The sequence below is a fragment of the Molossus molossus genome, unplaced genomic scaffold (assembly GCF_014108415.1).
Source record: "Molossus molossus isolate mMolMol1 unplaced genomic scaffold, mMolMol1.p scaffold_m16_p_20, whole genome shotgun sequence".
NCBI classification, from domain to species: Eukaryota; Metazoa; Chordata; class Mammalia; order Chiroptera; family Molossidae; genus Molossus; species Molossus molossus.
The window spans coordinates 1,741,457-1,813,545 of record NW_023425356.1 but is presented as its reverse complement, the minus strand read 5'-3'; positions in this window follow the sequence as shown (position 1 = coordinate 1,813,545).

The window sequence follows — 72,089 nt, the reverse complement described above, 5'->3', positions numbered from 1 at the left end:
GCAATCAGAGCCCTCAAATGTAGCGGCGCGTGGACCGGCTCTGCTGACCGGTGGACGTGCTTGTCTCGGAATTGTCATTTTTTAAAGCCTATAAAGAATTTGTGATGGCCCTGGCCGGTTTGGTTCAGCGGTTAGAGCGTCGGCCTGCAGTCCTGAGAGACCCGGGTTCGGTTCCCGCTAGGGGCGCGTACCTCGGTTGCAGTTTGTCCCCGGCCCTGGTCGGTTGTGCGGGTGGCAGCCACTCGATGTGTCCCTTTCACGTCGATGTTTCTCTCTCTCTCTCTGTTCCTCTCTCTCCCTCCCACTCTACCTGAACAAAAAAAAAAAAAAAAAAAGAATTTGTGATGATATTATCAAAGTATACTGTCCCTCCCCCACCCCCCAAAAGCCCAAAATGTGATTCTCATAAAAATAGAATGAACCATGTGAAAGAATTTGTTGAGCTCCAAAGTTAAGGAGGAAAACAGTAAGGTTAGTATAGAATACTGTGGAGATCAATATTTATAGGAAACTCATTAAAGGAATATTAAAATAAGGTTGTTGAACACACTATAAGGCACTCAGCCAAACCTTTTAGTAATACCTTATCTGCTAAAGAGAAATAATTTCCATCAAGCCCTGGACAGTTTGGCTCAGCGGTTAAAGCATCAGCCTGTGGCCAGAGAGACCCCGGTTCAGTTCCCATTAAGGGCACGTACCTCGGTTGCAGTTTGTCCCCGGCCCTGGTTGGATTGTGTGTGTGTGAGGCAGCCACTCGATGTGTCCCTTTCACATCTTTCTCTCTCTCTCTCTCTCTCTCTCCCTTCTACTCTATCTGAACAAAAAATGGAAAAATGTCCTCGGGTGAGGATAAAAAAAATAAAATAAAAAAGAATAGTAATTTCCATCAAAACTGGACACAAATCTACAAGCCAGCACATGACTTTCTGCAGTCCAAGCCCTTAATCAATAGCAGATGACAAAGTCAGCTGCATGGTACATAAAATGAATCAACTTTGAAAGGAAGTGTGGTTATCCTCTTAGTCTAATTTACAGATTATGGGTAATTTTTTTTTTATATTTTAAAAATAAACTATACGGATGACATCTCATTAGTACCACAAAGCTCGAGATAAAATATAACCCCTGGGGGAACCTGGAGATCCTCATGGGCCTTGAAAGAAGAAAAGATTAAGCAGATGAAGGGGAGTGGACTTTGCACCCTAAAAATGTCAGTTATAAAAATTCTTTTTAGCTAAAAACAATAAGCCCAGAAGATTCAGAAAAACCTCTTCACCTTCCCCTAGCTGCCTAAAACACATGACAATATCCCCATAATAAAGGAAATTTGCATCTGTCCCCTACCAGGAAGAGAGCTCCTTCGAGGGCTCATCGCCTGAGACCCTCGCGGCCCAGACAGCCTGTCACCTGCTCCCCTGGGTCCCACACTCACCTCTTCTGCCCAGAAGCCCCACCCTCCTTTCCTCTGCGCAGCCTGAGGAGGTGTATATACCTGTAGCCAGGCCCCGTCCGGAGACGTACCATCTTGTGTCTGAAATGAACTCCCAAGCATATGTCCATCACCAAAAGTGTTTTTCTCTTGTTGCTGTCTTTATGGATGGAATTGGCGGGCCCAGCCATTGAACCTAGTGGTAGAGAGGAAGAGACTTTTCCTCCCCTACCCCATAGTTGGGAAAGAGCAGGGCAAAGGAAGAGGACACAAGTTGGCAATAAATACCTGTGTCAGCACAGGTCAGTACAGCCACACGTCACCGTGCTGGGGACAGAGCTGACACCACAGCAACCGTGCGTGTGTGCGTGCCAAGGAGCACGCGGAAGTTCCTTGGCAGCGTCTCTGGCTTACAAGGAAAGAGGACATTCAGTATGTTCAATGTTCCAAGTATTAACTGCATCTTACATACTAGAAGATATTTTCTGGACGCCAAAGGGGTTAATGTGGAAAAGGTGACACTGTTGAGCACCTGTGGGCTTGAATTTATCTGGGTTGCTTCTTTTTTCATTTATTATATTTTATTTTTGGAAAGCAGAGAGAGAGACATCAATGGGAGAGAGAAACCACATCGGTTGCCTCGGGTACACTCCTAACCAGGGATCAAGATCAAACCTGAAATCTTTTGGTGTTTGGGCTGACACTCCAACCCAATGAGCAACCCAGCTAGGACTGGCTTGTTTCTTACCTGATGGTCCTTTAACAATAAACAAGACCGTACCTCTGGATTTAAGAACTGGACGATCAGTGGAAGAAAGGGACCTGGTCACGGGTTGAAGTAGACCGAGTAAGTATAGAATGGGGGGAAGAGGAATCAAGTCTGTCATGAAGGGTAGGACAGGTGTCCTGGGAGCGCACACCTGGAGCGGACCTGGGCACGCACAGTGGGCCCCATGCACAGAGCCTGCAGTGTGCGCCTGACGAGCTGGCTGGACAGTGAGCAGCCACGGAGGGGCACAGAGCCTCACGAGGACCACTGCCCAGGCCCTCTGTGCTCAGAGCGGGTCCTGGGAGACCCCCAGGGGTCTGGTGGCGACCGGAAATGACCGACGGAGGGATGGACAGCAGATGGACGCACTGCTGTGACCGTAGCACTCAGTTCTATGTGGAGGACACGGAGGAGCAGAACTCTGCCGTGGGCACCGCCCCTCCCACTCTCCCCACCATGCTCGGAGAGAAGACTGGCTCGGAGACCCCCCGGAGCTCAGGAAGAGACAGCGTGTAAAACAACGTAGCTCCAGTGCCATCGCCTAGGTTTTTCCCTCCTACTCTGTAGTAACTGCTAACAGACTTCACAGCGCCTCGATCTGTTTGCTGGGCGCCGGCCTTCTGGGGAGACACGCTGCAGGTGTCAATCACCGAAGTGAAGAGTTCAACCAGAGAGCATATTGCCGGGTTCCTTCCTTCTTTACTTTCTTCTTTTCATTCACTGGAATACTTCTCTGAAAATCATTCTTCTAGTCCACGGGCATCTGGGCTGGAACGCAAGTACAGAGTTCGGTCAAGTTCACGTGAAGCATAAATTCGCAGACGTCCGCCTGCCAGTCAGTGCCAGCGACCCCGCTGGAGAAACTGACGGGGTTCGCTGAGGGCTGGGTCCTGAGTCCTCGGTGCGGCCAGGGCTCTGCTGTCCGTCACTCATCTATCGGGGACTTGGGAGGGCAGCCTGGGGCAAGAGCAGGAGCAGAAGTAAAAAAAAAGCATAAGATAGGATAAAAGAACAATTTAAAAATTATTACTTTTTAACAAGGAACCCCGAATCAGGGACCCGAGTGTCAAAAGGAGAAAGGAATAGCAGGGTAAATGGCTGAAACAACTCCCTTTGCTGCCAACAGTAAAAACCTCATTGCAGTTCAAAAGATAAACGGCAATTAAATGTTTTCTGTTAAGTGTTGATTGTTCACCTTTCATGTGGGTGGTCTCATAAGTGGTATTGTTTTTAAAGGAAAAGAAAGTTTGTTCTCGGCATTTGAATTAAACACGATGTAAATGCATGTAGCCATCAATTTAAGAATAATAACTGTCTTGATTTTCTAAGCCATAAACCAAGCCGGGAGCTCACTTCCCTTTCAGGCTGCTGTTGCTTGGCTCATCTTGCTCACTGCTGCGCCTGACTTGCGTGAGGGCCTAATGTAATTAAATCCTATTAGCACGTCGAGAATACCGCCCTTTAATGGCACACAAGGCTTGGAGAGGCAGCTAGCTCCCGAGCAGACCTAATATCCTTAAATTAAGCAAGTGTGAATGGGAGGATGAATCTTATTAAAAACTTAAATCTGATTATATTTGAAAATTATTGGTTTCTTAACGTAATAAATTATCCAATACAGACTAGAACAAATAATATGTCCTAACTTCGCATAACTCCACTCTAAAACAAGTGGCAAAGGAAATTATGGGCAACTGTAGGGCAAGAAGAGAGGTCTTTTTATAAAAGTCATTTTGCATAATGAAATACCTAAATCATTTTAATAAACATTTGGGGGGATGACACAGTTGGAGAGGGAGTCGTTTACCCTATTCAGAACAGGAATGTGGAAGTGGGGACGCGGACGTGGGTGTTTTTTAATTGCCATTCTGGCCAATTTGTTGTAAATTCTGAAAGGAAAAGCTGCGGCTTCTGTTGCTGGTGGTGATGCCTTCTCCAGAAGGTGGATGCGAATGCGAGCCATCTGCCAGGCTGGCTGCTGAGAAATGGGAGGGGCGAAGGAGGCCGACGGGCTCTGAATACTAACACGCCCCCCTCAGCGAGGGGTTGGCACCTCCCGAAGGTGCCCTGCGTCACCCCTTGCCCATTACTGCGAGGACGCCCGCGCCCACTCTCTGCCGACCAGCCGGCCCCAGGCACACCACTATGGTGACTCTGGTGCTGTGCACAAGGAGAGCCCCAAGAGTGTTTCTGTTGAAACGACTACAGTAGGAAAGTAAGACCTCCTCCATTATTTAACCAGACAAATGCTTCCCAGCGTGCGTTTTCCAACTACAGCCTATTTTAGCAAAACCTGGCCTCGTCCTCCGAACAGCACACGGAGCAGCGTGCAGGTGTTACCCTTCAATGCCGATCCTCCCAGAGGTCTGGGGCACGTCCTCAGTTCAGGTCAGAGCCGCCAGCTCACCAGCTGGGCACCAGGCACAGGAACTCTTGGTCTGAAACCAGCTGTGCTCCCCCATGACGGGAAATGCACATGCAACCACTCTGGTGGTGGGCCAGGGTGTCCAGTGGCTCCCTCGGCCACATGGCGGGGCATCCCCAACCCTGCCCGGAGCATGGTGGTGGGCAGGGGACAGGCGGCCGCCCGGGGAAAGCCACTGCAGGGTCTCCAGTTCGCCTTCATTCATCTAGTCTCTGCCACTCTGACTTCTCCGCTCCCTCGGCCGCTTGCTGGAGGTTTCTCAAACTTGCCAGACTGTCCCTTCTCCCCACCTGTGTGAGCTGCTTTCGCTGCCTGGAATCCTTCTCCAAGGCCCGGTCTCACACCCTCCAGACAGGGATCTAGTGTCTGCTCCAGTCGGACTTCTGGGTTCAACTCCCAGCTTCCTCCCTGACTCCTCAGGGGCCGGGCACACGCTGCCAAACTCCCCCAAGCCTCAGTGGACTCAGCTGTAACATGGGCACGTCGCCCTGGCCGTTTGGCTCAGGGTTGGAGCATCGGCCCACAGACTGAAAGACCGAGGATTCGGTTCCCGATCAAGGGCATGTACCTGGTTGCAGGTACAATCCCCAGTTCCAGTTGGGGTTGTGAGGGAGGCAGCCAACCCATGTGGCTCTTTTGCATCCATGTTTCCTTCTCTTTCTCTCTCTCCTTCCCCCTCCCTCCCTTCCACCATGTAGAAAAATATCAATGAAAAAATATCCTCGGGTGAAGATTTAAAAATAATAATAATAATAATAATAATAATGAAACGAGCACAGTAATACTAGAACCTGCCCCAAGACTGACGAGAGTGAGACAGGCAAAGCCTCTTCAGCCCAGTATCCGGCAGTGCGTTCTCCCGCGTTAGCTGCAGTCATGGCTCTTGCGGACGTCGGGCCCTGGTGTGACGTCCCCTCTCTCATCCTCTCATGTCAGCTCTTTCCTCTCAGCGGCCACGTGGTTCTGCATGAGCGCACGCTGTTCCATCATCACATATTTTAATTCAGTGCACGTCTGTCTTTGCTGCTGGACTATAAGTTTCTTAGAGCTTATTCTTACTCACCTTTGTATCCACAAGGCTTAATCCAGTGCCCGCACGTACTAATTGCTTAATAAATATTTGCTAACTAAATACAAGAACTAACTAATAAATGAGTTTACTAAGAGCTGGATTAAGCAAATAAGCCAAGATAGGGAGGAGAGGTTTCCCAGTGGTGTTCAGAACAGGCTCCCGAAGATGGGCCCCATCAGCATGGGCATCATTTGAGCTCAAGGCAATGGAGACCCTGTGGGCTCATGAGAAACTCTTACTTCTCCCTTAAAGATTTAAATGGGGGCCTTGACCATAATAAGAGGCATCGCCAGAAATCACTTCTGATGAGCCATCTATAGGCAGGGCAAACTTCTAATTTCTGAACGTTTGCTCCATAGTCCTTCCCCGACCGTCCTCCTCTGAGGCCCCAGGCTCTTGACCTCATCCTTAGCTCAGAAGGTCATATATGCCTCATTTTCCCTTCCTGTCCCCAAACCTCCAGGTATGTGAAGGTCTCTGACTCTTTCATGTATGTGGGGTTCCCATACATATACAATTAAATTTGGTCATTTTATCCTGTTAATCAGTCTCATATCAATTTAATTATTAACCTAGAAGTTAGAGGAAAGTATTTTCTCCTCAACACTCCCATAAAATACAGCCAGATGTCTACAGACTTTCGGGGGCTGGAGGGGACATGAAGCAGCTGGATTAGAGTGTAAGTCACCTTGATAACTATGGAAAACTGTTCAGCAATATCAGGTAAAGCTAAGCACACGCCACTCCGATGGCCCTGAAATGCCATTGTCTAATACACACCCACCGGGAGTGAGTACACATGTTCACCGAAGGCGTGTAGAGCAACACAGTCCACGACACACCCACCGGGAGTGAGTACACATGTTCACCGAAGGCGTGTAGAGCAACACAGTCCACGACACACCCACCGGGAGTGAGTACACATGTTCACCGAGGGCGTGTAGAGCAACACAGTCCACGACACACCCACCGGGAGTGAGTACACATGTTCACCGAGGGCGTGTAGAGCAACACAGTCCACGACACACCCACCGGGAGTGAGTACACATGTTCACCGAGGGCGTGTAGAGCAACACAGTCCACGACACACCCACCGGGAGTGAGTACACATGTTCACCGAGGGCGTGTAGAGCAACACAGTCCACGACACACCCACCGGGAGTGAGTACACATGTTCACCGAGGGCGTGTAGAGCAACACAGTCCACGACACACCCACCGGGAGTGAGTGAGTACACATGTTCACCGAAGGCGTGTACAGCAACACAGTCCACGACACACCCACCGGGAGTGAGTACACATGTTCACCGAAGGCGTGTACAGCAACACAGTCCACGACACACCCACCGGGAGTGAGTGCACATGTTCACCGAAGGCGTGTACAGCAACACAGTCCACGACACACCCACCGGGAGTGAGTGCACATGTTCACCGAGGGCGTGTACAGCAACACAGTCCACGACACACCCACCGGGAGTGAGTGCACATGTTCACCGAGGGCGTGTACAGCAACACAGTCCACGACACACCCACCGGGAGTGAGTGCACATGTTCACCGAGGGCGTGTACAGCAACACAGTCCACGACACACCCACCGGGAGTGAGTGCACATGTTCACCGAGGGCGTGTACAGCAACACAGTCCACGACACTCCCACCGGGAGTGAGTACACATGTTCACCGAGGGCGTGTAGAGCAACACAGTCCACGACACTCCCACCGGGAGTGAGTACACATGTTCACCGAGGGCGTGTAGAGCAACACAGTCCATGTTCACCGAGGGCGTGTAGAGCAACACAGTCCACGACACACCCACCGGGAGTGAGTACACATGTTCACCGAGGGCGTGTAGAGCAACACAGTCCACGACACACCCACCGGGAGTGAGTACACATGTTCACCGAGGGCGTGTAGAGCAACACAGTCCACGACACACCCACCGGGAGTGAGTACACATGTTCACCGAGGGCGTGTAGAGCAACACAGTCCACGACACACCCACCGGGAGTGAGTACACATGTTCACCGAGGGCGTGTAGAGCAACACAGTCCACGACACACCCACCGGGAGTGAGTACACATGTTCACCGAGGGCGTGTAGAGCAACACAGTCCACGACACACCCACCGGGAGTGAGTACACATGTTCACCGAGGGCGTGTAGAGCAACACAGTCCACGACACACCCACCGGGAGTGAGTACACATGTTCACCGAGGGCGTGTAGAGCAATGTTCATACCAACTGCTTCACGATAGATTCAAACATGAAATTGCACAAATACCCACCAGTAGGAAGTAGATTAAAAGTGTTTGTGATGCTTGTACAATGAAATACTGCCCTCAAATTTAAAAAAAGAAAAAGAAAAGGAGGAGGAATACTGATACAGGCAATACTAGGAATGAGACCCTAAAATATTTTGTTAAGCCAATAAATCCAGGCACACAAAAGTGTGCCTTCTATGGTCCCATTTATCTGAAGTTCAAGGACAGAGCTAGTATCTGGTAGCCAAAGTCAGAAGAGTGGCTCCTTCACGGAGGAACTCTCTGGGGTGAACGAAATGTCCTCTATCTTGGTCAGAATGACGGTTACACAGGAGATACATTTGTAAAACTTTATTGAGCAATATACTTCAGGTTCCCACCCTTTGTTCTGTATAAATTATTCCTCGAGAAAATGCACTCAGATTGCTGGCAGGCGTGTGCACTGGTGTGACCTCTCTGGCGTGCGGCCTGGCAGTGCGTGCTGTTAAGTGTTCCAGACCCATTGACTCAGAAACTCTGCTTTCAGGAACTTACCCAAAGAAAATAATTAAGCAAATGCACAAGGATGTATGTGTAAGGGCATCTATCGGCCTAATTTTATAACAGCAGAAACTGAAAATAATGTAAGCATTGAGCAGTGCAGAACAGCACACAATGAAATAATCGGCAAACATTTTAAAACAAGGTGTAGGTCAATCGTTTCTGACAAGGAAGGGTAACTACAAGATATTAAGTGAAGAAAAGCAGGTTGTAATTCTGTAGAGCCATATTGGGTATCATCTTCCTGTGTTAACACATAAATGCATATGCACACACAAACATAAATGCAGGTATACAATCCCATGATGCCAGCTGTGGCCCAGTGCTCACGACAATCCATCTGGTCAACCCCGAGCTTGCACCCCACACACAATGTGCCAGGGGAGAGGCTGGCATCAGAGAAGCAGGTGGGGTGAGCCCTTCTGCCATCTGCCCTCATGATGCATGATGGAACTCAGCATCCTGACCCACAGGGCAGCCTGGCTCTCCTTCCATCCCTAACATGGAGCTGGCATCTTGGGTTGGAGTCAAGGTGCTGCCATGTCATTGCTATCACATCATACCCTCGCCAAGCAACTGGCAAGCTGCACCGCCCACCAGTCACCTGGCCCTGCCAGCTCTCTCTGTGGAGCCCTGGGATGCACAAGACCCCTCCCCGCACACAGCTGCTGCTCTAGCTCACAATGAGCAGGGCTCCCACGGGGCAGTGAGTCCTGTTTGGCCACATGCCCTTGTCTACATGGCCACAAACTGAGTAGACCTAAGACACAGCAGCAGGCACTGAACTATGTGGACCTCTCTCCCGGCTTGAGCTTCCCTCCCTGACACGCTGCAGGAGCCCAGCCCCCCGATCTCTGCAGGCTCAGCCTGACGTCTTCTCTGTCTGCCACGTCTGAAGCGTGATGTCTCTGATCACTGCCCCCTTCTTGTTTGCCACATCCTCTCCTTGGGACCTTCACACCACAGCTAAGGTCTCCTTTAGTGCTGAGCAAAGAAACTGAGTCCTCCTCTCTTGGTGGAGAGGTTGGAAGCAGGGATCTGGGCAGGTAGGGAGATGGGGGTCCCTCAAAGGCCTGTGTACAGCTGTGCAGCAGAAGGCAGGGGAGCTCTATCGACCTCCACCTGCCGGTCCCAGAGCACCTGCCAGAGCTCGAGGGCGAAGCCACCAGTGAGACATCAGTAACACAAAGCAGTGGGGAAAGTGAAACTGTTACAAATGCAGGGTTCATGTTCACAGTAGCCTGAGTGATTTCAATGAGGCTAGTCAACCACCTTCTAAAACTCTGGATCGTATAGGTTTGTTTTTTTAATCAAGATGTCAAATTTATATACACAGCAACCGGAGCTGTATGTAACAAAGATATGCAGAAGTATCAGAGATCATTAAACGGATGTGGGTTCAGGTCCTCTGCTGCCCACCTCCGTGGTCCACTTACTCAACACACATGTCAGGCACCAGGCTAAGCTGCCCACGTGCACAGGTGGAGCTTTGGGACTTGAAACATCCATGGAAGAAACAACACGCAAGTTCTGTGTTATTGTAAGAGAAACTCGGTCTGGAAATATTGACTGTGGGGGAGGATTTAGCATAAGGCGTGTCCAGCGGGTTTCGTTAATGATGGAGGAAGAGATGCTCCAGGGGAAGGGTCTCGGCTGGAGGGGCTTGGTGCTGCAGACCCGAGGGCAGTTAGGGGGGCTCAGTGCAGGCATGCCCGGAGGGCTCCTGTTCTCCCCCTCAAGCCCAAGCATGGAGAAACCTGGTGGCTATGTTTTCAACTTAAACAAACCTTTGGCCTGAAGGGCACAGGGATTCTCCTTGCAAATCTTCACAGCCAAACACAACTGGTCAACTCTCAGCGAAACCAGCACAGAGAACAAATGGCTCTTCGGAAAATCAGCCACTTCCTCTCCGGAGAAGAATCTCACCTCGATTGGAGGGCTCGCTGGGCAGCTCCCCGACCCAAGCTATTCCTTATATTATCACAATCAATTTGCACTGGCTATTTAGATAGCCTACGGAAACAAGCAAGCGCTATATGTGTATATATTTATATATCTTTTTTAATTTTGCCAAAATCTGCTGTTTCCTTTCCCTTGGAAGCACAGAGTAAGAGTGAGTTCTCATGGTTTCTATGATGGATGACAAATTTCTATCTAATTAATCCAGAGCCTTGTGTATAAAATGACTGCACAGCAAACATGTTTATTAACAAAAAGCAGTGATGACAGCTGGCAGCAGGCCAGGGCTCTGCAGAAGCGACGCAGAAGGGCACACTGTCTCCTGCCACTGGGTCCTGCCACCGCCATGAGCTTCATCCGACGCAGGGTGAAGGGCGTCAGCTTCAACTGGGCTCGAACTGATACTGGAAGGAGTTTCTAAATAAAGAAGCAGTGCGTGCGCCGTCGGAACCGGCGACTCGGCAGGCTCCATCCTCACAGCCAGACATTCGCATCCGTTTTCAAACTCAACTTCTTCAAACGTGGTTTTCTTTTGGGGGGCGTTGGGCCTACTATCAGCAGCTCATTGAGGCTGAGCCCTCCCTCACTCGTTAGTCTGCGGCTGCTTCTCTCTTTATCACAGTTACTGCTTACACACCCACTCAGAAATCTCCAGTTCCACCTGGCCAGCAGGAACTCACTCTCTTTCCAAACACACTCTGGCTTCTGCATTTGCAGTTCAGAGACTGGTTACCAGAGGGGGTGATCTCCAAGCCACCTGACCAGCTTTCTCATCCCACGTCCAGTAGGCTGCAGAGCCCCACGAATCGTTTCATACACGTCTCTGACTTCAGAATCCCCTCCCTCACTGCCAGCGCCAAGCCCTCTGCAGCTCTCACCCGGACGTCACCTCCTCGCTGGAAGACCTGCCTCCTCCCACCCCCCTCGGACCCTTTCCCGTTCAAACCCCCCCGAGCTTGTTTTTCGGGAACTCCTAAGGCAGGCTTCAGACCTTGCTCCTGCCCCCTGCTTTGTGACCCTTCCCCGGGCATGTGGGTGCCCCTTTATCCGAGCTGTTTCCGCTGCCACTCCCCTGCATTTTCACCGGGAAATCGAGGGGGAGACGCTCGACTCTGACGTTCTGGAGAAGCCCTTCCCACCCTCACGCAGAACTCACTTCGGCCTGGTGCCCCTCGGCCCTTGGTCTAAAACCAAGCACAGCCTGATGTCTGCCTGCCCGTCTTGGTGACGCGTCCCCATGCTTCCCATCCGTCTCGGTCATGGAAAATCAGGCCATTTATCTTGATGGAGCCGAGTCCCCACCAGGCTGGGCCTCCTCTCGGGTGGGTGATGACTGCATGTGGATTGGCTCGCTGAAGCCATGTACCAGCCTCTCACCTGTAACATGGCCGGAGGAGACAGTCCTCACACCCAGGAGATGGACCCGCATCCAGCCTGGTGTCTTACCAATTAGCAGTGACACCAGCTAGTGCTTACTGAGCGCCATAGTTTGATCAACACTTTACAATTACTGATCCATGTATTACTCACGACTGTCCTATAGGGGAGTAGTTTTCTCTTCTTCTCTATTCTCTGGTCCAGGACTTGGCACAGACTGGGTGAGCAACAGATATTGTCAATGAATGAATAATAGATGCACTTTATGAATATCCTCACTTTACTGATCAATGGAGATGTGGAGAAGTTAAATAACTTAGCCAAGTGTTATAAATTATGTCTCTCTAAAATTCATATATGGAAGCCCCAACTACCCATGTGTCCGAATTTGAAGGTGGGCTTTTAGGGGCCACCTTTTAGGGTTAAAGGAGGTCATGAGGGTCCCATGGGATTGGCGGCCCATGCTGAGGAAAGGCCTGTGAGGGCGTGGCCATAGGCAGCCTCTGCCAGACAGGGAGCCCCCCAGGACCCCACCCGCTGGACCCCCCCCCAACCTCCCAGTGGCTGGGAGTCTGCCTTTGCTGGTTTCCTGCTGCCCAGTGTCGATTCCATTTAAATTTAGTCATAGATCCCAATTTTAACTATTTCTGCTCTCACAGTAGCTATTAACTAGGAAGTCCCATCACGCCAGCCAAGGGGACAGACACGTGACCCTAACTGTCCAGTCAGACACTCCCTTCCTGGAACTTCCCTCCTGAGAATAACAGCCCATGTTGGCCTCCCCTCCTCCCCAGGCGGCCCCCCTCCTCCGCGGGCGGCCCCCCCTCACCCCCAGGGCGGCCCTCCCCCATCCTCCTCCCCGGGCGCCACCCCTCCCCGGGCAGCCCCCTCCTCCGCGGGCGGCCCCCCCCTCACCCCAGGGCAGCCCTCCCCCCATCCTCCTCCCCGGGCGCCACCCCTCCCCGGGCAGCCCTCCCCTCACCCCAGGGCGGCCCTCCCCTCACCCCGGGGCGGCCCTCCCCTCACCCCGGGGCGGCCCTCCCCTCACCCCGGGGCGGCCCCCCCTCCCCGGGCGGCCCTCTTCCCCTCCCTGGGCGGCCCTCCCCTCACCCCCGGGCGGCCCTCCCCTCACCCCGGGGCGGCCCTCCCCTCACCCCCGGGCGCCCCCCCTCCCCGGGCGGCCCCCCTCCCCGGGCAGCCCCCTCCTCCGCAGGCGGCCCCCCCTCACCCCCAGGGCGGCCCTCCCCCCATCCTCCTCCCCGGGCGCCACCCCTCCCCGGGCAGCCCTCCCCTCACCCCAGGGCGGCCCTCCCCTCACCCCGGGGCGGCCCCCCCTCCCCGGGCGGCCCTCTTCCCCTCCCTGGGCGGCCCTCCCCTCACCCCCGGGCAGCCCTCCCCTCACCCCGGGGCGGCCCTCCCCTCACCCCGGGGCGGCCCCCCTCCCCGGGCGGCCCTCTTCCCCTCCCTGGGCGGCCCTCCCCTCACCCCCGGGCAGCCCTCCCCTCACCCCGGGGCGGCCCTCCCCTCACCCCCGGGCGCCCCCCCTCCCCGGGCGGCCCCCCTCCCCGGGCGGCCCTCTTCCCCTCCCTGGGCGGCCCTCAGTCCCGAGGAGAGGTAGCTGTTGGTGGCACTGCTGCTTCCAGTCCCTCCCAAACCTGGTTCTCTGATCTCTTCTATAAATATCTTTTTCTTAAATTAGACAGCATCAGTTCCTATCGTTTATAACCAAAATTCCTGACAGTTTCAGGTACTAGGGACAAAGATGAGGCCTGGAGCCCTAGGACTGGGGGACGGGGTGGGGAAGGGAAGAAATCTACAATGGGCAGGTCACCCAGCCACCGGAGCCTGAGCCTTATCTCTGAACCCTCACACGCTGCCCAGCTTTGGACATCTGGGCTCCGACACCTGCGGAATTCCAGCAGGGCTGAGACTTACTTCTACCGAGTGTGGCCAGGAGACGGATGCAGCTTTGCCAACCGTCTAAATTCTGAAGGGCAGAAACAGCTCTCAAAGAAGGTACTGTTAGCTCTTCATCTCTCTTGCGACACATTCCCGCCACTTTCAACAACACGTAACATTTCAAAGCCTCGTCTTGTCCCTCTTGTCGGGACAGAAAATGCAGGTCAGCTTGACCGCGGAGTAACACATCGAAGCAAAGTCTGACAAAACCAACATAAAATAAAGGCTTTTCAAAGAATTCCTAAATGTTGATCCTTTGGTATTCCCCTGACTCCAGTGAATAAAAATAGCTTCTGCTAATAAAACATTCTTTCCGCTCCTTTTCAATGCTGCCTATTCTGCTCAGATGCTCAAAAGCTCCCAGCCAGGTCAAAAGGGCTCCCAAAACCTGCAGGAATTAGCTCAAAGCCCGGACACTCCCACAGCACGCCACCCCAGAAGCTGGAAGGCAAGAAAATCCATCCTCTTTCTGACCACGGTTTCCGTCAGAATTTTCCGGAGGAGCCAGAAAGCACCAGGTAAAGGTTTATTCTTGTTGTGTGCCTTGAACCTGTGACCCCAGGTTCACCCCTCACCTACGTGGGACCCTTCTCTCCAGGAAGAACCCTAACATACCTTCTATGACCCTGTATTGTCAACTTCTTTTTATAACTATGAGTTCGGTTTTCTAAAAACAGCCCATCACCAGAATGCTGGCAGACACTCCGTGTTCTCTCCTGAGCACTGCAGGGAGGACATTCTGCCACCTCAACCCTTGCTTGTCTCCTTCCATCAGACGTTAGCAGGTTCGAGGAGCCTCTGTTCCCTCCCCTGTTGAAGCAAGCCGTGGTGAACAACCCTTGGGCTTTGCTGGACGCTGTCATAAGGCGGAGGCCCTGCACCATGGGTGCCGTCCACGTTGGGTCCCTGTCCGGAACTCCGCTCTGCCCGAGTGCATCGTAACTGTACTGGGGCTTGAGTTCCAAACTCCTGTAGCTGCTGCTCTGTGTGACGAGCCTGCTTTGTCCCAGCCCATGGTCGAGCAGCTGGTCTGCGGTTGGACATTCTAGTCTGTAGAGTGACATTGCCGAGAAGAAGGTCCTCGGCTCCAGGGGAGGCTGATGGAAACACGCAAGCCCCTCTGTGGTATTATTTGCGTGTTAAAAACTCAAAGCACGGTGTTTGGCAAACAGAGTCCACTCTGCCATGAACTTAAAGTCCACATTTTCAGTCAATATTCTCCCTTTCCTTCTTTCGATGATGCCCTCAACAAGTTTGTGATCGTTTTGCCAGCATCGAGCGTCCGGAATCTATCTGCTATCTGGATTCTTCAGTCACATCATCTTCATCCTGCTCTGGAGACTAAACATTAGAGAAGATGACGGGGTATTGTTTCTGCTGCATCGTCTTAGGACGGACAATAAAGGAAATTCTGAGCCAAGTAAATATGACAAGTAGCACCTCCTGTGCTGGCGTATTTCGTATTCATTCACTCCAGACATCCTTGGGTAGCTGCTTCCTGCTGGGCGTGGTGCCGAGCACAGACAGGAGGAAGTGAAGCGGGGGATGGACTTGAACATTTCAGCCTTCTTCGCCCAGGGGACACCCGCTTCATTAGAATAAAGTCTTTTTTGTCACTATTGCTTTGCTGACCCATTTCTGGGCAAAATTAGAACTTCTGTTAGAGCTGTGTTTCCACTTGGGCTTCTATCAGACTTGGTTTCTCTTTTTTTTTTTTTTATCCTCACCCACTGCTCACCAACCACCAAGCAGCCCCTGCTTAAATTAATGACCCACCCTGTCACCTTCTCTATGCCCTGTGTAGCCCAGGACCCTGGCCCTTTGCACCTCCGAGCCCTTCCCCTGTGTCCTCTGGCCCATGGTCCGCCAGGAGGAAAAACTCTCCTCACGCAACTTCTCTGGACACATCGCCTTGCCCTCCACCTGAAGCCCCCAGCAGGCCCTGCAGCTCTGACCTCTCTTCAGCGGTGGTTGTTCTCTGATCCCACCTGTCCTGACGGAAGGGCAGGTCCCCCATCTCTCTCTGTCACCTCCCGACTTCTGCCCCACAAAGCGCAGCTACCCCCTGCGCTTCTCATGGCAAGGATCCCCCTTATGTCGACAGCTCTCATTCAAGGAAAGAACGTCTCCCTGCTCACTTCCTCTCCACTGCGAATTCTGGTCTAGTTTTGGTGGGTTATTCAGCACAGAGATGTGTCAGATCCTTGGCCTTTTCACGGCCAGTGGAATTATCCCGTCACCCGCCTCAGCCACGCACGTCCATGGTGGTGACGTCTCCTCTTCCTCATCAATACTTCCTCACCTTCATATTTTCAGTTCCTCTAACTACAACCCACGATCTTTTGAGCTTAATTTTTCTCCAACCAAAACTCCAACCATGCTTCAGCTTCCCCAGGGCTTCCAAGTCATCGCCCTCACCACCCTGGGACCCTCCGTCAGGTTCCCACGCCCTCGCCTCCCGCCAAAATCCCATAGTCCATCTCTAAGTCTCCGCCGCCCATGCCCGTCAACCCTCCTGCCCCTCTCCGGCCAAAACTGCAATCCTGGTCAAATCCAGCTTCCTGACCCCTCCGTGCACGTACCCAAACTAAAGTTTAGAAAGAAAAACTATAATCCTAACTAATCCCACTTTAAATCCTGAGCGCGAACCCCAGCTACACCCTCAGCTCTAGCCAGGAATTCCGTTATGTGGTCCCAGGCAGCTCACTGGCCTGCCGTGAGCACAGTCCATCCCACCCCTTCTCACCGGCGCTCCGGCAGCTCCGACACGTTCCCCTCGAGTAAAACATCATTTCTTATTCCACTACGAGAAAAGGAATGCTCGGGAGAGAACGTCTCATCCTGCAACCGAATCTCGCATCCTCTCCACTGTGCCCACACAGTGCACTGAGCTGTCTGTCCTCTCCGTCCTTGCGGAGACCACCCTCGCCCAGGCAGGGTCCATCCGCAGGCCTGCTCCAGGCCTGTGGCACAGCAGCCTCCAGCTCTCCCCAGCGAACCTTCTGGGCTCGCAGCCAGAGTACCCACATAGCAAACACTGGAATATCCGCCTTTTGACAAAGGAAGCCTTCCTTCGACCCCCCGTCTTCCCTTCATCCCATTGGCTCCACTCTCCACTCTCAGCTCCCCTCCCAGCAAACTACTCAGTGTCCCTGCTCTCTGCATCCAGTTCTTTCTGCTCAGGTAACTCTCCCCAGTGTCACTAAGACTGCTCCTTCCAAGGTGAAGAGTGGCCTCTGTCGCCAAGCCAACCGTTCTCCAAGATGTCACCTAGTCGGGGCCGCCAGCACCACTGGGTAACTTAGTCAGAGATGCACTGATTCACTGAAATGTCCTTTCTTTCTCGTGCATTTCTCTTTCTTGCACTTGGAACATCCATGCATCTGACTTTCTCACACTCCTTCCCAGTGTCATTCACGGGACCCCCCCTCCTTCCCGAGCTCAGCACCCAGACCTTTCTCTGTCAACACTCATGTCCCTTCTGTGATCTTAGCCCGTCCATTGCTTTCAACACTGTGGCCCTCCGAGTTCACCCACAAACTCCCCATTGCACCCCCTGCATGGCACATCACATGGGAACTCTGCCCAGGTGCTGGCAGGCATGCCACCCACGTGCTGATGGCTCTGCGGGGTCACGAGGTTGTGGGGTTGCAGCGGTGCAGTGACTGTGAGGCCAAGCCTTCCCGAGGTGTCCGTGTGTCCAGCTGTTTGCCGTGGCCCCGCCACACAGCCCACCACCATTCCAACCTTCAGCACCGCGCTCTGCAGCAGTGTTATGACATCATGCTTTTCATTTGCATTTTCTTTTTAATCCTCACCCGAGGATATTTTTTTCCATTTTTTGTACAGATAGAGTGGGAGAGAGAGAGGAAGGGAGAGAGAGAGAGAAACATCGACGTGAAGGGACACATTGAGTGGCTGCCACCCGCACGACCAACCAGGGCCGGGGACAAACTGCAACCGAAGTACGTGCCCTTGGCGGGAACTGAACCTGGGTCTCTCCGGACCGCAGGCTGACTCATTTGCATTTTCTTGATTCTTACAGAGGTCGAACACCTTTTCATTATTGGCCCAGGAACTAACCTGGGATGACACTCAGGGACGCAGGGTCAGAGGCCAAAACCGTAAAGAGCCAGCAGAGCAGTCATCACAGAACTCAGGGACCGCGGCTGGAGGGAGACCAGGAACCGCGAGGTGCAGGCCTCCAAGCGCGGCCCTGCTGCGGTCTTTGTTCTGCACGGTTGTCCTGTTTTGTACACTTTCCCAAAATTGTTGTATTTCACAATAAAAAGATCAAGCGGAAGGTTAAGTAGATAAGACAAATGTTACTTGAGGGTCTACTGTGTGCTGAGGCGTGTGACACACACTGGGGAGTGGGCGTAAGGAAGGAGCTCTTTCCCTCTGGGTCGCTGCAAACCCCGGACAAGCCGCTGGGAGAACCCTGGGCAGGCAGCAGCCGGCCGTGAGCGTGAGGAGGGCCCGACGGCGCAGAGGAGCAGGAGGCGTGATGGACCAGAGCCGCCTCCGGGCACACGCTCACAAGCCTGAGGGAGCTCTCTCCCCACCTCCCTGGAGGGACGTGACCTCTGCCAAGGAGAGCAGAGCCTTCACCAAGGACCAAACTGGAATAAGGGAAGACCCCCCCCCCCTCTAGTGGCAAATTGGAAACCCTGTCCTCGGTCACGTGGGGGGCAGCTGTCGGCCTGCCTGTCGGGAAGTGAAGGAGACCCACAGGAGCCTCAGTGACCTTATCCCAGTTCCCGCCACCCACGGGGTCACCTGACTTGCTCCCAGTCCAGTCACTCCTGTCACTGCCCGGATTCGTTTGGTCTGGGTTTCTTCCACTGATATTTAAAGAAGCCGGATTTCTTGAAAGGTCTTTCCAAAGGAAGCCTCCGGGGCCTGAAGGTACCACCGCGATAGAGGGCAAGTGAGCAAAACCGGACCGGTCTCGTGTCGGGCTTTCCTTCCTTGTGGTCCAGTGCTGGGCCACCCTCCAGCCACACTGCCTCCTTCCAACCGCCTGCCTGTTTGTCTGCCAGCCTCCGAGCGTGCGTCCTGCCCAGTCCGTGCAGTCCGTCTGCCTTCCCGAGATCCTCTCGCCCAGAAGTCCGCCTGTTCCCACAGCTCCTCACCACGTCGGGTCCGTCCGTGTGTGCACGGTCTGCTTGGATTTCTCTCCTGGTTACACTGCCAGCCCCTAGAGTATCGAGGACCGGGCCGTGGCTCTCCCCTGTGGCCCTGGAGCCCAGCACCCCGCATGGCCGCTGTGGGTGGTCCACGGTCACCAGAGACAGACCGGGAGACAGACTGGTGGAACCTCATTCCCACAGCCCTCCCCAGTTGTGCCCCAAATCCGGGCCTTCTAAGAAGACGATTTCCAACTGGGGATTTCACAGTGGTTTCTGTGCCTCTTGCTCACGAAAGTTGGCTGCTACTGACCCCTGTGACCTTCCCTCGGTGTCATGTCGCTGCTTGGCCTGCTGGCACAAGGGCTTGGCGTGAGAGCTGGGCCGCAGCGGCTCCGTCTTATATCACCTCGTGGGGTTCGGGCAGTGAGAAGCCATGTGGGGGACGGAGAAGTGGCTGCAGGGCTCAGACACCCCTCCCACCCCCCCACCCCCGCATGGCTTATGGAACGACTCCGCCCGAGGCTGTCCTTGGAGGGCAGGCTGCAGCCGGGCCGGACGGCTCGGACATGCTGGCCACAGGCAGGCAACGTCCCGCCTGGAGAGCCCCTCGGGAGCTGAGCACAGAGGAATGCTTTCATTCTCGAGTCCCAAAGTTGTGTGTGAGGGACACAAGCCTTTTTCAAAGTGACACACTGGGGAGAGATGACCGTGGTTAACACGTGAGAGCCTTAGATAGCCAGGGTCTCGTTTACCACAAGGGAACAAACCGTTCACTGCAGTGTTTCTGACACTAGAAACCCTTCCTGTCCTCTGAAACCCACACGGACATGTGCATGGTGACTCGGCACCTGGGAACCCCAAATGTCAGAGATCCGTGTGTGTGCTCAGCTCACTTTGCCTGCAACTCTCCGCAGCCTTGACCTCGCCATGCCCCCACTCCATGTCCTCAGACCACGTTGCTCCTGGAGGGGTGTCAGCCCGACAGGCCTGTCCTCCGAGGCCCAGGTCAGAGTCAGCCCACGACCTCCCAGTGACCTCTGAATTCCGAGAGAGGACGTATGCTTTCAGATGGCCTTGAGCTGTGAGTGGGCCTTGATAGGGACTGATATTGACTTCTTTCTGTAGGTGTCTGGTGCTAACATTCATGTGTGTTGCTCACAGAAGCACCCAGGCCCAGCGCCTCTTCACCAGGGCCTCACCATGCTATGGCTTTGCCCAATTCCCAAGTCCAAGCGGTTCTCATGACCCAGTTTGGTTGATTTAAGAAATGCACTGGTGGAAACTTGCATTGAGGGTTTGATAGCTGCAGAACAAACTGGCCATAAATCTTCACTAGGGCTGCTGGTGAGTGGGGGATCGCCTTCCTTGGAGAACAACCCTGCTCTTCAGTAACATGGCAACTTCCATCACCTGGGGATTTTCTCCTTTTAATTGCGTGCTTGTTGGGACATGACTCTGAGCTAGGAAGTCTGTTCAGGAACAGAAATTGCAGCCCAAAGTGCCCATCACTTACCTGTGACAGGGCCCAAGCCCAGCTGCTCAGTTTGGAGCCTGGATTCCGAGCCAGAGGACTCAGGCTGCTGGGCTGACCCAACATCGCCAAAGCATGAGGCTGCAGGGGATCAGGGGAGCTGGTCTGGGTGTTCTCTCCACCCCCCACAAAGCTCAGGGTTAAACTATAATGCAGCACTCTGTCTGGGCTTCCTCCCTGCAGGCAAAGTCCTTTCCCCAAAAGGAAACGTGAACCTCTCTGCACAGCAAGAACAACCATGTGCATTATCTGACCCATTTTCCTCTCTGGGAGCCAGGAGTCCACTTCCAATTCTTTCCTTACTCTTTGAAAGGAGAGAACTGAGATGTTTTGAATTAGCTGCTCTCAGGATACCTCTGCCTTCCTTCTTCCAGTGGGACAGTCAGCTGGCTCGGTCCCCGCGCTAGGAGCAGCCAGGGGAGGGCCTTGGCTGTGTGTCAGCCTCCCCGGGCTGATCTCCAGGGCCGTGATCCTGACCCAGAGTTCTTCTTCCCCCATATTGGCATGGATGAGGTTTTACTTTGAACTGCTCACTCTTCGAGGAAGGGCAGGTGCCAGCTGACCTGCAAAGCCCCCAGCACTGCATGCACAGGGCTCAGCTCTGACCCACAGGTCCCAGCGGCTCTCGGGCGGCCCTCCGGCCCCGCAGCATGGCCCTGTTTGTACAAACACCGCTCATCTCTGACGGGAGGCCGTGTAGCATCTGCAGACGTGATCATCTCAATTCTGACAGAAGCATTCGGGGTACAGCTCGGTGGTCCTGTCCAGAGCTGAAACTGCCCAGCTACAGAAATGAGTTATGCCCAACACCTAGGAACAGTCCGCTCCCTGCTGGCTGGGCTGACTGCGGGGTGGCCTCTCCGTGGGACCCAGCCCACCGAAGCCCATTGCCTTCGAGCATGGCCCCTACAGCGCAAACACTTGCCCGCAGAAATGCTCGAAGGTTGTTCTCTAGTCTCCAACACGGCAGAACCTTTGCTTTGTTCTCACTGCCCTAGTCTTCCTCCTGCCCCTTCCCCATGGCTAGGCTCCTCCTGAAGCCTCTGTCCCGCCTTGCTGTCACCTGCCACCATCACTAGCAGCCCGAACCCTCTGGGAAGGGGCTGGCGGCTGGCTGGGTCTTAGAGAACAGGCCCGGGCAGAGCACAGAGGGCTCAGAAATGACACCTGTGTCTGGGAACCTCCTGACCAGGATTCCTTGTCCACAGGAAGCAGACACCAACTCCAAGAAGTTCAAGTAAAAGGGAAGGTTATTATTAGGATTTAAGGGGACAGTCAGGAAGACAGTTTCAGGCAGTGATGCCAGGAAGCATGGCACACGGCCTCTCACCTGCACTTCTGAGCACCTGCTCGTTCTCCTCGTGCCTGTTCTCAGCATCTTGACAATCATGTAGGTGGGGCCACCTGGACAATTAGCCTTCATCTCACAGGCCTTTACACTTCCACATCTCACAGTTCCAGCGACAGACAGACAAGCAAGCGGACTGCACCATGCTGTGAAGGCACACACCCGTGTTCCAGGGGGGCTCCGGGTCAAACCTGTGAGCTCACAGGAGCACCCCAAGTCACTGCCTCTACGTCACAGTTCATTCTTAAGACACTTAGAACTTGAGCGTAACTGAACGGCACATCGAGTCGGCAGTGTTCCTCCTGGAATCCTCCCCCTGCCACAACAGTCCCTGCCGGGAGGTGTGCCATCCACTGGTTTCTCCGACTAGAAACACCGGGCACATGGGCGGTCGGGATGGCATTTCTGGTGCAACCCCACCTACAGCCATTCCGGTTTTCATAACCCAGCTCAGAGGTTTGAATTACTGTTGGGCTTTGCTTTTTCAGGTGGATAGAATGCAGGTGGGGAACAATTCTGAAACACAGGAAGTTAAAGCATTATTGTATGACAAATAGAGAATGTTTCGTTCAGTCTACAGAGCCCCAACATTTCATCCTGAAGTCATCTTTTGGTAAAACCGGAGTGAGGAGCCCTCCACACACAGAGTAGGCTCAGTGGGCACGGTGCCTGGGTGGGCACACAGCCTGGCCTGCTGGTGTCTCCTCCCAACCTGAGGCTGCCCCATGCAAGCAAGCGTTCAGGGCAACGCAGTCCACAGACCACAGCCTTCTCCTTAGGTCTTCGTTTCTCTTTCCAGAGGCTCTCTTGTGGAGACATAATCCCTGATGATGGTCAACCTTCTCCTTTAAAGTCAAATTATGCAAACACAGTCTCCAAGGAGAAAAGACAGGAATAAACGCACCCAGCTATGAAAAATGATTGCTCGGCGAAGGTATTAGTTTATGTGTGGGCTGTTGTGTTTTCACTCCTATTTTCTATAATCTCTGAAATGTATGCATGAGTTCAGATCACTTTTTTAAATCAGAAATGAAACATAAAGTTCAAAACTAGGAAGAATCACACACGTCCACGTTGCCCACGTCACCATGAGCGCAGGTCACAGCGCCGAGTGGCAGGCGGGGCCTCCAGCGGCAGGTGCACCGGCCCGCACAGCGCTCTCTGGTGGGCGCCGGAGCTGCGGCGCATGCGCAGTGCTGCAGGCTTCCCGCTCCAGCTCCACGTGGGGCGAACAACCGCAGCGCCTGCGCATCGAGCTGACCGGATTGTGAGGACAAGCGAGGTGATACTTTTACATCGAGAGCAGTGTCCGGTACGGGCCGTCACATGGTGGGCACAGCACTGCACCACCCCTCGGGCAGGGAGGACAGGGCCCCGCATACACGGAGCTGGTCTCAGGGCTGACGGGCAAGTGTGAGTCAGAGACGGACAGAGGGACAGCTCGACAGTAGCACCAGGAGGAAGCCACTGCGCCGGGACCCGGAGGGACAAAGGAAGACAGGCCGCCCTGAGAAGCTGGCGCCCGGGTGGGGGCGGGGGAGAACCAGGGCCACGGAGGCAGCTGCCCGTGCCCATTGGTCCAACCCTCCCGAGCTAAAGGCGCAGCGCCTGGGACGCGTGGTCTCCACAGGCGGCAGCTCTTCCTGCGGTCCTTGAGGACAGCCCTCTGGGGCCAGGCTGCTGTAGGCCCAGGGTAGAGGGTGCTTCTCCCAGTCCCTCCCGGATGGCAGCTCTGACTCTTCTTTGAAACGGCTCCACTTACGTTATTTGTTACAACAGCATCCTGTAAAATAAGTACTGTTTCTATTTTACAGATGGAGAAACAGGTTCAGCGGTCTGCAGTACCTTTCTCAAGGCCACGGGACCAGGACTCAGCAGAGCTAGGAGTCGGGCCAGTAACAACACTGACGTTCCTCACACCATGGCACCCACGACACAACACATGTTGTCAGAGACCTGCTCCCCCTTCACCTCCCTCTTGGCCACTCCACAAGTGGGCGGGCCCCTGGCATCTTCCTGCACATCATGTGGTCTGCACCCAGGGCCCCCCGATATGTAACCGTAGGACCAGATCAGAGTGGTTCCTTCCTGTTTAAAGAGAAACTGAGTTACTTTTCAGAGACAACAGACCAAAACTGCAAGTCTCACACCCCCGGCATGCACACAGGAAACCACTCTGACCTCCACCTGCTCCCGGAGCCAGTCTCACCCTTGTGGAACCAAAGGACCAGGACAGAACCAGAACCTGAACTTACGGGACCCTTTCAGAAGCCAAGGGTCCACCGTCCAGGACGCGTACCATAATGGCCAAGTTCCAAGGTCCTCCAATTAAAACATGCCCAGCTGGCTTCTGTACCTGTTTCCCCTAAACCCTTAAAACCCTTAACCTAGTCCAGCAAGCAAGCTGCATCTGAGGCCCTGTAGGCCTCCCATCTCCTCGGTGGACACCCTTTCAACCAGTCAACCTGCCCTTACTGCAAACCCTGACCTCTCGAGTTTTGGCCTTTCAAAGCACTGGACACAAGAACTGTGGTTCGGTAACACTGTCTATACAAAATGCTTTGGCATGACAATATGCCCCTCAGGTCAGTGCTGGCAGGATGCATAAATGGGACACCCTAGGGACTGCTCCCTGAAATCCTCACCACCTTCACCGGCTGCAGCAGGGACAGAAGCAGGACCTGTCCAGGAAGATTGGGACTGCTCTGCCAGGCCCTGCTGGCACCCGTGGCCTAAGGCTCCCACCTTCCTTCCTTCCTTCTTGCTCTCCTTCACTCAGGTCAAACCTACATCATGGTCTGATGGCTCCACCACTCCCTTCCTCTGTTCCCTCGTAAACATTTCCTCCAGGCAATGTCCAGTTTGTCTGACCCAGCCTGGTGTGTGTCCCTCTGAGGGCCCAGACTGGACAGCATTACCCACCTGGTTCTGCCGGTCTCACCTTTCACATCTGTCACGGCAAGCATCCACTCAATGCCCCCTCGCTCCCCCGAGTGGCCCTCTTCAGGGAAGACCACTGCCTGTCAGCAGCCTGATGTGCTTTCTCTCTGGGGAATCTGCATTTAAAGAGGCCAAATCCAGAGGACAATCACTAACCCAAAGAAAAGATAAATCTCCCGATTTTTCTGAGTCCCCCATCAGGGAGCTCAGGAAAAGCTGGATTCAAATGTAGAGAGTGCAGCTGGGGTGGGATTTAAATCTCATTGCTTTTTCGGGCCCGAGCAACTGCAGCCCAACAGCGCTGTGAAGGCTGCCCAGACGGTAGCTTCTCCAACACACTGCGCTCTTATTCAGAGGGTGGCCCAGTGCACTCCTGTCGCCTTGGTGGATGGCGGAGTTTCCACTCAACCTGAGGCCATGCAAGCAGAGGCAGGTGGGGAGTTTCTGGATAATTCTCTACCCTACCCACTTCCTTCAAATCACAGACTGTTAGTTACAAGGCAGAGAACTCTATGGGGCATGTTTTATCACAGAGGATACCCCAGTGTGGGCCTTACATGGCACTACCTTGAAAAAGGTTGGCAAGAAGAATAAAATGATAGAGAACTAATCATAATGGGGTGCTAGCCATAGTTATAAGAAATGTTGAACATCCATACTCTGTTCTTCATAATAGCTCTGTTCTGATTAAAGAAAGTCCACTCTGACCTGGCTGGGAGCTGTGTCCCTAGGAGTTTACCTGGGGAATCATGTCCATTCTCCCTACCCAAGAACAGCCCCCTCCATCACAGGAAGACTAACAACCTTGGAGCCTTAGAGACGGTGCACTGGAGACTGCCCATACTCCCCAGCTCCCATGCTTTCCCACACCTGTGATCGGTGACGGTTTTACCCATTAATGTTCCCTTTGACTGCACCCCTAACGACCTTGCCCACGGATGTCCCCCTTGAGCACTTCCCCAACCGCTTTGCCCACGGATGTCCCCTTTGCCCACTTCCCCAACCGCTTTGCCCACGGATGTCCCCTTTGCCCACTTCCCCAACCACTTTACCCACGGATGTCCCCTTTGCCCACTTCCCCAACCACTTTACCCACAGATGTTCCATTTGACTGCACCCCCAACCACTTAGCCCATGGATGTTCCCTTTGTCCACTTCCTCAACCACTTAGCCCACGGACGTTCCCTTTGCCCACTTCCCCAACCACTTTACCCACATATGTCCCCTTTGCCCACTTTCCCATGTAATGCCCAATATAAATGACCTGCTATGGAGGGGTGCACTGTCGATGTTTGAAGGATGACTCACTGCTCTCCTATACTGCTGGCGTTATTGGAATAAATGCCCATATACTATTCAACCTTGTCTCTGCTTAATTGGCTCAAGTAATGACAGGCAGCCTGAACCCATTTGTTGTCTGGTTTCATCCTGAGCCCCTTGGCAAGCGTTCTATTTATAGGGGTTTGCTTCCCCACATGTAACCCCAAAACCAGCTCCAAATGGTCCCACCCTGTTTAACAAGATCTCGGAGACCGCGGACCACAGCTGCAAGGCATGCAGCCCAGGCGTACGCAAAGGAGAACTTGGACCTGCCACTGCACCCGGGACCCAAGTCTCCCCTGCACACATAGGCCCTTTCAGAAGGAAGGGCCATTGTTCAGGAAGACCTGGTGTTGGCATCCCTAAACCATGAGAGGCCAAATAGTTTCCAGTTCCCACTAGCTTACAGGGGTGTGAATATTGGGAGATGTCACTCAGAACTCTCCCACACCCTCAGAACAAAACCCTACCACCAACCAAAGAGTTTCCACAACGACAGGGCTGCCCTGTCCCCTGACATAACGTGTCGCCGAGCCAGACTGGGGAAGAAGGTTGAAGGAACAAAACAGGACACTCCAACCAGGAAAGCCAGAGCTGAGCCAAGAAAGGGCTGAGTCTGGTGTCCACGCCCCTTCCAGCAAGGGCACCAGGGAGGTGGCAGCCTGGGCGGCTCACCAGGGTGGCGGGCAAGTTCAAGCAGCTTTATTCACCATGAAGGGGCTGCACCTTCTTCCCCATACACACCTCATCCACAACCCTATCTGCAGGACTTACCTCGAAACACATCTTCTCCAATCAAAAATCCGAGGAGCTCAGCATTCTACAAATGGACAAACCAAACCAGAGAGGAAAAAAATTGATTAAAAAATACATAAATCTATTGTCAGTAAGATAACTCTGAGACATATCAAGGTGATGAAAATTGTACACAATGAAAATACATTTTTTCCACCAATTTAACATAATACCTTATATTCACGTTTATCACCCCCGGATTCTCATACACCCAGGAAAACATGGCAAAATGCCACAACAAACATGGCTTGTCTTCTCTGGAGTGTCAGTTTTGCTTCAAGATTTGGGGATAAAAAATAAAACTTAACCAGTAATTTTAAATATACATATATGTTTATTTATTTAAATGGAAATATTTCAGGGTCGAATGCCAGCCTGTGAAATTGAGAGAAACATGAACATCCAGGGAAATATTTCCTACCTGCAGGGGGCAGTGTTGAGCAAAGCCCTGGAGCCCTTGATCCATCCATCCCTCTCCTTGCCCTGACATGAGGGGACAATTGACAGAAGCTCTGAATGACCCTACCCCTCTCGAGCCCTGTGCCTCAAGGAAGCAAGGAGAAAAGAACATATGCTGTTAATCATGATTCCCAAGTCAAATATATTTTATTATCTTCTTCTTTTCACACCCTGAGAAACCATCTGAGAATGTGACTGTTTTGTAAAAGGGTAAAACTTCAGATAATACAAAGATTTTCTAGCTATCGCGCAGATTCAATAAGCAAAAGACTCACTAGCGTGAACTCGGTTCAAGCCAAACTACTGTACGATTTAATTCAACACAGTATCCCTCTGTTTAAAGTGCATGTAATTGCCAATTTATATAGTTACCAAGACCATAGGTTTGCTACATAGAGTTCTGCAAACAAACACAGTACAGAGAGCTTTATCCCCCAGTACCATACACCAACAATTAACTAAACAAATCATGCATCAAGCATGCATCTAATTCATTCCAAGGACTTCTTGCAATGGTAGAATTATATTGATGAATAAAATCAAACCCACCTGTGTTTTTATTTCTCTAGATCTTATCCACCTACAGTTTGGGGGGGGGGGAATCCTTACACTCAAGAAAACATGTAAAATGAAATTGACTTTATCTTAAGCAGTATTAGGTCATCATCCTCGCCTCTTTTACAAAGATTTCCTTTTAGAGAGTTATTCCTACATAGCACTGATGTTTCTGAAACTTTTCTCAGGTGCTCTTCTTTTCTTAGAGGAGTTTTTTGCTTTGTTTGTTTGTTTGTTTGTTTTTTAGTGGATGAACACTAAGTAGCTTTGCGTTGTGGGCTTTCAAATAAAGATGATACTGTAAACCTCATCCTGCAACTTTCTTTTTCCCACCACATTGTGGCTTTTGAGACACTGCTACATAGAGACAGAGTCAACATTGGTGAGAGGGATTTTTCTGGGGAGCTGGTGGGGTGGAGCGTGAGACAGGGATGGCAGACAAATCATGTGTGAACTTTGTAATGTTTTGTTTTGTGTATTAAATACTAAAGAAAATCTGACAGAATGGTAACAGTGTTCATGGTGGGGAGCAGTGTATTTGGGCAATTTCCTTGTGCATTTCTGCAATTTAAAGTTACTCGCCCTGGCTGGGGTGGCTCAGTCGGCCAAGTGCAGTCCCAGGCACTGAAAGGTTGCGGTTTTGATTCCGTCAGGGCATATGCCTGGGTTTCGAGTACACTCCCCAGTGGAGGCCTTGCAGGAGGCAGTCTATCAATGCTTCTCTCTCTTCCTTTCCCCTTCCTCTCTCTCTAAAAATAAATTTAAAATCTTTAAAATATATTTTTCTCAAAATGAAGTAAATCTAGTAAGTGTTGGAGAATATAATTTTAATTTCTTACTTAAGTAGATGTAGACAAAAGCAAAATTTCCTCTTTTGGGGTCTATAGCATGGCAGAGCCCTTGGTTTCCCTGCCTTCTTTTCTTCATTCCTTCAACAGCTGTTGCTTATTTTTTTAAGGGCCCTAGGCAGCAGGTGCTGTCCTGGGTGCTGAGGACATACCAGAGAAAATACAGAAAATCCATCCACAGAGTGCCCATTCTTACTAGGAGGTGGGTAGACAGACCATGAACATGTTAAGTAAGTTGTTTTCTGGTCTATTCCACGGTGATAAACACTGTGGAAGTTAATAGATAACTCTGCGTCTAGGGGTGCAAGGTTGGGAAGGTGTCACTGTAAAGGTGAATCTAAAGGCTGAAAGGAAGACATTGAGTCAGGTGGCTCTGTAGGGATACACATTCCAGGCAGAAGGAACAGCAAGTGCAAAGGCCATGGGGCATCATGCACGGGGCGCTCAACAAGTGCGAGGAGGCTGGTGGCTGGAGTAGAGTAAGGAAGATGTGAGCAAGGAATGAGCAGAGGTGTGCTGAGGGTTGGGTGTGGCTGGAGGAAGCCCAGTTGCATAGGAAACTGAAGTCAGCTGGGACCTGGGGGTCAGCAGACCAGCAGCATCAGCATCACCTGGAGCTTGTTAGACATACAAATTCTTCGATGTTATCCCAGACACCCTGAGTCAGAATCTTGGGGTGTCTTAGAACTCTCCATGGGACTCTTGTTTATGCTACACTCTGAGGAACACTCTAGAATAAAAAAGAACACACTCATCTCAGCTTTGAAAATCCTGAGCTGAAATCCAGTTCCATCCCTTACAAATAGGCCGACGTTAGTTCTTACACAGCTATGCAGACAAGCCATGTCTATCCCCTGGGAACCAACAGACTGCCTTTTTTGAAAAAAAAATTTAAGTCAAATGATTGTTAATCTCTTGACAAATGTGGGTTTTTATTGTTATGGACTAGAACCTCATGGCCATCAACCCTGGGAATGCTGTTTTCTGGGGCCCCTCACCCCAGTGCTGGGGACTGGTTCAGGCACCACATGAGAAGCTCACAGTGAGCCTGGTCTGGTTTTGTTCTGTTTGGCCTGAAGCCTTGCCGTTTGGGACTGCGGCTGGCATGGCACCGTTAGGACCCATGGGGCACCCCGCTCACTGTGGCAGGCAAGACCTCCCCCTGCATTTCTGCCTGGGACAACGACACAGCAGAGATACCGCGCAGATGCATCCATCACTCTTTCCACCCCAAAGTATTTGTTATGCTTTTTGCAAACACCCCTCATTTGCTGTGACTTGGAATATGCAGTGGGCATTGGAGACCCTGGGTCTGAGTCAAAAGAGAAGGGCTCCAGCCCACAGTTTTCTACCCATAAGCTGAGGACCCAGAGGGCTGGCAGCCTGCTCTGCCTGTCTGCCCGAGGGGGCGCCAGGGGAGGAGCCGATGTCCCCGAGGGCTTTCTGAAAACTGAAGCAGAGCCTGGGAGGCCAGGATGACGGACGGAGCCACCCAGCGGCCAGCCAGCGACAGCCTCAGCAGGAGCCCGCCTCGTGCGGTGCTGCTGGGCCCCGGGGCGCAGCAAGGAGTGGACGAGCAGGGCGCCTGCCGCGCGCTGAGTCTGGCAGGGCGTGGGGAGAGCACGCGCGGCCCAGACGTCCTGCCAGGCGTTGGTGAGCGCACCGGAGGAAAACAAAGACGCAGAGGGGCCGAGGGAGTGTGGGGGGGGCGGCCACCGCAGCAGAAGGCGGCGTGGAGCCAAGCCCTGAGGGGCCAAGGGGCCACTGAATTGTAGGGAGTCAAGAGTGACAGAGGACTTTCCACGGCATACTCCTCCCCCTGCCGCTGAGCGGCCAGGACGTGCAAAACTCAAATAACCAAAAACCCTCCCATTCAGAAGCACTGCCCCGAGAACACAGACTGAAGCGGAAGTACCTGTAGATCTGATAACAACAGGCAGCTGGGTGGGGCTCAGAGGAGTCAGTGATGAAGGGAAAGGTGGCGGATGAGACCCCACTTGCTTCTGCCTTCGTCCCCAGTGGAAACAATAGCTGGCGCTGCGGGTTCCTGAGACCCCCCCAAACACCAGTGTGCTCTGCTTCCTTCCCACTAACGAAGCTACAAACAAGCCCCTGAATGCCAGCGAGGGTCAGACCCAGCGCAGCCCCCGGCCCTAGGAGAGCAAGTCTGCTGAGCGCCCCAGCTTCTCACCAAGCACTTCTCCAGCGCCGCACCAGGGCTGGGTCCGCGGGGGTGGACTGTGAGGAGAGGAAGGAAACAGCTGCAGAGGAAGGCCCCAGAGGACCTGCGTCCCCACACGCCCCGTGCCCGGGGCGCATGTCCTGGCCGCAGCCTCGGAGCACTGCCCGCTAACATGCCTACCCTCTGTGCCACCAGCAGGTTCCAGGCCCCTCCCTCCTGGGTTCTGCCTGAGTGTTCTGAATGACAAGTGGGGTCCCACACTGCCCAGCAGCCCCTCCCACAGCTGTGAGGTGCCCTTGGAGTCCTCAGCCCTCAGCTTGCTCTGTCGCTGAAGGCCCGTCACTCACAACCCAGCGTCCACTCTGACCTGGGGGAGGGAGAAAGTTCCCGTGAGAGCCTGGAATCAGCATAACCTCCGAGGGCCCGGCCGTCCTCCTAGGGTCTCCAGCAGGTGCATCAGCGCGGACGCCAGCTCTCCGGTCCGGCCTGACTGCGAACAGGCACATGCGCAGTAGCAGGGACTGTGACGGGCACGTCTCCGCGAACAGGTGTATTATTTAAAAACAGAGACTGGGGTTGCAGTGAAGTGGGGAAGGGGGAGGCATCCCATCGGTTCCTGTGTTCTCATCACAGTACCTGCCACTCTGTGCCACCCTGAAGAAAAACCGCTCTCTCCCCCATCACCCCATCATTTTTATTATGCCAACAAGTGATAAGGCAAAATCCCACCCTCACACACTCGCCTGAGAAAAATGAACTAACAAAGTGAAGTTGAAAACGGAAAAGAAAGTCTCACATTTTCTTTCACCAGGAAGAGTAAATAAACGCTGACCCCCCAGGCCAGCCCAGCCCCATTCGCTGGCCCAGCCAACTTTAAAATCGCAGCCCACGGACCAACAGGGAGCTTTCCGCTCTGCACAGCAATTGTTCCATTTTCTGTATTTCATAACCTGCAATTTCGAAGCCGTGCTCGGTGCACACGCTTGTAACATCGTCATATCAGATCAAAGCAGAGGGATGCTAAACTATTGGAAAATAAATCGAATGCTCAGCGAGCCGTTCCCTCCGTCATGTGGCGGCAAGCACGCGGACAGTTTAAGCTCTGCGGCACAGCTGCCCATGGTAATGCTTCGGGGTCAGGATCCTGCCTCGTGCTCTGGGCACTCACTCAGTGGGCCCAGGAGGGCAGCAGGGGAGCGCAGCGCTGGCCCGGTCTGCAGGTTGGCCTCACTGCCTTTGTGAGCACGGCCTTTGCAACTGAGTAGCAGGGCAGAGAGGGTTCATAGGTGCGTGAGACGACCATGTACAAGGCGCTGACGAGAACATTAGCTCACTTAATCCTTGAAAGAACCTCAGGAGACAAATGGAGAAAAGCATTCTCATGTCACGGCAGCAAAAGGACCTTGGGAACAGCTGTGCAGTGTGGATAAAACCCTCCGGGAACCATCCGCATCCATGCCTTTGAAGGGGGCGGAGGTGTGAGCGGGACATGATCCAGTGAGGCAGGCCACATTGGACTGCCACAAATGTTCCGTGTCTTTGATTTTGTTCTTGTAATACAAATAGGCCAGTTTATTAAATTAATTAAATAAGGCAAGTTGTTAGACAATTGCACAGTTTCTGTGATGCTTTAGTTAAGCACCAAGTGTGAAAGTTATTCAGAGAGATGAACCAAAGCTGATAAATACCATTAAACCAAAGAATCATACATTATGTGGTCCTATTAAGGGGCCTTGGAAACATTCATAATGTCTAAAGGAAAAAGCAGAGAAATGGAAATGTATGGCTTTTACTTTTTTAAAAAAGTAAGCTCACATCAATCTTCAAGCACAAATCTGAACAGTGTAGTAAAGCCAGGTTTGGTCACAGTCTATGCAGTAACAGCCTAACCCTGCTCCACACAGCACTCTGCAGAGACCTCCTACCACAATGCACCCCAGTGCCCCAAACCCCACTCCCTCCGAGGTGAGCTCCTCTGGGCTCCCCGTCCGCACTGGCCTAGACGCCAGATCTGATCACCCAAGCCCTTCTGTCTCCTGCCTTCCACTTCCTCGTCCACTTGTCGTCCCTTCCACTTGGAAATGTGACCCTGAGGCCATGCGATAGCCCACACTTTCACCCCCAGAGAGATCCTGGATTCCATCAATCAGCTGTGTCAGCCTGCTCTGACTGGAGCAGAGCACCAGACGGGGCTCACACAGCAGACGTGCACTGCTCACGGCTCTGGGGTCTGGAGAGTGGCCGCCTTCTCACTTCTTCACGTAGAGGTGGGGAAACTGGTTTCTTCCTGTTCTTCTAAGGGCACCAATCCCACCATGAGGGCCCCACCCTTATGGCCTCATCAAAACCTAATCAGCGTCCACAGGCCCCCCACCTCTAAAACCGTCACACTGGAGGTCAGGGTCGCACCGTGTGAATGGCAGGGACATAGTTCAGTACCCAGGAGCCTCATGTCTGATGAGCAGACCCTCTCGTCTGGGAAACATAGAGCTAAGGTGAAGGGAAGCAAAGGCCACATGCAGCAGTTCCTCCGTCCCTCCAACCCGAAGGCTAGCCAGGCGTTGCACACCTTCCCGGACCCCTCGCCGGCTGCCGACATGGGTGCCACGCGGACCCTGCAAGACGACAGGACGAGCTCGCCTCCTCTCCTGCTGTAGGAGCGGGACCGTGCACGGTCAGTAAGAGCGCGGAAGCACGGGACTCGCGGGCTACCACAGACCTTGACAGTGCGCGGCTCCCCGGGGGGAGTGGTGTGTGTCACACTGTTACCCGGTACCTGTTACTCTCACTAGGGTTGTTGCCATACACTCGAATTCATAAATAGCAGATACTCTGGACCCCTAAAGCATTAATGGCATCAGAGGTGTCGCCCCGGGCAACGACCTGCCGTCCTGTGCACCAGGCAGCGCTGTGCTTGGGGAAACCGTGCAGGTCCAGGAGCATCTGCTGGGCCAGGCATGTCCTCCTGCACAGCTTCCCTGGCCGAGCCCAGAACCATGGGCAGAGCCAGGAGTGGAACCGATGCAGAGAGTAAGCGACTCCCTGTGCCACGAGGGTATTAAATGGAGACGCCGGGTCCCAGCTCCTCCAGGGACTGAGAACCCCTGCGTGCGGGGGCCTGGGACTCCACCTTCAAAGAGACACCCGGGGGTCTTGTGTGTCCTGAAGGCTGGGAAACTGCACAGGGATCATCTCATTGTTGAGAGTGCTCTGCCCTGTCCAGCCTGTCTTCTGAGGACGAGCAGCTGACCACATGGGAAGCAAACATGTCAATATTCTGAGAGGTTTTTCTTGAGAGCAAATTTAAAGGAATAAAGAAGAAAACCCAGTGTATTAGGCCATTATCATAGACATGCACACAGTTAACTATAGAAGCACCTGTCTCCCAATATCCTGTGGACAATGATTCTTGGCAGGTTTTCATTTATCTGCATTTCATCAAAGCAGAAGGCAATAGAAATAAATGGCAGCAGCCTATCTGGGGGCACCACAGAGGTCATTAGGAGATCTATAACCCATACAAATTACCAACATTAATAAAGAGAATGCCCTCATCAGGAATGGTGGAGTTAACATCTATTTGTAAGTATCTGAAGACAGGTGGAAAGAGGAGGAAGGGGGAGAAAGAGAAGGAGGGTTTCACCAGAAGAAAGACCAGGAACTCTGATGCCATTTACCTTCCGGGAATGACCGCTGGGTGGAGGCAAGCCAGCCTGGGTCGCCTTCTTTCCAGGCTGCACCTCAGGGTGCCTGCCCTCCAGGAAGTATCCTAGGGGAGCTCAGTCACCCTGCCAGGGTCACCATGAGAAAATCAAACAAACGGGCTGCACTGACCAAGAGCCTTTCACACAACGTACACGTTCAGAACATGAAACAGTCTGCCCCGAAGAGGCTCCCCCAGCAGCCCCTTCGCCTCACTTCTCATCAACACTTAGGGTTGTCGGTCCGGCTCTGTGCAGTCAGCCGAGCCACTCAGAGGGTGCGTTCAGAACACAGCACCCACCCGCACCCTGAGACAGCATGAGGGGGTGCTCAGCATCTCACTGCTGGAGAGACAGACAGAAACTTTCTGCAGCTTTCGGAATCCGCTCAACACGTACTGACCTAGAAGTCATCCAGTGTGTTCCTGGACTCTGGGTCACCTCAAGGTCACCCCATAGTAGAATTGACAATATTATGTCTCAGAGTGTCTCTTTATACACTGCCAAATTCTGCATGAACTGAGATATATAGATCTTATAATTAACACCCCTCAATGGCCCGGCCAGTTTAGCACAGTGGTTAGAGCATCGGCCTGCGGTCCAGAGACACCCGGGTTTAGTTCCCGCTAAGAGCATGTACCTCGGTTGCAGTTTGTCCCCGACCCTGATTGGTTATGCAGGTGGCAATCACTCGATGTGTCCCTTTCTCTCTCTCTTCCTCTCTCTCCCTCCCACGCTATCTGAACAAAAAATGGAAAAATGTCCTCAAGTGAGGATAAAAAAAAAAAAAAAACATACCCCTCTACGGGGCCCCTGAAAAATGGCGGCAGAGTGAATGGAAGCTACACAGACTGTCTCCCGGGACCAAACTGGAATTACAACTAAAAAATAGACAATTTATCAGGGAAAAGCAACTGAAAAGCAGCTTGGAGGACCTTATAACCAGGGACACTGACTCGATCCTGGTAGGATTGCGGAGATGCGAGAGGGGGGCTGGGAGCCCACGAACAGCAGCTGCCTTAGATGTGAGCAGCGCCCTCGGGTTACACTCCCAAGCGGATCCATAGCGCAGAGCCAGGACAGACACTAAAATAGCCACAGCCACTCACCTTGGGCTCTGGCAAAGGAAGGACAGACTGGACAGGTATGGTGTGGAAACACTGGGATTTGGAGGGTGCTCAGAGCTTTTGCTGAGTTGCACCCACACAGGACGGTGGCCATCTTACTCCTTTCCAGGACTCTAGGGATTCAACCCTGCCCAGTGGGCCACTGAAGTGCAAATTGAGGCTCATTAACAACCAATATCTGCCCCACCCTCAGGAAATCCCCTTATGTTGAGCACCTGAGGGAGTTCTTCATTCAACTGAGAACCCAAGGCTCTTCAAGTAACTGCTACTACTAGCCTCCAGAAAAAAAGCTGGAAGATAACTGAACCATTCCTGGGCTAGCAACTCTAACCAGGAAAGTAAGACTTGACAGTGGTGTTTAACATGGGTCCTCCCTCACTCATCCAAACCCAGGACAGGGAGCCACAAACAGCAGAATACCAACACCCACAGGGAAAATTTGGCAGGCTCCAAAGACCACTGTGATAGCCAGAATGATGAAATAAAGAAACAAATGCCAAATTAAAGAAAAAAAGACCCCTACCAAAGTTAACAGAGCTAGAATTCAGAGCCATGATCTTGAGGAAGATCAACATCATGAGTAAGGACATCAACACCATGAATAAAGACATAGAAATGTTGAAAACCAACCAAATGGAAATTAAAAACCACAAAGAAGAAATGAAGAATGACATATCAGAAATAAAGAACACATTGCAAAGTCTAAACAGCAGAGAAGAGGAAGCTGAGCACCAGATCAGTGAATTAGAAGACAGGGTAGAAAAAATCAACCAATCACAAAACCAAAAGGAAAAAAAAAAATTAAAAAACAGGAAGACAGCTTAAGAGAACTGTGGGACAACTGGAAACATAATAATATTTGCATCATAAAAGTCCCCGAGAAGAATAAAATGAGCAAGGGTTAGAGAATATATTTGAAGAAATAGTAACAGAAAACTTCCCTAATTTGGTGAAGGAAGAAGGCATTCAAGTCCAAGAAGCACAGAGAGCCCCAATTAAAAAGTACTCAAACAGGCTGACACCAACACACATAGTAATTAAAATGCCCAAAATTAAAGACAAAGAGAGAATCATAAAGGCAGCAAGAGATAAGCAACAGGTTACCTACAAAGGAAACCCCATAGGGCTCGCAGCTGACTTCTCAACAGAAACACTACAGGCCAGAAGGGAATGGCACGAAGTAATCAAGGTCATGAAAATCAAGGATCTGAATCCAAGACTACTCTACCCAGCAAGGTTATCATTCAAAATAGAAGGTCAAATAAAGAGCTTAACAGACAAAAAAAAAAAAAAAAAGGCTAAGGGAATACATTAGCACCAAACCAGCACAGCAAGAAATGTTAAAAGTACTGCCGTAATTAGCAGGAGAAATAGGAAGAAAAATAGAACCACACTAAACAAAAATGGCAATAAATAAGTACATATCAACAATCACATTAATTGTAAATGGATTGAATGCTTCCATAAAAAGACACAGAATAGCTGATTGGATAAGAAAGCATGACTCATCTACATGTTGTTTACAGGAGACCCACCTCACAACTAACAACTCACATAGGTTGAAAATGAAGGAATGGAAAAATATCTTCCAAGAAAATGAAAAAGAAAAAAAAGCTGGGGTAGCAAAACACATATCTAATAAAATAGACTTCAAAATGAAGGCCAAAACTAGAGACAAAGAAGGCCACTACATAATATTGAAAGGATCTATCCAACAGGAAGCTACAACCTTGCTAAACATATATGCACCCAATATAGGAGCACCAAAATATACTAAATATCTTCTGGAGGACTTCAAAGAAGAAATTGACAGCAATACAAACATAGCAGGGGACATCAACACCCTGTTGACATCACTGGATAGATTCTCTAGACAAAAAATTAACAAGAAAACACAGACTCTAAATGATGAACTAGCCCAAATGGATTTAATAGATATCTACAGAGAATTACACCACAAAACTACAGAATTCACATTCTTCTCAAGTGCACATGGGACATTCTCAAAGATAGACCACATGTTAGGGCACAAACAAAATCTGTGCAAGTTCAAGAATATTGAAATCATACCATCTTCTCAGATCACAATGGCATGAAACTAGAAATCCATGCAACAAGAACATGCAAAGACATTTGAACACATGGAAGCTAAATAGCATGTTATTAAACAATGAATGGGTCACCAAGGAGATCAAGGAAGACATTAAAAACTTCCTGGAAACCAATGAAAATGAACACACAACAGCACAAAATCTATGGGATGCAGCGAAAGCAGTTCTGAGAGGGAAGCTCATAGCTCTACAGGCCCACTTCAAGAAGCAAGAAAATTTTCTAATTGATTATCTAACCTCACAAGGTAAAGAACTAGAAGGCAAACAAACAAACAAAAAAAACCCAGAGCAAGTAGAAGGAAGGAAATAGTAAAGATCAGAGCAGAAATAATGACATAGAGACAAAAAAAAAAAAAAAAAAAAAAAACAATTCAAAGGATCAATGAAACTAAAAGCTGGTTTTTCAAAAAGATAAACAAGATTGATGAACCCTTAGCTAGACTCACCAAGAAACAAAGAGACAGAACCCAAATACACAAAATCAGAAATGAAAGAGGAGAAGTAACAGCTGACACCAAAGAAATACAAAAGTTCAGTAACAACTACTATGAACAATTATATGGCAACAAATTCAACAATCTAAGCAAAATGGACAAATTTCTAGAAACACACAGTCTCCCAAAACTGGACCTGGAAGAGATAGAAAACTTGAACAGACCAATAACAACTAAGGAAATTGAAGCTGCAATCAAGACTCTCCCAGCAAACAAAAGCCCAGACTCAGATGGCTTCACAGGGGAGTTTTACCAAACATTCAAAAAAGAACTAACACCCATTCTCCTCAAACTATTTTCAAAAATTCAAGGAAAAGGAAGACTTCCAAATTCATTCTATGAGGCCAGCATAATTCTAATTTCAAAACCAGAGAAAGACACTACAAAGAAAGAAAACTACAGGCCAATATCCCTGATGAACATAAACTCCAAAATCCTGAACAAAACACTGGCAAATTGGATCCAGCAATACCTCAAAAAAATTATTCACCATGACCAAGTGGAATTCATCTCAGGGATGCAAGGCTGGTACAATATTCGTAAATCAATAAATGTGATACACCACATAAATAAAATGAAGAATAAAAAACACATGATCATATCAATAGATGCTGAAAAAGCATTCAACAAAATCCAGCACCCCTTTCTGATAAAAAGGCTCAGCAATGTGGGAATAGAGGAATCATATCTCGACATAATAAAGGCCATATATGAAAGACCTACAGTCAACATCATACTCAATGGGCAGAAACTAAAAGCATTTCCCTTAAGAACTGGAACAAGACAGGGATGCCCACTTTTGCCACTCTTATTTAACATAGTACTGGATGTCTTAGCCACAGCAATCAGACATGAAGAAAAAATAAAAGGGATACAAATTGAAAAGGAGGAAGTGAAAATGTCATTTTTTGCAGATGACATGATATTATACATAGAAAGCCCTAAAGACTCCATCAAAAATCTACTAGACTTAATAAATAAATTTGGAAAAGTAGCAGGATACAAAATTCACATCAAGAAATAGCCCTGGCCCATTTGGCTCAGCAGTTAGAGCATCGACCTGTGGTCCATAGAGACCCAGGTTTGGTTTCCACTAAGGGTATGTACCTTGGCTGCAGTTTGTCCCTGGCCCTGGTTGATTTGTGTGGGTGGCAGCCACTCGATGTGTACCTTTCACGTCGATGTTTTTCTCTCTCTCTCTCTCTACCTCTCTCTCCCTCCTGCTCTATCTGAACAAAAAATGAAAAAATGTCCTCAGGTGAGGATAAAAAAAAAAGAAATCGACAGCATTCTTATACACCAATGATGAACTCACAGAAAGAGAAACTGAAAAAAACAATCCCATTTACCATTGCAGCAAAAAAAAAATAAGATGCCTAAGAATAAACTTAACCAAAGAAGTAAAGGACCTATTTGCAGAAAACTTTAGGACATTGAAAAAAGAAACAGAGGAAGATATAAAAAAGTGGAAGCATATACCATGTTCATGGATTGGAAGAAATTAACATCATTGAAATGTCCATACTATCCAAAGCAATCTATAGATTCAATGCAATCCCCATCAAAATACCAACAACATATTTCACAGAACTAGAACAAATACTTCAAAAGTTCATATGGAATCAAAAAAGACCCTGAATAGCCACAGCAATCTTGAAAAAGAAGGACAAAGTAGAAGGAATCACATTAATAGATTTCAGGTTATACTACAAAGCCACTGTAATCAAAACAGCCTGGTACTGACACAAGAACAGGCATATAGACCAGTGTAACAGAACAGAGAACCAATAAATGGACCCAAGACATTATGCTCAATTAATGTTTGACAAAGGAGGCAAGATGAGCATACAATAGAGTAAAGACAGCCTCTTTAATAAATGGTGTTGGGAAAATTGGACAGCTACATGCAAAAAAATGAAAATAGACCATCAACTTACACCATACACAAGAATAAACTCAAAATGGATAAAAGACTTAAATGTGACCTGTGAATTCATAAAAATTCTAGAAGAAAATGTAGGCAACAAAATTTCTGACATCATACACAGCAGAATTTTCACTGATACATCACCTAAGGCAATAGAAAAAAAGAAAAAAAATGAACACATGGGACTACATCAAACTAAAAAGCTTCTGCACAGCAAAAGAAACAACCATCAAAATGGAAAGGCAACCTACTGTATGGGAGAGCATCATTGCCGATGATACATCAGATAAGGGGTTAATTTTCAAAATATATAGAGTACTCATACAATCAACAAAAGGAAGACAAAGAGCCCAATTAAAAAATGGACAGAGGAGCTCTCCAAACAGGACATACAAATGGCTAAGAGACATACGAAGAAATGCTCAACACCACTAATCATCAGAGAGATGCAAATTAAAGCAACAATGAGGTATCACCTCACACCTGTCAGAACGGCTACCATCAACAAATCATCAAACAAGTGTTGGTGAGGGTGTGGAGAAAAGGGAACTCTAGTACACTGCTGGTGGGAATGCAGACTGGTGCAGCCACTATGGAAAACACTACAGTGTTACCTCAAAAACTTCAAAATTGAATTGCCATTTGACCCAGTGATCCCACTTCTAGGAATAAACCCTAAGAAGCCTGAGACATCAATCAGAAAGAATATATGTACCCCCATGTTCATAGCAGCACTATTTACACTCGCTAAGATCTGGAAACAGCCCAAGTGTCCATCAGTATACAAATGGATAAAAAAGCAGTGGTGCATATACACAATGGAGTACTATGCAGCTGTAAGAAAGAAAGATCTCTTATCCTTTGAGACGACATGGAGGGACCTGGAAAGTATTATCCTAAGCGAAACAAGCCAAGCAGAAAAAAACAAATACCACATGATCTCACTTGTTTGTGGAATATAATGATCATAACAGTCTGAGGAATAGGGTAGACCCAGAGATGTGGAAGTAGGGTACAGACTGATAACCCTCAGAAGAGGGGTAGAAGGGGGAGGGAAGAGATAAACCACAGAACTTATATGCATGTGCACATAACCAGTGGACATGGACAACAAAGCCGGGGACGGGGTAGCGGGGGTTGGGAGGAGGGTGACAATGGGGTGAAAAAGAAGAAACATCTGTCACAAAAATAAAATAAAATAAAATAAAATAAAATAAAATAAAATAAAATAAAATAAAATAAAATAAAATAAAATAAAATAAAATCATACCCCTCTGTGTCAAGAGCATAAGACCAATAGGGGAGAAACCTATTTTTTTTAAAGAAAATCGAACAATTGGCGGTCTGTCAGAGGCGCGGAAAGGAGCCAGGGCAGCCACGCAAACTCCGTGAGCCTCAGTCACTGCTCACACAGCGCGTGTCGGCACCTGGCGGCCCTCACTCGTGGACATGGCACCTAGAGAGGACACACTTTACTGGTCACCATTCGTCAGCCTCGTTGAGTGTCAGATGTATTTATTTAAGTTGAATCTTCACTACTGTCTTCCCAGACCACTACTGACAGAAAGCCAATATGTAAAGAAGGACATGCAGTGAGGAGAGGAGCCAGGCTGTGGACCACACGCGTCTAACTTCAGGGTCCATGCTCCGAACCCCAGTCCGACTGTGGCCCTCTCAGGGGTGGGGCGTGGAACTGCCCCCCAGGGCAGACATGCCGGAGCCCGATCTATGTGTCGGGTCTGCACTCAGTGTGGCTGAATGAGAGATGCCCAGAGACCGTGGGAAGCCAACCTGGGCCTGGGCAGCTGGGTGTCTGCAGGAGGACCGAGACCAGAAGTCACGCATGGCTGCTTCTGTCAGAATGTAACATATATGTGGGTGGTAGAGACTCATGACATAAGTTATTTAACTCTGACTTTGCCGATCTATATTCCCAGTGTTAAATGTCATATTACCTGACACACAGTAAGTGCCCGTAAATGCATGATGATGAGTCAATAACACATGAACAGGTGAATGAAGGAATTCATTCACGAAGAAATAAGCTTCCCCATAGGCACCTACAGGAATCGTTGCCCACAGACCAGCCCCAACCCTGCATCATCAATCCTCCTGGCTGGACAGTTGGTTCCCAGGCTTCCTCATGAATGAGGGCACAGCTGCTGTCACAGGTGCTCACAGAACAGGAGGCCAAGAGCTCACACACCTGAGGCTCAGGCCATGAGTGTCCTCAGCGGAAAGCTCACAGAGCACCAGAGTCTCAGACCACGGCCATCATCTCCGCATCTCCTCAAACTTCTTTTACTACAAGAGTCCATCTGGACTCAGTCACTCGCTCTTTGACCTAAAGCTCATGGATTCGCTGCATTCCTGTCAGGGCAACAGGAACTCCACCTTGCATTGTCACTACTTTAACGATCAATCTTAACTAATTGGAGCTGATTATAGGTCCACAAAACTGTCCCATCTCTATCCAGTGCCTGTGAAAGTCTTTAAAATCCCACACAATTTTTGTGAGTTGGGTTGACTTCCCAGGCAAGTACAAGGAAGACCCGCCTTGCAAATAGGTGTCTTCAGCTGTGTGGCTTTCAAATGACCGATGCCTTAATAATGGAAAAAATGAAGAACAGTAAGTTAGAGCTCCTCGGTTTAAACTAGGTTTTCACCATGATTTGTGGGTGGCCTTGGGCAAATCCCTAAGTCACACGAGATCTGCTTGCCTCACTGAAGAATGAAGTGTGGTGTTATCTGCTCAACCTGTAAGCACACACGTATCATCTGACAATGGTTCTCCCAGCTCATCTCATCCGTGTGTGCACAGGCTGTGAATCACTTGCATGTGTCGCTGACATGCATCTCCTCCAGGAGCCTGTTAGACACAAAGCGTTGACCGGCCGTCACCTGGACAGAAGCACAGCCAGGTTCCCCATGTTTCCCTCCGAGATGATGAAGACGTACCCAAATGTAGGTAAGGAAAGCGCTTCTGTAATCAGAATAATATATTGCATTTGGGAGGTGTTTTTTCTTCTTTGTTTAATTTCACGTACGTGTGTGTGTGTGTGTGTGTGTGTTTAATATAATTGATGCTTCTTTCACTCTTAAACATTTTAATTGCTTTCTCCATGATATCCTCCAGTGACATTTCCATTGAAAATGAAAAATACCCAATTTCTGTTTGCACTGAGTGATTTAAATGCATGACAATCAACAGCTGGGTCATGAGCAGCCTCTCCCTGCCATTTATCAATGACAGCAAGGCCACGGTGTCCACACCACCAGGTGCCCAGGTGTCTTCGATTCCGAGTCTTTGTCTGTCTGTCTGCCTTCCTGTGCTCTGTGTTTTGGTCACACACTGTCTCCAGCACATGATCGTGGAGGTATCTCCCTTCTCTATCACCACTTGGCTGTCTCTGCTTCTTGGCAGGGTGACAGGGCCAGAGGGCAGCCAAGCACCGACCCCAGCCTCTCAGTCTGCTCTGCAGCCCAGCTCGGACACATGCTGGTGTGGGCATTTGTCACGTGCCAGACAGGATGTGGATGCTGTAGCTGAAGCAAACATTAATTGTACAGCTGGAACATAACATTTGCATAAGTTACAATTAAAGGGGAAAATATAATTACAAATTTTCAACTTAATCTGAATGGTTTTTAAAATGTTCATTTGGCACAGGCAACAGCTTGCAGACAAAGGAAACACTTTTCCCAGCTCACATTCCTTCATCTGACTGGCAGTGGTGAGCTCACCCCGGGTCCAGCAGTCACCCAGGTACAAGGCTGTTTGCTTTCAAAGAAGCCCCGCGACATACCAGCAACTCATAAATATTTGCATCTTTTGATTGTTTCTGGAAGTGAAGTGGTGTTGAGCAGTCGTGCTGTTTCTCCGAGAAGCGACTGGGTGCTGGGATTTTAACTAGTTCTCTCCCTTCCAGATCTGAGGTCTTCGGTTCTGTCTCTTGGGCCCTGTTTTCCTCATATCGCAATCTCTTTAATGGCTCCTGTCTCGGATTGTTCTCCCTCCTTAATTGCATGTCTTATAGCTACTTCCTGCTGAAGGCAGGTCACGCCTCCCGGACCTGGGCTCGGCAAGGTGTCCATGCACATCGGCCATTTGCCCCTTGTTTTGGGATTTCTTTTATATCCTCCAACATGAGAATCAAAATTTTCATAAAACACTATGTACAATATGTTTACTTGACTCCTGCTTCCTCGAGTCATGGTAACTGTGATGATCACTCAACGCACTTTCTGTTGCCTCAATGAGTTTTGAGAACAAGAGAAAATTATTTCATTCAGTCTTTCTCAGAGAAAAAAGTATCCAAAAAGACATGTAGGTGGGGAAAATTGCCATCATGAGTCATACAGTTAGCTGTGCCCTTCTGTTTTCCTGACTCTTCACAGCCACCCCCAAACAATGAGATGCCAGAAGGACCCCTGGAAAAATCTGAATTATAGGAACTGATCCTTTGTTCCGTTTGCCATGGAATCCGAAAAGGAAATTCTGCAGGAAATGAAAAAATGTAAAAGGTAATAAAGTAATAATATAACCTTATTTTATCTTTTTCCTGAGAAACCACAAAGGTGCTCAACGGATTGAGAGTATTATTAAATCGTGTGGGTTTTCCCATGCCAGAAACCCTGCTTGTTTATGGAATAATAATCAGAACAATGAGAGAACCAACACACCACCTGCAGGAAGACGCACAGCTACTTAGACTGCTTTGCTGAGACCAACAAGGGAACTACCAACATCGTGACCTGGTGAGTGTTATCTCTGTGCAACAAACTTGGTATAACTTCACTCACAACTGGGGTATAAATTGAATACATATATATGAGAGCTATCTGCACATTTTATTTACATTGAAAAAAATCGAAGATGTTCATAAATTATATCCTGGCCCACCAGCTTTCCCATTTTCCATCCCTTTGGTGCATTGTGGGTAATCGTGTCAGACCCTCAGTTCAGATTCCAAGTCAGAGACCAACAGCAGACAGTTTTCTCTAGTGAATGGTGTTTCCCAGACAGTGGAACCTTTTCCACTGGTGGAATCATCTTGGTTGCCACAGATCCAAACATTTTCATTGTTATCTATTTATTTTTTAATAGAATAACACATCAAACTTGTGATTTCATCAATTTTATTACTTAGAACTATTCCATGTTAAGTTGATTTAAGTAAAAATAGTGAGAAAAATATCACAGGTGGCCTGCAGACATAGCAGGCATGAAAGAGATATAGAAATGACTGAAGCTTAGAATACCATGTCCTAAAAATATCACTTCTCCACCAGGCGCCAAGTTTTTAATTGGGGGGGGGGGGGTATTTCTCAAAAAAAAAAAAAAAAAAAAAAAAAATGGGGGAAGACCATTAAAACCCCAAGGAAGAGCAAAATAGTTTTAATTTTCACTTTTCCCCTTGGTTCATGGGAAACCTTTCTCAGAAAGTGAGAGCACCCCAGCACAGTGACTGTCCCTGAACACAGAGAGTGATTTGGGGCTGGTGTGCCCGGGAAGACATGAGAACTTCTCCAGAATAAACCTCACCATGAGTCTAGAGAGGAGGGGAGACAGAGAGCCTTGGCCAAGCTGCTCCGTGTGATGGAACACCACTGGAAGGGTCCAAGCAGGGAGACGTATGACCTGACTTATTCTGTACTCGGGGAGCCGGGTGAAGGTGGACCCTGCTGCCGAGCCTGGTGAGAGATGAAGGAGCATTTGCTGAGGATGGTGGCCATGCACATGGGGATACGTGGTCAAGAAGTATTATTTCAGGTATGACAGGCATGAGGATCCCACCATGGCCATCTCACCTTAGGCTCATTGCTCCAACTCTTTATGCCTCAGTGTCTCGTCTGTCAAACCTCATAGCATGACTGTGTGGACTCAATTACAAAATGCACCTGAGCCTTGGCCAGTTTGGCTCAGCAGTTAAGGTGTTGGCCACTGGTCTGAAAGGTCACAAGTTCAATTCCTGGTCAAGGGCATGTACCTGAGTTGAAGGTTCAGTCCCTGTCCCCATGAGGGAGGCAACCAATTGATGCGTCTCTCTCATATTGATGTTTCTCGCTTTCCTTCTCTCTCTCCCTCCCTCCCTTTCACCCTCTCTAAAATTGAATAGAAAAATATCCTCAGGTGAAGATTAACCCAAAAACATTTTTAATTAAAAAAAAAAAAGAACATGCCCCTGAGGTACCTGTCAAAAAGTAAATGTTCCATATATGCAGGTGTTACTGTTGTTGTTAACGAACAAGACTGATAGAAAACCAGGTTAAGGCACAGCCCTCATGGCATTGGTTAGTGGCTTCTCTCCCCAACAGACTTGTGAGCTCCTTGGAGACAGGGAAGCCCTATTAATCTTTATATCCTCAAAAGTGTGCCTGGCACATGGTAGATGTTTAATATATGTTTATTAATTAAACCATTAAGCTTTTTTTTTTTTTAGGAAAAGAAAGGTATTATTCATTCGGCCATTTTTCACCAGAAGTATTCTGTTTTCAGGATTGATACTGCATGTTTCTATAACACAGACTATTCTAAAGATGTAAAGGTGGCTGCCTCCAAGGCACTCCAGCGCCCAGCATCCTGTTCGGTGCAAAGGGACCTCAGAGACTGCTCGCTGGGGAACCTCTAGACAAATGTGTCAGTGACTGCAATTATATATTAAATCCCAACTAAAAAGTCACCATGCACAAGCAATCCAACTGTATCTGACACGTATACCTATCAAAAACCTCTGCCCCAAAGTGGACCCAGTGAGAGTCACAAACCATTTTGGAAAGCGCTAGGTTGTTCTGAGGCTCATTTCAAACCAGGTGCATACTCTGACCCCTTCCTTGTCTGGCCACATCGCAGGCCCCTCGTTTTATATCAGCACTTTGATTCTGTTACTGATTCACTGTTCTGTCTGTAAACTAAAATGAGCTCTACTCAAATAGAGATTTCAGAATTGTGGGTCAACTTAATTACTCTTTGGCACTTCCATTTCACCTAAGAAAGACTGGAAACCTCTCTTTGTAAAACAGTTAAACATTCTCATCATAGAATGATCAGTACTAGCTAAATAATGATTTCAAATAAACTTAGACATGACAGACACATTTTCAAAAGAAATATGACAGCCATGAAGTAGTTACCTACTGCGACGTGGTATCTCAATTATTTTAAGGAGTTAAAGGCCATAATGGTTGTGCAAAACAAAGTTAGTAAACTCTAAGAGGGCCAACTCAAATAAAAAGTTACTAGGTACATCACCAGTTATATAAACAGTGGCTACAGCTGTCCTCACTAAACTCAGGTTGCTACATCTAAAAAATTAGCTAAAGAAGTTGGAAAATGGCAGCAGAGTGAATGGAAGCTACATAGATAGTCTCCCAGGACCAAACAGGAATTACAACTAGAATAAAGACAAGTCATCTGGAAAACCAACTGAAGAGCAGTTGGAGAGAACCCTTATAACCAGGGACGTAAAGAGGACCCTAAATAGACACTGGTAGGAGTTGTAGAGACACAAGAGGGCTGGCTGAGTGCCCATGGGCAACAGCTTAAGGCTGTCTTTGCTGTGAGAAGCTCCCTCTGAGAAGTCAAGTATTAAACCCCAAGCCAACTCCCCAGCACAGAGTGGCAGAACAGGGAAAAGCACCCACATAACACCTGGCTGAGAAAATCACCAGAGCAGAGAGAGGCCCAGGGAACACTGGCACTTTTCTGAAGAGTGCCCTAAATTACAGCTACAGCCACTCACCTTGGGCTCACGCAGAGGGAGGGCGAACTGGTCTAGAGCTGTGTGAGAGTTGGGGGTTTGTGGCACTGGGGTAAGAGCTGGGAAGGAGGCCATCAGGAGCTCCATGCTGAGTCACTCCCCCAGAAGACAGTAGCCATATTCCTCAAGAAGCCCCTTCCCAGACATGGAAAGTATCATCCTAAGCGAAACAAGCCAAACAGAGAAAGACAAGTATCATATGATCTCATTTATTTGTGGAATATAATGAACATAACAGTCTGAGGAATGGGGTAGTCCCACAGACGTGGAAGTGGCATACAGACTGACAATCCCCAGAAGAGCGGGTGGTGGGGGAGAGATAAACCACAGAACTTATATGCATGTGTGCATGAACAATGGACATGAACAACAAAGCTAGGGACAGGGTGGGGAGGGAGGAGGAGGGAGAATCAGTGGGGGTGGGGGGGAACATCTGTAACAAAAATTATTTAATTAATTAATGGGAAAAAAAAGAAGCCCCTTCCCAGAGCTGCTTTTGCATGTGGGAGAAGCAATTGCCCCTCCCTCAGGAATTTAATATCCCCAGCCTAGAGAAGTGAAACCTGAGGCTCATTAACAGCCAGAGACTACCAGCAAGCCAGTAGGCAGAGAACAGATTCTGAAGGCTTTGAGCCTTGAGCCTGACTCTCAGTGTTGGATGTCATGGCTCTGGGGACTGAGCTATGAAGACCGAGGACTGGGTCCCTGTACTGAGCCTATAACCCACAGTGCAGAAAACATTTGCTTCTCAAAGCAACTTTAGCCCAGAGGAAAGCAACTGCCCCACCCACTGAAAATCCTCTTACCCAGCCCACCTGAGTGATTTTTCATCCAGCTAAGGGCTACAACCTAAGGCTTATTAAGTAACTGAGACTAATAGTCAGCCTGCGGGCAAAAGCTCTGGGATAATTGAATCTTTGCTTGGTGTGAGACTCTATCCAGGAGAGTAAGACTAGACATCGATGTTTAAGGTGGTCCCTTCTATACTCATCCAAACCCAGTACAGAGAGTCACAATCAGCATAACACTGACACTCACAGGGAAAATTTGCCAGGCTCCACACCCTGCTGAAACAACCAAAATGGTGAAACAAAAAAACAAATCCCAAATGAAAGAACAAGAGAATTCTACAGAAGAAGGGATAAATGGAGTTAAGCAAGTTATCAAAGGTAGAGTTCAGAGTAATAATTATGAGGAAGCTCAGCAACATGAGTAAAGATACAGAAACAATGAAAACCAACCAACTGGAAATAAAAAACCACCAAGCAGAAATGAATAATGACATAGCAGAAATGAACACATTGGAAGAAATAACCAGCAGATTAGAGAGAGCTAATGATTGAATCAGTGAATTAGAAAACACAGTAGGAAAAAATCACCCAATCAGAGAACTAAAAAGAAAAAACAATTTAAAAACAGGAGAACAGTTTAAGAGAGCTGTGGGACAATATGAAATGTAACAATATCGACATCTTAAGAGTTCAAGAAGAAGAAAATGAGCACGGGTTTGAGAATATATTTGAAGAAATAGTGGCAGGAAACTTTCCTAAATTGGTGAAGGAAAAAGGCATACTTGTTCAGGAAGCACAGAGAGCCCCAAGCAAGAAGAACCCAAATAGGCCCACATCAAGACACATCATACTTAAAATGCCAAAAATTAAAGACGAAGTGAGAATCATAAAGACAGCAAGAGAAAAGCAACAGGTTATCTATATAGGATCTCCCATAAGGCTATCAGCTGATTTCTCAACAGTAATACTACAAGCCAGAAGGGAATAGCATGAAATATTCAAGGTAATGAAAAACAATAATCTGAATCCAAGACTACTCTATCCAACAAGGCTATCATTAAAAATAGAAGGTGAAATAAAGACTTTCCCAGACCCCCCCCCCAAAAAAAAAAGAATAAAAAAAAGCTAAGGGAATATATGAGCACTAAATCAACACTGCAAAAAATGTTAATAGAATTGTTGCAATAAGCAGAAGAAATATAGAAAGAAAGATAGCTGTAATGATAAAAGTGGCAATAAATAAGTACATATCAATAATAACCTTAAATGTAAATGGAATAAATGCTCCAATCAAAAGACAGAGTAGCTGAATGAATAAGAAAGCATGACTCATATATATGTTGTCTACAAGAGACACACCTCACAAGATACTCACAGAGATTGAAAGTGAAGGGATGAAAGAAAAATTCCAAATGGAAAGAGGAAAAAAGCTGGGGTAACAATACTCATATCTGATAAAAATAGACTTCAAAATGAAGGCCATAACAGAGACAAAGAAGACCACTACATATTATTGAAAGGATATATACAACAGGAAGACATAACCTTTGTAAACATATATGCACCCAATATAGGAGCACCAAAATATATTTTAAAACTTCTGGAGGACTTCAAAGGAGAAATCGACAGCAATACAATCATAGAAGGGGACTTCAACACCCCTCTGACATCACTGGATAGATCCTCTAGACAAAAAATTAACCAGAAAACAGAGACTCTAAGTGATGAACTAGATCAAATGGATTTAATAGATATTTACAGAGAATTATACCACAAAACTACATAATTCACATTTTCTCAAGTGCACATGAAACATTCTCAAAGATAGACCACATGTTAGGACACAAACTAAGTCTCTACAAGTTCAAGAAGACTGAAATCATATCAAGCATCTTCTCAGATCACAGTGGCAGGAAACTATAAATTAATTACAATAAAAACACTCAAACACATGGAGGCTAAATAGCATGTTATTAAACAATGAATGGCTTACCAAGGAGATCAAGGAAGAGATTAAAAACTTCCTGAAAATCAATGAAAATGAACACACAACAACACAAATCTATGGGACACAGTGAAAGCAGTCCTGAGAGGGAATTTCATAGCACTACAGGCCTACCTCAAAAAACAAGAATAATGTCTAATAGACTATCTAGCCCTACAATTTAAAGAACTAGAAAGTAACACAAAAAGAGAAACACAGAGCAAGTAGAAGGAAAGAAATAGTAAAGGTCAAAGTGGAAATAAATGACATAGAGACTATAAAAAAGAATTCAAAAGATCAATGAAACAAAGAACTGGTTCTTTGAAAAGATAAGCAAGATTGATGAACCTTTAGCCAGACTCACCAAGAAACAAAGAGAGAAGACCCAAATAAGCAAAATCAGAAGTGAAAGAGAAGTAACAACTGACACCATAGAAATACAGAGGATTGTTAAAAAATACTATGAATAATTATACTCCAACTAATTGGACAACTTAGGCAAAATTGACAAATTTTTAGAATTACACAGTCTCCCAAAACTGAACCAGGAAGAGACGGAAAACTTGAACAGACCAATAACAAATAAGGAAATTGACGATGTAATCAATAAACTCTCAGCAAACAAAAGCCCAAGTCCAGACAGCTTCATGGGGGAGTTTTACCAAACATTCAAAGAAGAACTAGCACCCATTCTACTCAAACTATTCCCAAAAATTCAAGAAGGAAGACTTCCAAACTTGTTTTATGAGACCAGCATAATCCTAATTCCAAAACCAGATAAAGACACTACAAAGAAAGAAAACTACAGGCCAATATCCCTGGTGAACACAGATGCCAAAATCCTTAACAAAATATTAGCAAATCATATCCAGTAATATATTTTTTAAAAGTATTCACTATGACCAAGTGAGATTCATCCCAGGGATTCAAGGATGGTACAATATTTGGAAATCAATAAATGAGATACACCACATAAACAAAATGAAAGATAAACACCATCTGATCATATCAATAGACACTGAAAAGGCATTTGACAAAGTCCAGCACCCATTTCTGATAAAAACGCTCAGTAATGTGAGAATAGAGGGACCATATCTTGACATAATAAAGGCCATATATGAAAAACCTACAGCCAGCATCACACTCAATGGACAAAAACTAAAAACATTTCCCTTCAGAACAGGATGTCCACTTTCACCACTCTTATTTAACATAGTACTGGAAGTTTTAGCCACAGAAATTAGACAAGAAAAAAATAAATAAAAGGAATCCAAATTGGAAAGGAGGAAGTAAAATTGTCATTATTCACAGGTGACATGATATTGTACATAGAAAACCCTAAAGACTCCATCAAAAATCTACTAGATGTAATAAATGAATTTGGCAAAGTAGCAGGATAGACAATTAACATCCAGAAATCAATGGCATTCTTATATACCAATAATGAACACTCAGAAAGGGAAACTAAAAAAAATAATTCCATTTACCATTGCAACAAAAATAAATAAATACATGAACTTAACCAAGGAGATAAAAGGCCTGTTCTCAGAAAACTACAGGATATTGAAAAAAGAAATAAAGAAGATATTAAATAGTGGAAATATATACCATGCTCATGGATTGGAAAAATCAACATCATTAAAATGTCCATACTACCCAAAGCAATCTACAGATCAATTCCTATAAAAGTACCAATGTCATATTTCACAGATATAGAACAAATACTCCAACAGTTTATACAGAACCATAAAAGACCGTGAATAGCCACAGCAATCTTGAGAAAGAAGAACAAAGTAGGTAGGATCACAATACCAGATATCACTGTATAACTACAAAGCCATTATAATCAAAACAGCCTGGTACTGGCACAAGAACTGGCATATAGATCAATGGAACAGAACAGAGAACCCAGATATCAACCCAAAACAGTATGCATAATTAATATTTGACAAAGGAGGCAAGAGCATACAATAGAGGAAAGACAGTCATAAAAGATCACAAAAATTGGATAGCTACGTGCAAAAAAATGAAACTAGTCCACCAACTTACACCATACACAAGAATAAACTCAAAATGAATAAAAGACTTAAATGTAACCCATGCAACCATAAAAGTCCTAGAAGAAAATGTAGGTGGAAAAATCTCAGACATCATACATAGCAGAATTTTTACTAATACATCTCATAGGGCAAGAGAATCAAAGGAAAAAATTAATGAGTGGGACCACATCAAACTAAAAGTTTCTGCATGGCAAAAGAAACCAGCATCAAAATGGAAAGGGAACCCACTCTCTGGGAGAACATATATGCCAATGATGCATCAGATAAGGGGTTAATATCCAAAATATATAGAGCACTCATACAACTCAACAAAAGGAAGACAAATAACCCAATTAAAATGGGCAGAGGACCTGAATAAACAGTTCTCCAAGCAGGACATACAAATGGCCAGCAGACATATGAGAAAATGCTCAACATCTCTGATCATCAGAAAGATGCAAATTAAAACAACAATGAAGTATCACCTCAGACCTGCCAGAATGGCTGCCATCAACAAATCCTCAAACAACTGCTGGCGAGGGTGTGGAGAAAAGGGGACTCCAGTACACTGCTGGTGGGAATGCAGACTGGTGCAGCCACTGTGGAAAACAATATGGTGCTTCCTCAAAAACTTAAAAAAGAACTGCCATTTGACCCAGTGATCCCACTTCTTGAATATATCCTAAGAAGCCTGAAACACCAATCAGGAAGAATATATGCAATATATATGCAATAAATAGCAGCCCTATTTACAATAGCTAAGATCTTAAAACAGCCCAAGTGTCCATCAGCAGACAAGTGTATAAAAAAGCTGTGCTTACGTGTACACAATGGAGTACTATGCAGCTGTAAAAAAAGAAAAATCTCTTATCCTTTGAGACGACATGGAGGAACCTGTAGAGTATTATACTGAGCAAAATAAGCCATTAGAGTAAGACAAATACCACATGATCCCACTTATTTGTAGAACATAATGAGCAAAATAAGCTGTCAACCAAAATAGATCCAGAAACATGGACGTAGGGAACAGACTGACAAACCTCAGAGGAATGGGGGGTGGGGGTGGGAAGAGATAAACCAAAAAACTTATATGCATATATACACAACCAATGGACACAAATATTAGGTTGGGAAAAGCAGGAGGGGGCTGGGTGTGGGAAGGGGGGGGTCAATGGAGGAAAAGGGAGAACATCTGAAATACTTTCAACAATAAAAATAAATAAAATTAAAATATAAATTTAAAATCAGCTAGAAGTTCCTTAAATTAACAAGACAAGACTAGGTGAGAAAACATCTCAATACTGGTCACCAAATCATGGCAGTACTTCCACAAACTTATCAGTTGAGTAGACAAACTCTGAAAGTATGGGAAACAAAAAATAAACAAAATATTTTAAATAACAATGTTAAAAAGAATCCCTTACACCAGTCAAGAAAAGGTAGAAACCCTTGAAACGGCGAGGAGCAGCCATGGAGAGGGAGTTAGTGTTGTTGGTTTTTTTTAACATGAAGCCCAGCATCTCACTGTTTCATATTAGGTGGCAGTTGCCATGGTAACAACCTTTATTTTTCTGAAACAGTACACAGATGTGTGCCACATACTAACTTGCTGGTTATAAATAATGGCTTTCCCCATAGTTCAGTAACTTAAGAATTCTATATTTTTGAAATCTCGGAAGTTCTGTTGCTATTAAATTTTTTTTATGAGATAATTTTCCATGTACTTTCAAAATCAGAGTGTCCCCAAACAGGCCAAGAGAAAGCAGGGATGGAGGCCATGGGTATCTCAGGGCAGTGGCTACCTATTCTCTATAGGGTCTGGATGTGACCCCATCAAAAGGAGAAGAAAATTATTTTAATGAATTAGGTGTCATGTACAATATCAATGAGAAATTGGTCACTAGCAAAATGATGTTACAAATAACGTTATACATTGATTTTTTTTATAAGTGGCCATATTTGCAATTTTAAAATGAATGAAGATTATGTTTTAGAACTATTACAAGCATTAATACAATTTTACAAGTTGCAACAGGGTCAGGAAGTAAATTAGCCTGGTTACTTCAAATGAAGTTTTTTACATCTTGAAAGCCTTCACACTGGAAGAACATTTATATTCCTATATTTAATAGGAAATTAGCATCCCTGTGTCTGGTTACAAAACAACAGACAGATTTTTACTGACTGGGATATTTTTGTTTTTGTACTTTAACCTTCATCAATAAATATTTATCCAGCGCCTCCTGCAGGCAGGGAGCTGACTCTCCGCCTGGATGCAGGTAGATGAGCAAAGAAACATAAATGATAGAAAATGGATCATTTTCCCTAAAATTTTTATTTTGTCTTCTGTGTGCTGGATCCAACTGTTTTCCTCAGTTAGATGGTTCACATTGTAGATTTTTACACCCTGTCAAAAAGAGTAATCTCTGCAGCATTTATCAGCCTAAATTTTATTACCTGGGAAAAGCATTTCAAAATAAGGTTACATATTTAGCATTTGAAGTTAAAAACTCATCTTTCTAAAATAAAAAAAAATTGAAAATGGCAGAATGAATGGAAGCAACACAGACCATATCCCAGGACCAAACGGGAATTACAACAAAAATAAAGACAAATCGTCAGGAAAAAGCAACAGAAAAGCAGCTTGGAGGACCACATAACCAGGGACACTGACACAATCCTGGTAGGCTTGCGAAGACACAACAGGGGGCCGGTAGCCCACAGTAGGCAGCGGCCTCAGCTGTAAGCAGCGTCCTCAGCTTAAAGTCCCAAGCGGCTCCACAGCGCAGAGCCGGGACAGAGGTTAAAATACCAGCAGCCACTCACCATGGGCTCCGGCAGAGGAGGGCACACTGGACTGGAACTGTGTGGGGACACTAGGGATTTGGAGGGTGCTAAGAGCTTTTGCTGAGTTCAGGCCACACAGGACGGTGGTCATCTTACTCCTTCCTGGGCTCTGGGGAGAGGCAGCAGCCCCTCCCTCAGGGATTCAACCCCACCCAGTGGCCACTGAAATACAAATTAAGGCACATTAACAACCAGCATCTGCCCCACCCTCAGGAAATCCCTTACACTGAGCACCTGAGGGAGTTTTTCATTCAACTGAGAAGCCAAGGCTCTTCAAGTAACCTCTACTGACAGCCTCCAGGCAAAAAGCTACAGAATAACTGTATCATTCCTGGGCTAGCAACTCTAATCAGGAAAGTAAGACTTGACAGTAGTGTTTAACGTGGGTCCTCCCTGGCTCATCCAAACCCAGGAGAGGGAGCCACAAAGAGCTGAACACCAACACCCACAGGGAAAATTTGGCAGGCTCCGAAGCCCACCTTGATAGCCAAAATGGTGAAACACAGAAACAAAAGCCAAATGAAAGAATAGGAGACCTCTACTGAAGATGAGATAAATGAGGTGCATGCAGTTAAGCAAGTTAACAGAACTAGAATTCAGAGCCTTGATGTAGAGGAAGCTCAACAGCATGTGTAAGGACATGAGCACCATGAATAAAGACATAGAAATGTTGAAAATCAACCAGTTGGAAATTAAAAACCACCAAGAAGAAATGAAGAATGACATAGCAGAAATAAAGAACACATTGGAAGGTCTAAATAGCAGAGTAGAGGAAGCTGGGGACTGGATCAGTGAATTAGAAGATAGGGTAGAAAAAAATCAACCAATCAGAAAACCAAAAAGAAAAAACAATTAAAAAACAGAAAGACAGTTTAAGAGAACTGTGGGACAACTGGAAACGTAATAACAGTAGCATCATAGGAGTCCCCGAAAAGGAAGAAAATGGGCAAGGGTTAGAGAATATATTTGAAAAAATAATAACAGAAAAATTTCCTAACTTGGTGAAGGAAGAAGGCATTCAAGTTCAAGAAGCACAGAGAGCCCCAAATTAGAAGAACCCAAACAGGCCCACACCAAGACACAAAGTAATCAAAATGCCAAAAATTAAAGACAAAGAGAGAATCCTAAAAGCAGCAAGAGATAAGCAACAGGTTACCTACAAAGGAAACCCCAAAATGATCGCAGCTGACTTCTCACAAGAAACACTACAGGCCAGAAGGGAATGGCATGAGGTAATCAAAGTTATGAAAAACAAGAATCTGAATCCAAGATTACTCTACCCAGCAAGGCTATTATTCAAAATAGAAGGTCAAACAAAGAGTTTCACAGACCAAAAAAAAAGGCTAAGGGAATACATTAGCACCAAACCAGCACAGCAAGAAATGTTAAAAGGACTGCTGTAATTAGCAGGAGAAATGGGAAGAAAAATAGAACCACACTAAACAAAAATGGCAATGAATAAATACATATCAATAATCACCTTAAATGTGAATGGGGTGAATGCTCCCATAAAAAGACACAGAGTAGCTGATTGGATAAGAAAGCATGACTCATCTATATGTTGTTTACAAGAGACCCACCTCACAACAAAAGACTCACATAGGTTGGAAGTGAAAGGATAGAAAAAATTCTTCCAAGCAAAGAAAAAGGGGGGAAAAAGCTGAGGTAGCAATATTCATATCTGATAAAATAGATTTCAAAATGAGGACTATAACTAAAGACAAAGAAGGCCACTACGTAATATTGAAAGGATCTATCCAATAGAAGATATAACCTTGGTAAACATATATGCACCCAATATAGGAGCACCAAATATATTAAAAATCACCTGGATTTCAAAGGAGAAAACGATAGCAATACAATCACAGCAGGGGAATTCAACAACCCGCTGTCATCACTGGATAGATTCTCTAGACAAAAAATTAACAAGGAAACACAGACTCTAAATGAAGCACTAGACCAAATGGATTTAATAGATATCTACAGAGAATTACACCACAAAACTACAGAATTCACATTCTTCTCAAGGGCACATGGGACATTCTCAAAGATAGACCACATGTTAGGACACAAACTAAATCTCTACAAATTCAAGAAGATTGAAATCATATCATCTTCTCAGATCACAGTGGGATGAAACTAGAAATCAATTGCAACAAGAGCATGCAAAGACATTTGAACACATGGAAGCTAAATAGCATATTATTAAACAACAAATGGGTTACCAAGGTGATCAAGGAAGACATTAAAAACTTCCTGGAAACCAATGAAAATGAACACACAACAGCACAAAATCTATGAGATGCAGCGAAAGCAGTTCTGAGAGGGAAGTTCATAGCACTACAGGACTACCTCAAGAAACAAGAAAAATTTCTAATAGACTATCTAACCTCACAACTTAAAGAACTAGAGAGCAAACAAAAAGAAAACCCCAGACGAGTAGAAAGAAGGAGATGGTAAAGATCAGAGCAGATATAAATGACATAGTGTCCAAAAAAAAAAAATTCAAAGGATCAATAAAACAAAGAGCTGGTTTTTCAAAAAGATAAACAAGATTGATGGACCCTTAGCTAGACTCACCAAGATTCAAAGAGACAGAACCCAAATACAGAAAATCAGAAATGAAAGAGGAGAAGTAACAACTGATACCACAGAAATACAAAAGATCATTAACAACTACTATGAACAATTATATGGCAACAAATTCGACAATCTAAGTAAAATGGACAAATTTCTAGAAACACACAGTCTCCCAAAACTGGACCTGGAAGAGATAGAAAACTTGAGCAGACCAATAACAACTAAGGAAATTGAAGCTGCAATCAAGACTCTCCCAGCAAACAAAAGCCCAGGCCCGGATGGCTTCACGGGAGAGTTTTACCGAACATTCAAAGAAGAACTAACACCCATTCTCCTCAAACTATTTTAAAAAATTCAAGAAGGAAGATTTTCAAACTTGTTTTATGAAGCCAGCATAATTCTAATTCCAAAACCAGAGAAAGACACTACAAAGTACGAAAACTACAGGCCAATATCCCTGATGAACATAGATGCCAAAATCCTGAACAAAATACTAGCAAATCAGATCCAGCAATACATCAAACAAATTATTCACCATGACCAAGTGGGATTCATTCCAAGGATGCAAGGCTGGTACAATATTTGCAAACCAATAAATGTGATACACCACATAAACAAAATGAAAGATAAAAATCATATGATCATAACAATAGATTCTGAAAAAGCATTTGACAAAATCCAGCACCCCTTTCTGATGAAAACACTCAGCAATCTGGGAATGGAGGGATCATATCTCGACATAACAAAAACCAAATATGAAAGACCTACAGCCAACATCATACTCAATGGGCAGAAACTAAAAGCATTTCCCTTAAGAACAGGAACAAGACAAGGATGCCCACTTTCGCCACTCTTATTGTACATAGTACTGGAAGTCTTAGCCACAGCAATCAGACAGGAAGAAAAAATAAAAGGGATCTAAATTGGAAAGGAGGAAGTGAAACTGTCATTATTCGCAGATGACGTGATACTATACGTAGAAAACCCCAAAGACTCCATTAAAAATTTACTAGACTTAATAAATGAATTTGGCAAAGTAGCAGGATACAAAATTAACATCAAGAAATCGATGGCATTCTTTTACCAATGTTGAACTCACAAAAAGAGAAACTAAAAAAGCAATCCCACTTACCATCGTGACAAAAAAATTAAGATGCCTAGGAATAAACTTAACCAAAGAAATAAAGGACCTATTCACAGAAAACTATAGGTCATTGAAAAAAGAAACCGAGGAAGATATAAAAACGTGGAAGCACATACTTTGTTCATGGATTGGAAGAAATTAACATCATTGAAATGTCCATACTATCCAAAGCAATCTATAGATTCAATGCAATCCCCATCAAAATACCAGCGACATACTTCACAGAACTAGAACAAATACTTCAAAAGTTCATATGGAACCAAAAAAGACCTCGAATAGCCACAGCAATCTTGAAAAAAAAGAACAAAGTTAGAGGGATTAATACCAGATTTCAGGTTATACTACAAAGCCACTGTAATCAAAACATCCTGGTACTGGCACAAGAACAGGCATATAGACCAGTGGAACAGAACAGAGAACCCAGAAATGGACCCAAGGCAATATGCTCAATTAATATTTGACAAAGGTGGCAAGAGCATACAGTGGAGTAAAGACAGCCTCTTTAATAAATGGTGTTGGGAAAATTGGACAGGTACATGCAAAAAAATGAAACTAGACCATCAACTTACACCCTCCACAAGAATAAACTCAAAATGGATAAAAGACTTAAATGTGACCCATGAATCCATAAAAATCCTAGAAGAAACTGTAGGCAAGAAAATTTCAGACATCATACGCAGCAGAATTTTCACTGATACATCACCTAAGGCAACAGAAACAAAGGAGAAAATGAACACATGGGACTACATCAAACTCAAAAGCTTCTGCACAGCAAAAGATACAATCATCAAAATGGAAAGGCTACCCACTGTATGGGAGAGCATAATTGCCAATGATATATCAGATAAGGGATTAATTTCCAATATATATAGAGTACTCGTACAATCAACAAAAGGAAGACAAAGAAGCCAATTAAAAAAAGAGCAGAGGAACTAAATAGAAACCTGTCCAAACAAGACATACAAATGGCTAAGAGACATATGAAGAAATGCTCAACATCGCTAATTATCCGAGAAGTGCAAATTAAAACAACAATGAGGTATCACCTCACACCTGTCAGAATGGCCGCCATCAACAAATCATCAAACAACGAGTGTTGGTGAGGGTGTGGAGAAAAGGGGACTCTAGTGCACTGCTGGTGGGAATGCAGACTGGTGCAGCCACTATGGAAAACAATATGGTGTTACCTCAAAAAATTAAAAATTGAATTTGACCCAGTGATCCCACTTCTAGGATTAAGCCTGGATCCCCAATGAGAAAGAATATATGTACCCCCATGTTTGTAGCAGCACTATTTATAATAGCTAAGATCTGGAAACAACCCAAATGTCCATCAGTAGACGAATGGATAAAAAAGCTGTGGTACATGTGCACGATGGAGTACTAGCAGCTGTAAGAAAGAAAGATCTCTTATCCTTTGAGACAAAATGGTGGGACCTGGAAAGTATTTTCCTAAGCGAAACAAGCCAAACAGAGAAAGACAAGTGTCATATGATCTCACTTGTTTGTGGAATATAATGATCATAACAGTCTGAGGAATGGGGTAGTCCCAGAGTCATGGAAGTGGGGTACAGACTGACAATCCCAAGATGAAGGGGTCGTGGGGGAGAAATAAACCACAGATCTTATATGCATGTATGCATGAACAACGGACATGGATAACAAAGCTGGGGACAAGGCGGGGAGGGGGGGAGGGGGTAATCAGTGGCTGAAAAAGGAGAAACATCTGTAACAAAAATAAAATAATTAATTAAATTTAAAAATAAGAAGAAAATAAGAAAAATTTTTCTAATTATAAGGAAGTCTCCTTATATAAAAAGTAACCATACACCCTGATTTGGAATGTCCAGACATCACATGGCTAAAGGATTCTCCTAACAAACACAAGAGCCTGGGAAATGCTATTTAAGTCATACTATTTACTTTCAAGATTGTCTAGAGCAGGAATGACGGGGAGAGAAACCACTGAATTCAACACAGTGAAGAACAAACCATTTTGAAAAGTTTGCACCATTAAGTGGTTTCTAAAATTTTTTCTAATGGTTTCCACATACTGCTGTCTCTCTCCAAGATGTATTAAAAAGGACTGTGTCCTGGCCGATGTACTCAGTGGTTAGAGCATCAGCCCACAGACCAGAGGGTCTCAGGTTCAATTCACAGTCAAGGGCATGTACCTGGATTGCAGGTTCAATCCTAGGCCCCAGTTGGTGTCATGCAGGAGGCAACCAATCAATGTGTCTCCCTCCCTCCCTTCTACTCTCTCTAAAAATCAATAGAAAAAATATCCTCAGGTGAGGATCAACAACAACAAAAAAGGACCATGACTAATATACTCTGGTCCCTGTGTGATCAGACAGGGAGAATTAAGGTGTCACCTGATAGGGGCTACAAGGCTAGAACTCAGAACCCAGTGGAAACAGCGGCCTGCTCAGTGCATTTTAAAAGTATTACTTAAATTACACTGAAGTCATCAGGTAATTATGAGCTTTCTTCTCTTTTATATTTACGTGACATATTTGTGGAATCACATAGTATGCTTTTACAATAAAGTGCTTTTCACGCCGCTGCCTTTGTTCATTTGAAATAAAACTGACAGTTATCCCTTTCTAAGCTGTTCCGAGAACATTTTCTCTTCTTTGAGGCTGATTGATGCCCCACTTTAAATGTTCCCGCAGATATCTCTTCAATTCAAGTTTTTGCATAATGCAATAAGACGATAAAAGAATTCCATACTTCAACAAGAGACATTACAAAGCAAGTGGAGACATAATCAAGCGCATTAGCACGCTCCTAATCGCAGTGAAACCTTTTCACTGTCTGATGCAGAACACACTCCCACAGACCGCCACCTATTATGGTAATTGGCTGCAGTCTCTGAATCTGACTCGGGGAAGGGACAGGAACCGTGGGACTGGAACACAAGTCCGGATCCGTGTCCGCCTCGGCCTGGAAGGACGCTGGGCTGGCCCATCTCGCCACTGTGTCCTGCACCATCTCACCTTTATTATTTCAACTGTCTCTGGTATAAATGCACATCATTTCCACAAATAACCCTTTTCTAACCCCAAGACATCCTTGAGGCATAAACAGCATCTCCCCCAGAACTTCCGTGTCCCACATGGGTTTCGCGTGCAGCCCAATCCTGTCTCCTTTGCTCTCTGAGTTCTGTCTTCACAGGAAGATACAAGGGGCACCGATATCCACAGGACGCTCTGATCATCCTTTACAGCACTCAGTTCCACGAGTAACCTTCCATCCTGGCCGAGAGGAAGCACAACTTCAACTCAAGATGAGCCCAATTCTGTTCAACTAAGTAGCAAAGGAAATGTACTTCTTGGGTCTGCTCCCCTTGGATGGGAAGCAGGGCGGCGGGAGCTGCCACCGTGGGGCCGCGGGGCCGGTGATGAGCCCGCGGCGTGAGCTGTGCGGCGGGCGTGGGGCCATGGGGGGCCGAGGCTTTCTGCTGCCCGAAGAGCCCATCTATCAGCACCCACACAGGCTCCGACACAGCTGTCGTCTCACATCTCAAAAACAGCCTCTGATCTCAAGTACAAGATGTCAAGAAGTAAAGGACAATAAAATAAAAGCCAGCAAGGAGAACTGTTTCAATTAGGATGTGTTTCTAGACCCACGCTTGGAAATCACGGAAAATGAAACCTGCCAGGATCCATCTGGGTTTAAAAGGTTGATTTCTGTGGTGCTCACATACAGCCTCGGAGATAGAAAAACATGCAAACGATGAACAGAGCAACCTGAACCTTAAAAATTCCTTTCTCCCTAGATAGATATTTTGATTATGAAACTTTCCTCACAGATCTGGGGGAAAAGCATTAGAATGGTGGGTGGTGGGGTTGGAGAAAGGAGGAAAGAAAAACCCTCACACAGAAAAAATGTCAAAGATGTGGTTAGCTTCAATCATACAAGGAGATGAGGTTTCATGCATTTCCAAGAATTTAATATTTGATTGCCAATAATTAAAAGTCTGCTATAAGACTCCAAGAATTTACCTTTTATTGCTATGGCTTTCAAATATTTGAAAGTCCTTTTCAGAGAAAGATAAATATTTCTTCAACGACTGCCCTATCACCCCAGTAATCAAATATTGTAAAGGTGAATTGAGAAAAGAAATCTTTATGAAATTTGAGGGAACCTTTTAGCTAAGAGCATAATAACATTAAATAAAAATATAAGCTTTGACTAAAATAAATAAAATTCTTCCCAGTGTGATTTCTTTTCTTATCCTCACCCGAGGACTTTTTGCATTTATCTTCAGATAGAGCAGGAAGGAGAAAGGAAGAGAGAGAGAAACATCAAGGTGAGAGAGAGACACACAAACATCGAGTGGCTGCCACCCACACGACCTCAACCAGGGCCGGGGACAAACTGCAACTGAGGTAGTTCCTTAGCGGGAACCAAACCCGGGTCTCTCTGGTCCACGGGCTGACGCTCTAACCGCTGGCCCCAATGTGATTTCTTATGGGAGACATAACTTTCATTTTTATCAACTCAAACATGTTATTTTAAACTCTTACATTATAACTCCAACTTACTCTGTGCTAGACTTTTTATACATTATGCTTTCTCTTCCGTACTTTGCAGAAGAGGGACATCGAACAGGGGAAGAAGAGGGGCCTCACTCATGCCTCAGTCTGTGTATTTCACAGACGCGCCCTTCCAGTGGCCTGTTGCTGGTTCCCTTATTAGAAGGGAAAAATCAAGTCCCTCTGAAGGGAACACTTTAGAAAAGAAAATTCACTTCATTCCTAAAACAAGGAGATTTGAAGCAAGTCAGAGAACTGCCCCCAACCAAAGAAAAACAACAAAATCAGCTCACTCGTTATTTCCTTAATAGACTTAAAAGAGATAAAATCCCACTGATGCCTCTAAAAATAAAAATGGAGAAAAGAGCAACTGTACGGATTCCCAGAAAGCAAAGGACGTGTAGCTTATTGATAACACTGAGCACCACCAAAGCCTTTCGTGATTTTCAACCAAATTTCTGTGTCTGAATGAAGCTTTAAATCATTGTATTAATGTATTAGGGGAGGGAATTATCATGGGAGACACTTGGAAATTAATTAAAAACCCTGCACTCAGTTTGTTTGTGAGAAGATAAATATCACACCGGGGAAGACGCCTGAGAGCCGCGTGGGTTTCAGGCCAAAATTAGACCCTGACAGCCCCTCTTTTAGGGCCGTCCTCGGGGTGCGCTGGGCCGCGATGGGGACTGTGAAGATTTCTGATACAAATATTTGTCACTGACACTTCCAAAACACCGTGTGCGGCACAGCAGAGTGCTCGGCCTCAGATGGAAACGTCAGCTTCCCCCCAAGATGTTTTTCCCTCTCCTCTTCCCGCACAGCCATTCCTCCCTCCCCATCTACCCCTTTCGCCTTCAAAATATTATTTCTTTGAAGTTCAACAGCAGCCCCTGGTGGAGCTCTGCAGTTGTTTCAGCCTGAGTATAATTTCTCAAGAAATTCCGCCCGTGCTGTCAATGAGAGGAACACCGCCGTGTGTGTGTGCCATGGTGCCGTTGGGCTGGCCCTACAGGTCCGAGAGCAGCAGGCGGCCCGTGTGGACCAGCGCTGAGCCTGGCCACGGTCACGCCAGCCAGTCTCTGTGGCTCAGTTTTGAAACAAAAATATGTCACAAACAATAAACACCTGTTTCAAATGTCACATTCCTTGTATGCATGAAGATCAATAATTAACAGCTCGTGGGTGATGCTCACCACAGAGTGCACGAAACACACACGCAGTGGTGATCACAGTTTTGTTTGCTCCTGTGTTGACATATTGGGCTTTGTCACTTACAAAATGAGCTCTACAGAGAGACAATTCTATGCAGAGAAGGCAGAATTCTGCTGTCTGGCTTCATGGAAGTGGTAGGCGGGGCTTCACAAGAAAGCCCACCAATGCTCTCCCAAGAGAGCACGGCCACAGATGACCCCAGGGGACAGGAGGGACCTCTGCAGCTCTTTGCTCCTGGTAGGGTAAGTCCAGCTTCACAAAGGTGCATGGTAGAAGGGCCCAGATCCTGCCCCTGCCCTGTGGCATGTCTCTGTTGCCATGTCCTGAGCTGCTGGGGCTGCATCACTGTGGACGGGCTACTTTTTCATGATTGATACAAGGGGTCGTGCAGGCTGGAGGAGGCCCTGGTCCTGGGGAGGACAGGGAGAATGAGATACTGAAGAAGTTTGCTTTGCTGACTGAGACTCTCAGGTGTGCTGGGGTTGGGGAAATGGTGGCATTCACCTGCCATGAGGTCCCTGTTAGGACAAAGAAACAATTGCAAATTTACTCAAAAGACCCAAAGGTGCACTTGAGTAAATTTGCTGAACATCCTTGACTTAGGTATTTGGACTTTTCGCAAATGATGCCATTTCTTCAAAGAAAAAGCAAATAGTACTTCTAAATACCAGAATAGAATAAGTATGAATTTATATAAAAAGGCAGTTTTCAAACTTTGACAGTATTAGACTTCTCTTGAGGCCTTCGCTCGCCCCTGAGGTCATTGGCTCTCTTGACTGATGTCATGTGAAATGGATGAGCGAGTGGGCCGATGGTTGAGGCCAGAGATGATCCCACGATGGGTTACCCAGTGGGTGCCAAGCCCTGTATTTGACATGGGGGGTAAGAATTACAAAAAAAATAGGACTTGGTCCCCACAACTGTGGGGGACACAGCTCTATCTGCATATATAATCTGACGGGGACACGGCACTCGGCTGGATTTCTATAGGGACGACACCAAGAAAGATGAGAAATTAGCGGCAGAAAAGAGGGTGCAGGGCAGTGACATGGTTCCCCGAGAACCTTGCAGCTGGAAGGTGCCAGAGCATGAAGGACAAGCGGTGGCAGCGGAGAAGCTGCCCGGTGGCCTCCTGAGGAGCAGGGAAGTGTCGCGCAGCGCGGGGACAGCTGGAGGACTTATGTAGCCAGTGCCGTGGCTGGGCGTCCAGCAGGAATGAAGGTCAGAGGCCTACCTGTCCCTGGTTTGTGCGATTGTGCAAGAGAAAGGGGGACCTGAAACCCGACGGAAATCGGCTGGAACGGGAATGGTGAGCCCAGAAATAGGCGGAGGTGGGAGCTGAGACTGCGGGTGACGCACTGCGTGTGGGCAGAGAGACCTCAGGCGACCTCCAAGTTCGGGAGCTGAGAGCCTGCAGGGGCCAGAGCAGGTTTGAGAGGAGAGGTGCTCTTAGGAAGTGTTCTGCACAGTATCTCCCCGAGCACCCACCCCAGGCCTCCAGACAGCCCCGTGGAGCACTGATGATCAACACAGTTGGGGGGACCTCACGGATCACCCGGTCCCCTCGCTCTCAGTCTGCGTGCTGTGGGGTCCCAGCTCTGAGCGGCCTCCTGATTCAACCCCAGGCTCTGCTTTGACCTCCTATGTGTGTTGGTTTGAAAGAAGAAAACCACCATTTTAAAACCACTGACATTGGGAGGAGGGTGTCAGTGGGGGTACAGGAGAAACATTTGTAACAAAAATAAATTAATAAAAAATAAATAAAACAAAACAAAACCACTGACAACCTCCTCCTTTGCAGAGAGGAGACTGGGGCCCACAGAGGAAACACAACTGCCTGCAGAGACCGCTGTGCAGGGGGAGGCGGTCAGTCTCCTGTTGATGTGTGGCGGTTTCCTGTTGGAGTAATTGTTGACTTTTGCTCTATTTACCAAGTTAATATCACAGGTCTCCTCATCCCCAGCACACACTTGGCAGTTCCTTCAGACTTCTTGTCTCAGTAAATATTCATTGAGCATCTTCTGTAAGCCAGGACCTCTCCCGAGGTGGCCGAGCACTTCTGCTCAGGCCCTGCTGTGCTTTCCTCTCCAGCAGACTCCAGGGCCCGAACGCGTTCAGCTGTGGCCAGTGTGATCTGCTAGGCAGTAGGGGTCTGGGGGCTACTGTCGTCCCCAGCTAACAGCATTACTATGAAAAGCACAAGCACCTGATTCTCTGGAGAACATAGCTCATTGATTTTTTTATCTAATTTTTGAAAATACATTTTTAAATCCTAGATGCCCCTAAAGTACAACAAGGCGCTGTTCACAGTGTTCTAAGAGATTGCTTCTCAGATGGTGTGTTCATTTTTCCATAGGCTGTGCAGTGCTCACTGCAAACCATGCCCCAAACTCAGGAAGCTCAACTTCATCGAATTCAGAACGGGTATCTGACATATCTGAGGACAGCTGGCCTTCAGACAGTGAGACTTCAGCCCGAGAACTTGATAACCCTCCACAGCACCTCAGTGGCTGCGCGCACCGAGCAGGTGAATCCTGTAACAAGGTAAAGCACGTCCAACCTAGAAGTGCACATAGAGGCACAGATGCTGGCTGGGAGGTGATGGCAGCCTACTGATCCCTTTCTCGAAGACCATGTCTTGATAATCTTGTCTTAGGACTCCCGGAAGGGGCAGTGGGCACCACCTTGTCACGTGTGTGAGTCAGGGGGTGGACAGGAGCCCACCGGGGATGCCCTCCTGCTCAGACCTGTACAGAAACAACAGACATCTTGCTGCAGAAGGAGCCATTGCTCTGTGCTCCTATTGAGGAACCCCGTCTTCATCGGATTAAACACCTTAAAATAGGGACTGGGGAATCTGTCTGTCCAACTGCCTCTTATATCACCCCCTCCCCAACCAATCTCTCATTTTCTTTAGTATTCCTCCCATTTGCAAATAATCTTTTTAAATCAGTAACTCTGTATACACCAGTATATACAACTCGGTTAATGGAGGTGGGTTTCAAGCAACAGAAAAAGGGGGACAAAAGGAGGAAACGCCAACAGCATACTCAGATTCTGAGGCTCACCTGTTCCAACCCTGTGTCTTTACGGATGGAAACCCAAGTCAGGTGACTTGTCTGAGACCATCCCACCCCATTGTTCTCACACTGTTTTTGAGTCTAGGAAATAAATAAGCAAACAAAATAAGTTTTGAAGATCAAAAAAGCCTAATTGGCCCCTTATTTCCACCAGCGGCCTTCACATCACAAAGTATGCAGGTGAAGGAACACACTGACTCCGGGAGGGGGCGCATTTGGTCATGGCATGTCCCCGGGCCCTCAAACTGTCCTTCTCATTTGCATGAGTAGACCCAGAGTTGATGTTCTTTTGAGATGATCATGTTTAAGATGTTCTAGTCTCATGTCCTGAAACATTTCCCTTCGTGGCAATTTCTGTCATTCTTCTCACCTGTATACCTGCTCATGACTCTGTCACCTGAGGTCATGATGCAGGAACCATGTTCTTGTTCAAATCCCGTACGTCTATGGATCATCTTTTTCATACAAAGACGTTTGAGGTGGTTGAAGCTGATGCTCTGCGTGGTCAGTAACAGTATGGGTTGGGTACCCCTACATCGCCCTTGGGTGCGGTCCCAGCTCCCAGCCTTCTGTGACCCCTGTGAACGCGGTGTTACTCAGAGCCGCAGCGATGGTGCTCACAGGGGCGCCTAACAGGTGCAGCGCACAGGGAGCGGCAGACCCTCCGGTCCAGCGGCTGGGTGTCCGGGAATGGAGAACACGGTGCCTCGGAACACGGGGCAGTGCGGCACAGGTCCTGGCCAGTCCTGGGAGCATCTGAGGAAATACTACTCAAAGACTCAAGACCTAAGATGACTATGAAAATGAGCACAGCCCCCGTGTCGAGGGTGGCAAGAAAGCAGCGGCCCGAGACCCAGCTGGCCACCTGGGGAGAAGGCCAGCTGTCGCAGAGAAATGGCAAACCTGGCCCAGCTCTGGAAGGCGAGATTCCTGGAAGTTAAAACATGCTCATCGAAGGGTCTGGTAAACATGAGCTACTATTCCTATTTCCCTTCTGAGCCTTTCAACGTGAGCTTATCACAGTGATTAAGAATATTACACACTGCCTCCAATAAGTCTGTGAAAATTTGCTTTATAATGCCAGATATAATTTTCTCTTTGGAAATAATAATGCACCATATATAAAAAATGTTTAATCATATTCTTGCCTCTCCAGCTCCCCAGCCCTTTTATTAAACTTAGTTAGTTTAGGGTCAAAAACCAAAGCAGGCCTCCGCTGCTCTGAGGAAGGTTGGGGTGACCACCCACGTCCCTGACATGGAGCTCCCCCAAAGGGAAGGCCGTTCCCCAGAACCGCTGGATTCCGCGTTTCTCCCAGACAGTTCTGAGGAGAGAGGAGGAAAACCAACATTTCCCTTACCTTCCAGGAGCCCTTCCTTGACTGAACCACTGCGTCTTACACCGCAGCTTAAAGGGTATCTTTCCCTTTGTGCATCTTGATTTTTGAGAATATGAACTGAAACATTATTGGGAAAAGTGGGCCTGTAATTGAGCACCTAGGGAAATGACACAGAATCTTTGCAAAATTTCCACAAGAGCCATGGACTCCAGCGCCACTCCCGAAGCCGTCCCACGCCGGCCACTGGGCTTCCAATGAGCGAGAGCCCGGCCGGCAGTGTCAACGCCGCTTAATCCAAATACAGGAAGTCTCTCCTTGGGCTCGCTAATGCTTTGGCAGAGTTGTTCCTATTCCCTGAGATTAAACAGAAGAAAATTCTGTCCTTGGGAGGCTGCGATGCACACAGTACGGTCATCCATTAGAAAGTCCACAGAATTCAGACACAGCATGGGGCAGGGAGGCACTGTCTCCCCCCAAAGGTGACCCTTGGAGATGTAAGTGGAGCCTGACTGGTTTCCTCTTGACTTTCGGCCTTTGCAGGAGACCAGTTCTCCAGGAAAATTTACTGAGGTGGTAACTCAGTAATTTTCATAATGAAACATTTTTTTAGATAACTGAAAAAGAAAATCAAACCTTTCATTCTAAAGAAAAGACAGCTGTTTCTAGTACTTGCTTCTTCAAAGTTGTGCCACCGTTCATGAAAATAAAGCTGCACCTTCTGGAATTTAAGTCTTATTCCACGTTGACTTATTCCACTTAAGACTCCACAGGAAAATCTAGAAGCGTAGTGCCAGACATGCCACTCAAACGTCAGAGGGGTAAGAGGAGTGGGGGGATACGCTTCCAAATTATTTTATTGTCCAAAGCCCGAGGGGAGCTGTTCAGCCCCTTGCCTCCCTCTGTGGGCTCCATCACCTTGCTCAGCGTGGCGGCTGGACGCGCTCTGACGTGCTCTTGAGACTTGTGTCAGACTCAGCAACATTTTTTCGGGGGGTTGCTTTGACAGCGAGACTTTAGAACCCGGTCTCCCTGCTAAACCACTGTGGTGCACAGTGATGGGTAAGAGATTCAGAGGGCTACGATGAGAGCGAGGCGTTCACCTGGAGTGTGCACCACATTGGCAGCTGCACTGGAGCTGCGCAGCGTTAACTGCTCCGGTGGACTGGCTGAGCCAGCAAGGTGATGACCGAGTTATCACCAATCAGAACACAGATTGCTTCATGTACAGTGTCCGTGGCATAATCAAGCACCTTGACTCCAATCAAACTAAAATAATCCTGCCAGAGTGACTCTTGTAAGAGGGAGGAAAAAGCATTACTCGAGAAGTTCTCTAATGAAATTGTGTCTCACTAACAGTTTGATGGAGCATCGTTCCTGGAGCCCAGATCCAGAGGGTGTAAAGACAAAGCCCCAGGGGTAAAATGCAGAGGCTGTTTCCTCTGACCACCTGTCACTCACTCCCCAGAGCTGCAGGTGGGAATCGCCTGCCCTTGAAATCACCTCCACCGTGGAAGCCTTGCACCTTGAAACTCTCCGAGCATCATGGGGATCGACCAGCTCACGTGTGGGACGATGTCTGGGAGAACACCGAGGAGCTCTGATGTGCTGCGTTGCCTCTTCGACTCCATCACCAATGCACCAAGTCTTCTCAGTGCCTGCAGTCCCCTGGCTCCTGAGCCAGCCCCCAGCAAGGTCAAGTCTCTCTCCCCTTGAGTCCCATCAGCAGCCACTCCAGTTAATAGTTGTGCAATGCAGGAATGGAGGGAGGGAATTTTGGTCTTAGGTGTTTGTCTGATCAGGGCAAGAATTACACTAGCAAACACTGACCACTTAGTATGTGTCAGGTACTAGTCTAAATACTGTTTATATAGTCACTCATTTCATCTTCTTAACCATTTATGAAGAGGGTAAAGTTACTCTCCCTGGGCTATCAATGAGAAAATTGATGAATAGAAATATTAAGTAACCTACCAAAGGTGACCCAGCCAGTGAGTTGGACCCAGGAAGATGACTAGAACCTTACAAATTCCGAAACCCAGACCCTTCTGTCACACACCGATTGGGTTGAGTTGTCCTGCCCACAGTCAGGCTGCCTACCATTGTATAAAAGCCTTATCAGAGAAAACAGTGCCATCCAGAGCCTCTACAAATTTTCACACAAAATGTCTGGCATTCAATTAAAAATTATCAGATATACCAATAAATTAAACCAAAAAAACATAGGCAATAGAAAGAGGGATACAATGGTCCAGATATTAGAATTAATGTATTCAAAAATAGATAACAAGATAGCTTTACCAGAGAAAGGGAACTCCCAGAAAAAGAAACCAGTGGAAATTCTATGACTAAAAGATACAATACTTAATATTAAGAAGTCAATAGCTGAGCTTAATGGCAAATTAAACACAGGTAAAAAGAGAATTAGTACTGTAATATTTTCAGCAGAAAATATTCACATCAAAGAACAGAGAAAAAAGAAGAGGGGACATAGAAAAGTATGCAAGAGGCAGGAG